General features: G+C 55.4%; 1 protein-coding gene across 1 annotated transcript; it reads left to right on the forward strand.

Annotated features, from left to right (window-relative positions):
- The first annotated feature begins 2,278 nt into the window (after positions 1 to 2,278).
- SLC9A1 (solute carrier family 9 member A1) lies at positions 2,279 to 48,779 on the forward strand. Its single transcript, XM_004603487.2, has 12 exons — positions 2,279 to 3,410; positions 38,243 to 38,703; positions 41,064 to 41,314; positions 41,865 to 42,082; positions 43,245 to 43,447; positions 44,465 to 44,554; positions 44,983 to 45,053; positions 45,172 to 45,345; positions 45,482 to 45,596; positions 45,680 to 45,781; positions 46,669 to 46,741; positions 47,108 to 48,779. Exons 1-12 carry the CDS (start codon positions 3,065 to 3,067, stop codon positions 47,443 to 47,445), a joined length of 2,442 nt encoding a protein of 813 aa, XP_004603544.2. The 5' UTR covers positions 2,279 to 3,064; the 3' UTR covers positions 47,446 to 48,779.
- Positions 48,780 to 69,820: the final 21,041 nt, after the last annotated feature.

Consider the following 69,820-nt stretch of genomic DNA (forward strand, 5'->3'; position numbering starts at 1 on the left):
ACTGTGCCAGGAGGATATGGGGTACAGAAAGTTGAGTTTAACATCGGCCACCTTCATTCACTATCATCTCACTTTATTATCATTTTAACACACCTTTTAGTGAAAGGTTAGGCTATCTCAAGGATAGTGGGCAAAGTGTAAGTACTCAATGAGTTATTATACAAACCATTAGGTCTTGGTGAGTTGTTCCGAAAGAACTTCCTTTGTAACTACCACCCAGTAAAAAAAAGAAAGAAAGAAAGAAAAGAAAAATATCAGCATCCTAGAAATTCATGTTTTGCCCAATCTGGGCCCCCTCCTAACCCCTACCACCTCCTTCTTCCCTGTGTCTTATCTCTGTGTCGTCAGAGTATGTGAACCTTGTCATAAGGCCCAGTAAATATTTGCTAAACTGAACTCAGCCTCTTTGAAATCATTTTGTGATCTTGAGCTAGTCCCTTGACTTTCTTGGTCTTTATTTTCTCTTCTGCAGAAGAGGGGCAACATTTCAGTAATTTTAATAGTTCTCAGCCCTACATATACAGTAGAATCACAGAAGGAGGTATGTGTATGCAGGAACTTTTGAAAAACTAGCCATGTCTGAGTGATACCATGGAACAATAACAACTGAATTCAAATCTCTGCATGTGGGTCCCGTAATGTGTGTGTGTGTGTGTGTGTGTGTGTCTGTGTCTGTGTCTGTGTGTCTGTGTGTACGGGTGTACGGGGGTGGGGGAGGAAGAGAGAGAGGGAGAGAGGGAGGGAGGGAGGGGGAGAGAGAGAGGAGCAGTTTGGGGGCTACACCTACAGTGATTGGGGCTACTCGAACCCAGCCCTCCTGTATATGAAGCCTATTTTCAGACCACTGAGTTCTCTCTCCAGTCCAGGCAATGGTAATGGTATTTTTAAAAAGCTTTCCAGGACCAGAGAGATAGTACAAGAGTTAAGGCACTTTCCTGGCATGTGACTGACCCTGGTTCAATCTTCAGCACCCATATGGTTTCCTTCAGCACCACCAGGAGCGATCCCTGAGCACAGAATTGTGGCATTCCAGGAGTAAGCTCTAAGCACTGCTGAGTGTGACCCCAATTTGCACCAAAGGGTTTTTTTCAGTGGGATCACGGAAAGTCTCAAAGTGTGGAGTCTTACCTTTGTTCAGGTTTGATCCCTGGTACTGCATGGTCTCCTGAGAATCTCTGGGAGGGATCTCCAACTACTGCTAGGTATGACTTTCAAATTAAAAAAAAAAAAAGCATTCCAGTTATTCCAGTATAAAGTCACGATCTCTTGAATCTTACCGATCCAAACCAATGGCGCATATTCAGATCTCAGTTCTACTAGTGTTATGGCTTGAATTGTGTTCTCCCAACGTATGTTTAAGTCCTAACCCTATTAATTGTGAACGTGACCTTATTTGGAAACAGGACCATTGAAAATGATAAGATGAGGCCACTAATATAAGTTCTAAAACAGCCTGACGTATGTCTTTATAAAGAAGGGGGAAATTCTAGATTCAGACAAATGGGGGATATTGCATGTGGTGTTACAGTAACACAATGGCAGAACACTAAAGAATGTAGCAAACTGTTAGAACTAGGAAAGACAGAACAGATTCTCTGTGCCTCAGAGGTCCTCAGAGGCCATTTTCATTTTAGAACTTCAGTTACAGTATATAAAGTAATTCATTTCAGTGTTTGAAGCAATCACTCCCCCTCCTGCCCCCACACCTTTGTGGTATTTTGTTACAGCAGCCTTAGCAAACTAATATGAGTTACATGCTAGCTAGGGAACTTTCTTAACCTGTTTCCTCACCTGCAGAACCAACTGTAACAACTATTACTAACTGTAACATACTCTGCCTTTTAGTTTCCATTCCGATGACCTAACTCAGACATCACAATATTCCTCTGAAATTGATGCTACTATCTTCACTTGCCAGTGGAGAAAGCCGTGGACAGGAAGTTAAGTAACTTACTCAAGGTCACATGGTAATGAAACACAGAATAATAATATATTTTTCCCGGGATTACTCGGACACTTTCATGTGACTGAGAGGTTGATATGAGAGCGCTATGTACATGGTGAAGCGTTTTATCCGTATGAGAATCTTTGTATTCTATGTGAACTTCCCCCACTCCCCCTCAACCCCCCACGGACTTCTTCCTCTTCCTCTGTGAGACTCCCTCCCCCGCGATAGGGGTCGCTGCGCCGTGCGGGCGCTGACGGGTCCCTCTAGCAGGCCGTGCCGGCTGCTCGCTGGTGCCTATAAAAGGCAATACTGGCTTCTGACGGGCAGCAGTCAGCCGCCGGCGGCGCTGGGGCCAGGCTTGGGGCGGAAGCCGGAGCCGGACACGGAGGAGCAGACGCTGGGCCGGGGCGGAGTGCAGTGCCGCGCAGGACCGAAAGGAGGGGCGTGTTGCCGCCGGCCCCCTGCAAGCCACCCCCGAGCCTGCCCCGAGGCGCCCTCCAGCCAGGCCGCCTGCCTCCGCCTTCCGCTTCTCTCCATTTCCCCGGAATCTCAGCCGGGCCGGCGCTCCTGCGTCCGGCCCTTCCCTGCGAGGGCACGCTCCCGACCGCTTTCCGCCTTCACTGCTGCCTCGCACCCTGGGCTTCCAGCCCCCTCTGTCCTTCCCCCGACTGGATCCTACCCTCTCCTACCCCTTCCTTTAGCTCAGGCTCCCTGCCCCTCGCCCTAGCAGAGTCCCAGCTCCTCACTCACTTTGCTCTGGCTCCCAGCCCTCCCTCCTTCTCTTCCTTGCCTGGGTCCAGCCTATCCTGCCCCTTCCTGTGTCCCTCGGGCACCCTCTCTTCCTCTCTCGCCCTTTCCCAGGCCTGGAGTTGCAGACCTTGGGTCGCTCCCCGCGGTGCAGCCTGCGTCCTGTCCCTCTTTCCCAGCCTGGAGTTCTGGAGAGAACCCAGCCTTCCTCCACCCTCGGAGGACTGCTTCCATTCAAATACCTGAGACATGAACTTTCTCTAGAGACCGCCCCAGTGTCTCTCGCCACCCACTGATCCTTGCTACCTATGTCCTGGGTCTTGCTGTCACTCTGCTGAGCTTGGGGGTCTCCGGGGCTGAGTGAGCAGCATGCTGCTTCTGTGGTCTGGCATCTGTGGCCTCTCGCCACCGCGCCCCTTCCCTTCCTTGCTGCTGCTGCTGGCCCTGCTGGGGCTGCCTCCCATCCTCAGGAGCCATGGCCTCCAGCTCAGTCCTACCGCCAGCACCGTCCCCCCTCCTCGGGAACGCTCCATGGGGGATGTCACCACAGCCCCCCCTGATATCATCCCCGAGAGCCGCCCTGTTAACCGGTCAGTCACCGAGCATCACTTGAAGGCCCGAAAGGCCTTTCCCGTGCTGGGCATTGACTACGGGCACGTGCGCACGCCCTTCGAGATCTCCCTGTGGATCCTGCTGGCCTGCCTCATGAAGATAGGTGAGTCTGGTGGGTGCCACCCAACCCGTGCGCTTCTTGCTGCTTACATACACCGTGAGGCTCCACCACTCCCGTGACACACGCGGCCTCCGTCCTGCAATCTCTGTCCTTCCCAGAGTGGAGCTCCCGCCTCTGCAGCCCGAGACCTCCCAAGAGTGGAGCCAGGCGGGGCTTGGGAGAGCAGGATTAGATCCTAGGGGACCTTCGATCAGGAGTCAGGGCCGGGCAAGTCTCCTTTGACTGGGTCAAACTTCAGAGGAAGCCAGGCACCCAGCTGTGTGTGAGACCAAGACAAGTGTCTTTCAGCAAGTGTTGTGGTCTCTTCTATCATCAGCCACCAGTGCCATTGCACGCTGCGTGGGGTGTGTGTCTGAAAGTTTGCGTATAGTGGGGGACTTGTGTACGGCAGATCTACGATATGGTGGAACATGGGGGAATCCCCATAATCCTTCACCCCAAGATGTTAGCTGTCAACTTTGCCTACTTGGGGTAGGGCAGCCCCCCTGCCCCGCCCACCCAGAGCCCATATCTGGCCTAGGAATGCCATCCCTCATAGTACAGCTCATGGGCCAATAGGTCAAGGAAACTTCTGAGGTTTATCTGGGAAGTGAAGGGGTCGTTCTGAAGGTTGAAGCTGGGTCTGGCCCCTGCTCACTCCCAGAGTGGCACTAGCTGTGTCTCAAGGTTCTGTCTGGGCTGAACAGTCACGATGACCTGCTACTTAGCCAAGTGGGAAAGGGTCACTCAGAGGGGTCTAGAGATTCTGGCCTGATACACTGTGAACCTTTCTGGAAGAGTAAAGTTGATCCCTTCCAGGGGGCTTGGTCTTCAGCCAGGCTACGTGCTCTGCTTGCTGGGTGATTGATGAGATTGGTGCTTGCAGAACCCAGAAGTCCCTGAAAGGGATACTGGGGGGCTTGGAAACTGCCTTTGCCTTAGCCCCAGCTAGCTGTGGCAGGCCCGGGGACCTAGGACTCTGCTGGTGGAGATCTGGGGAGTTATGACTCTCGGCAGGAAGCTGTGCGGCTTTCCGAAGGACATGTGGGAGCCCGTAATGATGCTCAGCTGGTGTGAGCTAGGCTGGGGACCCGCTGCAGGAAAGCGCTGTTCTGGCAGACCGAGAGCTCACTGCTGGTGTGGAGCTGGGGTGCCCTGACAGGATCCGGGCCACCAGCACACATCCTGACAGCAGCCAGTTTCCGGGGAAAATCAGGGCCGGGCCAGGGGAGCAATGTGCATGGAATCTGACAGATATATGACCTTGAACAAGCTGGGCCTTTTTCTACCCATCTTTCCCACCTGTGAAACTAACCGAAATTTCTAAATTTGACTCTTATCAATTGAGTCAGGAAGCCTGTGTCTTAATTTGTTGTCAGTGACCATGACGTGTCATTTGCTTGTGGAAGACCTGTCTGTAAACTACCCACCCCCTCCAACACACACACACACACACACACACACACACACTTCCCATTCATACTGGCCTTTTGTTAGGGCCCTGGGGCTGGACCACAGGCCGAGTCTCTACCTTCTAGTGGGAGGAGAGTAGGACCACAAAGACATTTCTCTGGGGATTCAGGGGTTTCCCTCAAGCCCAAATGGCTGGGACTGCTTTGTCACAGGCAGAGCCTGTGTCCGGGACCCTGGGCAGCCTGGGAACAGAGCAGGGACTATGGAAAGGTGCCTCACTCTAGACTAAGTTAGGAGATACGGTGTTTCTTCCCCCACCCTTTGTGACCTTGGGCCAGTCATGCCTCTCCTTAATGCCAATTGATCTTTGTGGCCCCCTCCAAGTCTGACATTTCTGCCTTTCCACTGGGCAAGCCACTTAGCCTCAGGCCTCAGTATTCCCACTGTAAAATGAGGAGGCTGGATATGATCTCTGAGGGCCTTTGCAGCTCCAAAAACTGGGGCCTTGGGCTTGAAAAAACGTTTTTCTGTCTCTGAAAACAAAGGAGCCCTAGTATCTGGTATCCTGGGGAAGAGAGTAGGGAAAGGAATCCCAAAGATCCCAGGGTCCCCATTCAGGTGGCCAAAGTGAAAGCCCATTTAATTTGTATTTTGGGTCACACCTGGTGATTAATTTGGGGGCTATTCCTGGCTTAGTGCTCAGGGGACCATGCAATACTAGGGATCAAATCCAGGGCATGCAAAGCATGTATTCCAGTCCATAGAACAATCTCTTGGCCCCAAACTAGGTATCTTTATGTTCATCAACTTTCTTTTTTCTTGTTGTTGGAGCTTGAACCCAAGTCTTAGGCAAACAAGCTGTGCATTTTGCCATTGAGCCATATCCCTAGTGCAAAGCCTGTGTTTTTTATTTTTTTTCTTTCTCTTTGCAGCGTGTAGAACTGAAGTCAGATAAGGCTTCTGGCACACTACCACTTATCCTCTCTGAACCTCAGTTTCCCCAAACAGGGGAGGGGACCTGGGGACTTGCTGAGACTGACAAGAATGTATGTAGGCAAAGCTGCCCCGTGCATACAGGAAACACTTGATGAGTGGGAGCTGGCCCTGAAGGGTGTGCACGTGTGAGTGTGTGTGTGCGTGTGTGTGTGTGTGTGTGTGTGTGTGTGTGTGTGTGTGTGTGTGTGTAACACCCAGTGATGCACAGGGGTTACTCCTGGCTCTGCACTCAGGAATTGCTCCTGGCGGTGCTCAGGGGACCATATGGGATGCTGGGGATCGAACCTGGGTCAGCCGCGTGCAAAGCAAATGCCCTACCCGCTGTACTATTGATCCAGGCCCCCTTTAGAGGTTTTTTGTTTGTTTGTTTGTTTTTTGTTTTTTGGGTCACACCTGGCGATGCACAGGGGTTACTCTTGGCTCTGCACTCAGGAATTACCCTTGGCCGTGCTCAGGGGACCATATGGGATGCTGGGATTTGAACCCGGGTTGGCCGCATGCAAGGCAAACGCCCTACCCGCTGTGCTATCTCTCCAGCCCCCCCCCTTTTTTTTTAGGAGGGGCGGTGGAGGGATTGGGGGTTTCCAAGTGGTACTCTGGAGGAGGACTGGGGCTCCCATCAGTGATTCTCTGCCAACTGGGTTGACAGTTTCATGCAAGGCTGGAGTTTGAGATGCTATTCCGGACAGGGATTCCTGGACCACCCTGGCAGTACTTGGTGGTCTCCAGGCCTGCATTCAGCAGTGCTTGGGAGCCCAGGTGCTGCCAGGGATGGAACTCAGGCACACGCCCAGCGAACCTAACTGCTGTGCTGACTCCCGCCCCGCCCTGCAGGTTTTTAACCACCTAAGGCAGTGAATCCCCACCTCAGCCGCCTACAGTGCTCTTATGGCTGAAGGTTTTCAAGTTGCTCAAACTCCACTGTCACTGGGCATCCTTTCCTCAAGATTTTTGGGATTTGGGGTGTGTCCTACTGACTTTGTTCTTCCTTTAACTTTTGGGTTTGGTATAGAGCTAGGATTTGAATCCAAGTCACCTGCACGCAAAGCCTGGGCTCCAGCCTGTTGAACTCACTCTGTCCCCTTCCTTTCACCTAAACTGCCTCCAGTATGTGTGGGATGTGGGTAGGTGGGTTCCGGGGTAGGGGGCTGAGGCCGTGCTCCTTCTGCACCTTTCTACACCCTAGGCTGGGTCTTGCCTAATCTTCCAGTGCCCCAGTGTGGGCAGGAGCTGTGTCAGCCTCATTCTGTCACTTCTGGCAGCTGTTTCATTTGCAAGGTGTACCCCTCCTTTCAGATTAGAGAGTGCTGTTTGCTCCTGATTCCTTATCACTGAGCAGAGCCTCAGGTGGGTGCAGCCAGGGGTGGGTGTGGGAGAGGTGGGTTAAAGACTGAAGTTCCGGGGTAGATGCTCGGGGTTATTGTCTGACTAACTCCACTGAGTTAGAGTGGGTGACAGTAGGCAAATCTAGACCTTTTATTCTCTCTCTTGACAGTCAGAGATTTTGGCCTTTTCCTGGGTGGGGAGGGGCGAGTAAAGCTTGGGACATTCTGAACCATTTGGGGTTTTTGTTTTGTTTTGTTTGTTTGTTTACTTGGGGGGGGGCCCACAGCCAGCGTGCTCAAGGAACGGTTCCTCCTGGTTCCGCACTCAGGGATGAATCCTGGCGGTGCTTGGAGGACCATATGTGATGCCAGGATCAAACCCGGGTCTGCCAGGCAAGTGCCCTCCCCACTGTACTATCATTCTGCCCCTCATTTTGAATTTTTCTTTTGGGGGAGGTCACAGTGGTTTTCAGACGACCAGCTGGGTTTGGAGATTGAACCGGAAGTTTTTGCAGAGTATACACTCTCCAGCCCTTTGAGCTGCTCAGGCCAGAGTCAGAATCCCGGGCAAGTGTGAGTGATTCGAAGCCTTGGGTGAAGTCCGCTCTCCCTTCCCTCCCTCCTTGTGATCTGGGCCTTATGAATTCTGCTTTGTCCTGAGTTCACCTCACTGCCCATCTGGGGCTTGTTCCAAAAGACAGCCGCACACTGACCCCGCTCACCATGGGCACCCCCTGTACAGTTTTTGTTCATATCCCTGACCCGGAACTCCTGGCAGAAACTGGGGATTCCATTAAGCAGGTATTCACCTTGTCTCCTGACCGGAGGCAAATAAACCTCCCTTTGTCCCTTCTCATCCCTATAGCTTTTTTTTTTTTTTATGGTTTTGGTCTTTGCAAGGCGCATCCTGCCATTTCCTCCTTAGAACAAGCCTGTGAGTAGGGGATCATTATCTGCTCCTCATGTGTGGATATCAGCCCCAGCCACTGGTTCCTGTGGAAAGAAGACTCACTTGCTTCTGGCTTCTCACGAGGACACAGGAACAACTTAAAGGTCACCTTGAAACTGTCTCAAGAAGCCCAGATGGGACTCTCTAAAAAGAAGAGGCGACCTTTTTCTCTCTGGGTAAACAGCTAACTGAGGAGGAGACGGTGGGCAGGGAGCTTGGGAGCCTTCAGGTCCGACACGTGTCTCCAGACCGCAGAGACCTTGGACTCAATTCACCAAGTGCCCACCCCTCCCCACCTCCCCACCCTGCCCCGCCTGCCAGCTGCCATGTCCAGGAAGGACAAGGACCTAGAGCCTGTGTGGCCATGGGCCAGGTACCTCGTTTCTCTGGGTCTGACTTGCCTGTCAGTGAGATGAAGATGCTCCTCCGTCCTCTCGGCTGTGTAGAGGGGGACTGTGGGGGCGCCCCCACTGCTCAGCTTGCAGTGGTGGTTCAGGGCCTGCTCTGAGTCCTCCTGCTCTGCATCTTCCTCCCAGCCCAGCACTTGGCAGTTGCTTTCACTTCTCACCCCCCCCCAACCCATTTCCCTTGTTGTCTCTCCAGGGCTCAGTCATAGGGCTTAGGCTGCCTGACACATCCCATTTGGTGTTTATGTGTCTGTTTATAAGAATGACTGTTTATTGAGTACAAAGTAATGCCATGCACGTCATTGTGTGTGTGTGTGCATGCGTGTGTATTTGTGTCTGGTCTGTGTGTGTGTGTCTGGTCTGTGTGTGTGCGTGTACCCGTGCACGTGGCAGGGCTGGTGCTGGGATGGATCCTGCTGAGCTATATAGATATACAGTATTTCATTCAGGTTTTCTCAGGGGGCCCCCAAAGAGTTTATCTCCTGGGATCTGCCATTGCTGCATATTTTCTTTTTTGAGTCTTGTACCACATATGTGTGCACACATGTCCCTGGCCCTCAGGTTCCCTCTGCCGGTGGGTGTGCCTTACTCCCTGCTCCTGCTCTGTGGACACTGGCCACGGCCAGGAACAACTCTTAGTTCCTCAGCAGTGCTGGGTGTGACCCCAAACAAACAAACTGAAAGATACCCTATAGGGGCTAGGCATTTGTTACTGGGGGGTGCCCTCCCCTGAGAAAGTGGGAGACCCTCTGTGCTTACTGGTGCCCACCCAGGAAGGTGCCTCACCTGGTCCCTGTGTTTGTGGTTTCCCCTGAGTCTGTCAGGACTCTGGCCTCTGGGAATGACCCTGTCTACTGTCTTCTTGGTGGTCTGGCCTGAGGATGCTTCTTTCCCAAGTGTGTTGGGAAAGTTAGTGGGGGGCTTCCCCTGGGATTGTGACCTCCCACCTCAGGGTGGGCAGGGGGAAGGGATGCTGACCCTCAGGAACCAATAGGTTTACCCGAAAGGTGGTCACTGTTGGGAACTGGTAGCCCAGATTTTTTTTTGGGGGGGGTCACACCTGGCGATGCTCAGGGGTCATTCCTGGCTCTGCACTCAGGAATTACCCCTGGCGGTGCTCAGGGAACTGTATGGGAATCGAACCTGGGTCATCCGAGTGCAAGGCAAACGCCCTGTCCGCTATGCTATCACTCCAGCCCCTGGTAGCCCAGATTTTAAGGGAGTTGGAGTTTAGAGGTTATTCTCATTAATGCTGTAATTTGTTTCCAAAGCACTCACATATCTAGTATTTTGTTCTAATCTTCTCAGTGGTCCCACGGATAGAATATTAACATACCCATTTTCATTCTAAAGAAACTGTCTCAGGTTGTGGCTGCCTAAGGTCACTGAGCAACCAGATGATGAAGAAACCAAACCCTGTTCTTTTTTTTCACTCTTGGTATTGGGGCCATACCTGTTGGGGCTCAGGGAATGCTCCTGGGACTATACAGTGCCAGGAATTGAACCCAGGTATGTCACATGCAGAGCGTGTGCTCAGCCAGGTGAGCTCTGTCTCTGGCCCCAGCCCTGTACTCTTTTTGGGCAGGGGGCAGGTGGCAAGGAGAGGTCCCTATCCCCTGGCGCTCATGACTTCTGTGTCTTTGCTCAGGGGATACTCCTGGTGGTGCTCAGGGGACCATATGTGATACTGGGGATTGAACCAAGATCGGATACGTGCAAGACAAGCTTAACCCTCTGCTGTCTCTCCGGCCAAGCCCTGTCCTTAAGCCCAAGGCGCCAACCTCTTTCTACATGACTAACACTCTGGAGTGCCGCAGGGATCAAGGGGAACCAGAGATCCAAAGTGGCTTTGACGGGAGTGAATAGCTAAACACATCCTTGATGGGAGAGACCCTGGTTCCTCTTGGTGCAGGGAAGGGCTTAAGGTAGCAGGGTGGGCTGTGGTGGGCTCAGGTCTTGGTGCCTTTTAAAAAAAATTGGGGGCCACACCCAGCTGTGCTCAGGGACATGGAGGTTGTTCCTGGTTCTCAGGGTGGTTCTCATGAGGTGTTGGGAGCCCAGGACTGCTGCCTCGGAGCTATGTACTCCAGGTCCACTGTTATCACCCCTGCCGTAAGGTGTGAGTTCTTACCAGCACCGCCTGCACACCTGTGTTTGGGTGAACTTCTCCAGGAAGAGGAAGAAGAGGAAGAGCAGTGAAGGCTGATGGATGGATAGGAGGAGAGAAGTCAGAACATGAGACCTGGTCTTAGTTCTTTGCTGCCTGGCTGTGTGACTTTAAGCAAAACACAACTTCTCTGGGCCCATTTCCTAATTTGTAGTTTTTTCATTAAATATTCCTTACAGTTGCTGCCACTTACTAAGCTCACATTATAAAGGTGGCGTCAGGTGGTGGTGTGGCTAGAAATCACTGGTGTGTACGCCCAGCGCCCTTGGGCTCAGGACCCCTTGTGCTTTTTATTATCGTGCCCTGGCTCCCTCTCAGTTCAGAATTTTTTGTTTCTTTCTTGTCTCTTTATCTCTTTATTTTTTGGTGGGGTGGGGGTGTCTCCTGAACAGTGCTCAGGAGGCTTGGGGACCATTGCTCCTCTGCCTGTGGGACCTGATGGTTCTGGGCTTGACCCACCCGGGCCACACCGTGCAGGTGGTACCAGCAGTGGGGAGTTGGGGTTGTGACTGGGCCTTGTCAGTACAAGGCATGCGCTCCAGCGCTGGGAGTCCTCCCTGGCCCTCCCGTAGTCCTTTAGAAATGTGGCAGTTTAGAGGTTTTGGTGCAGTGAATTTTGGCTGTTCTCTAAGTATTATTTCTTGGGTTTGTGCCCCCACCCCCTAAGTTGTGCTGTAAAGAAGAGGTGGCATTCAGAAACACAGGAGGGGCAGGGGAACGGAGCTGGGGTCCCCGGTCGCCCTTTGGGAATACTCACGGCTGGCTGACTCACCGCCTCCCCCCCAGCCCCAGGACCCCTCCCACCCCCTGGCCCACCTGCCCCCTTGCCTTCTCTGGTGGGGCGAGGAGGCTCACTCAGCAGACCTGGGACCCGGGTTCTTCCTGAGTCATCCATCGCCTGTGTGGGCCTCCTTGCAGCGCTCACTCCCCTGCAAACGTCTGAGTCAGACGCGTCTCCCCAAGGTTGTCTGCACACACCGCACTGGGCCAAACCGTCTCTTTAGATGCCGATAAACATCAACTGATACTTTAAGGCAACCCGTGATTATATGTGGGTATTTTTAATCTTATGGGCTAATCTAATTTTAACTGAACTAAGTTTTGGGTTGGGCCTGGATCAGTGGCCCGCCCTGCTTCCCTGGGGTCACAGTGATGTCATCTAGTCACAACCCCCCCCCAAGCTCATCCGGCATGTGAAGGGGCCATCTGGGAGTGGGGGTGGGGAGGGGGAGTCCAGTAGGATGGACCCGACCCCTGAGTTTAAGACCGACTTGGTGAGAATCTGGTGTTTTCAGATCACTCCGGCAAGAGCTTTCCTTAAAAAGTCTGCCCTTAAATAACTCTGAGGCAAGTTGAGGCTGAGAAGTCCTGTTCCTTCCTGGGGACCCTTTGGGGACATTCACCCTTAAGCCCAGACTGGCCTTTCCCCAGGCTCTGCTTGGTTTGCGACCAGGCCACAGAGGTGCAGGGGGCAGACAGCACAGCTCTGTGTCAGGCAGAGCCCCCGGACTCAATGGAATAACAATGAGCTAACACCGTCACATCGCACTTGCCATGTGCTAGGCACGGTCACAAAGGCCAGGTCGCACGCTGTTGGCCAGCAGGGACGGAGCTCAGCTTGACTCATGAGTCTGCTCACACCGGTGCAGGGGACACGCTGGCTGAAGTTAACCCCAGGAGATCAACAAACACTTTCTTGGAAACAAAAAGAGAGAAACCTGGGCCTTCCTCGCTGTGAGCTGACGGGGAGAGTAACTGAATGGGCAGACCTGCAGAGGCAAAGTTCAGAGGCCAGAGCTGTCCAGTCTCTCAGGACAGGAGTGCTAGGAAAAGCTTATCCCAAGGAGATGGAACTTGAATAGGTCTTGAAGGATGGGGAGGAGTTAGACCAGAGGCAGGACCAAAAGCCATCACCCTTAGTCCGCACCCCACAGGAAGGAAGCCCCTTGAAGACAGGGCCTTTGCTTACCTGCCTAGAACGGAGGAAGGAAGTTCATGTGCGAAGACTGACTTCCTTGTAGCAAGAGGATTCATGGGAGGGCTTTGGGGATTAAAAAACCAGTTTGACTGCTCCGGAGGGCAGGGAGAACACAGGTTGGAGAGGTTAGGTGCCAGACGGTGTGCCCAGGAGCTTGGCTGAGTGTGGAAGGCAACAGGCTGCACGTCTTCAGCATCTGCCCGCCAGCTGTGGGGGTGAGACTCGGTGCCCTTCACTCCCTCGCTCAGCCTGGCTCCAAAGGAGGGTGGGCCGAGGACCCGCCCGGGCATGTGGGGTCCCTCAGGAATGGCCAGGTCTGTTTGGTCTGCCCTCAATTTGTGTAAGTAAAAGTGAGATACCAGAACTTCCTCAGGGAGCTGCCAAGAGCCCTAATTGAATCAAGCTTTTCCCCGGGAAGGTTCCTCAAACCATCAGCTGCCCCCGTGACTGTGAATTAACGAGACCAGTTGGCCATAAACCATGCAGAAGACAATCTCATTCGTTTATAACTGGACCAGGGCGGGTTGACTGGCTTCTCTGTTTCCCTGTGTGTGTGTGTTGCAGGCAGACTGAGGCCAACGTTCCTTTCTGTGGTGCTTTTATTTCTTCGGTATGAATAAATGAAGCGTGATTATGGTGGAAAACAGAACAAACAAAAATAAAACCCAACAAAAGGGTATTTAGGTAAAAAGTCAGAGTCCCTGTCTCTTCTGTTTCCATCAGGCTCCGATTGTTGACTTTTCTTGCGCACCTTTGCAGAAATCCTCTTGGCAGCCAAGTGTGTAAGCAAGAGGGCAGATTTAGGTTTCACAAGGCCATTTGTGTAGAGAAAAAGCCGTAGACTGGGAATGAGGGACCTGAGATCCGGCTCTTGCTGTGCCTTTTTCTTGCACATTGACTGATCGTAAGTCATTTTGTCTCCGTAAGCCTTACTTTGCCTATCTGTTGATTGCAGATCAATAGGAAATCTCTCTGGGACTTTTTCTGGCTTGGTTTGGTTTTGGGGCCACACCCAGCTGTGCTCAGGGCTTACTCCTGGTTCTGTGCTCAGGGATCTTTAGGGTAGAACTTTAGGGATCACACACTGTGTCAGGGATTGAACCAGGTTTGAGATCACCATCATCTTTGACCCAGCTTAAGGTTATAGGGTTCAGTAAATGGACCTGCAGAAGATTGGCTCTCTTGTTGGCGAAAGTAAGACAACACAAGAAGAAAGAGTGAGTAGGAAATTGTGTGAGTTGAGAGAAGCCTTCCTGGAGGAAGTGATTTTTTTTTTAATCACCCTGAGACAGTTACAAAGATGCTAATTATTGGGTTTCAGTCATACAATGTTCCAACACCCCTCCTTTCACCAGAGTACATTTCCCACCACCACTGTCTCCAGTTTCCCTCCCGCCACCTCCAGGAGGTGGTCTTTTTAATTTTACCACACCCAGTGATACTCGGGTGTACCTTCTAGCTCTGGGCTCAGGGGTCATTATGGTGGTGCCCAGGGGGTCGAATCTGGGTCTTCTGCATGCAAAGCGTTTGTACAACCCACTGAGCTATCTCGCCAGCCCCAGGAGGTGGTTTTGCACCTTGGACTAGGTAGAAAAGAGGAAGTTCATTCAGGAGGGGTTGCATAAGAAGAGGCTGTGGCTTAGGCAGGAGAATTGGTTGACCAGCAAGCTGTTATTCTACAGTTAGGTTTCTAAGGCTCTTCCTGAGTCCTAGGTAGTATTTAAGGGACCAATGGATACCTACCCCTGCCTGCAAATGATCTCTGTAGACATTTGTATACATTTTAATCAGCAGGAGACCCATAGTAGCCACAGATTCTGAGAAGGATCCAAGGGCCCCCTGAAAGATTTAAAACATGTCTTCCTACTTTCAGAATGAGAATAGGGCAAGGAACAGAGTAACGCTTAATCTTGAGGTGAGTGGGATTTGCTAGGCATCCCCACTATGGGACTCCTGGGGAGAGGAAAGGTGGAATAGCTAGAGAAGCTTTCTGTGGTTTTTGTTTGGTTTTGTTTGGGGGCCATACCTGGTGATGTTCAGGGTGTTACTCCTGGTTCTGCATTCGGGAATCACTCCTGGCAGTGACCATATGTGATCATATGGAACACCAGGATCAAACCCAGGTTGGCCACATGCAAAGCAAGCACCTTACCTACTATACTGTCTCTCCAGCCCCGAAAAAGAGCTTTCTGGATTGGGGAACCAGGCAGACCCGAAGCTCTTCCCTCCCGCCCGCCTGGTGGAGGCTGGGAGGGTACCAGCTTCCTCTGCCCCAGGTCTCCAGCAAACACCCAGAGAGGTAACTCAGGTCTCCCACCCTTTTCCCCAAAGTGCCCAAAGCCCAGACTCCTCAGAGGCTCTGTTAGGGGGAGCAGCAGAAACCAGGATAGCTGTTCAAGGGGACAGCCTCTGATGTCACAGTACAGCAATCCTGATTGGCTCTTCCTGTTTGCTGAGGAGGGGTGGGGGCACATCTTCTGCTCTCTCTCCGCTTGTGGAAGTGAAAGAAAGATCACTGTACCCCCTAGGCATTAGAGGCAGAGAGAACCTGGCCAGGGTCTATGGCTCCAGGCCCCAGAGGGGAGCAAAGAGGTGCTGATCCCTCTCCTCAGTTTCCCCTTGCTGGTCCAGAGCTGAACATGAATTAACTGCAGAGGCAGGACTTCCCTTGCTCTGTGTTCTAACCCCACGCCTCCTGGAAGTAAGCGGCAGGATCAAGCGGAGCGGCCGTGGTCTTCAGCCTGGCTGTTGGTCTCTAAGCAGTGGTAACTCCAGTAGAGGCTTTCGGATCTGAGTAAGGGTGGCTGCAGTTTCCATCGGGGAGCTGTTCCTCTCAGGCAAGCCTTTGGCCTTCGCCATGTTCACCCTTGAAGGGGGGCAAGTGCAAGGCTCCAGACTTCTTAGCTGGCTCAGAGGCCGGTGGGGTTCCTCCGACCTGTCTAGACTGGCACAGGCCAGAGTTGAGCCTCGCTGTGCTTTCTGCAGCATCTTTGCCATCAGACTGAGGAATGACATCTTACCTCCAGGGCCCACAGGAATCTGGATGCTGTACCAGGGAGGCAGGATGCCAGCAGGAGGCCAACCAGCTCACCTAGCTGTGCACAGCCCAGAACTCAGGTTACAGCATGCTGGGGGAGGGGTGGGGAGGGGCACTCAGCTGCACCCACCCCTCCAGGCCTGCCTGCTTGGAAGAGAGAACACCAGAGGAAGGAGCTCTGCTTCTCTGGGAGCTCTAGGCCTGGAGAAGTGGCAGAGAGATGCAGTAAAAAGTGACTAAGTTTCTAGGTGCAGGTGGAATTCAAGCAGAGGCTAGAGGAGGCAGAGAAGACCTTCCCACCAGGGAGGATTGTGTGTGGGGGGGTGATCATTGAATTATTTTTGTTTATTTGGGGGCCACACCTGGCCATACTCCTGGCTCAGCACTCAGAAATTACTCCTGGCGCTGCTCAGGGGACCATATGGGATGCTGGGGATTGAACCTGGGTCGGCCACATGCAAGACCCCTGGGGGTGATTATTGAACAAGTTTTGAAGGATGGATAGGATTGAAGTGACATACTCTCAGGATCGAGGACTTCTAGAAGTTTCTACTGGGGACAGACCCTTTGAGTTGCAAAGGAAGTTACCAGAACAGACTTGTTTGGAACATAGACTTGGCATCTTGATGGACATGGGTTCAGATCTCTGCTGTCTTCCTCTTGGTGCCACTTAATGCTTTCCACAGCTTTGCATCATGCAGGGAAAGTTACTTCCCCTCTTTCAATCTCAAGTCAGCCATTGACAGCATGGGTAATGAAACGGGGCAAGGATGCTGGGGAGGATTTGTGGAGTTCTGGTGTCAGATGCGGGCCAGAGTTTGTCACATTCTTAACACAATAAATGGTGCTACCTAGGACCCCCTCCAGGATCAGGAACCCTAAAGAGCCTAGGGGAGAGAAAAGGTCTCTCACACAGCTGACTGTGGCCCAGCTGAAGCCAGGGTTGGGCTTTTCATGCCAAATCCTGTGCTTTTTCTCCTACTTCATAGGCTTTTCCCCACCTCGTTGGAGCAGCAGACTTTGCACTTGAAACATTTAATGAGCAAGGCACGTTTTTTTTTGTATGACAACTTGATGTGCTGCTTATAAGAGCACTGAAGTTTGCAGAACAGATGATGGCTTTTAAAATAGGCCCAACTCTGATAAGGTGCCAGGTGAACTGAGCCAACATTACAGGGGAAAGATTTCTGCCCCTTCCTAGCTACAGCAGCTCATTGTCTCAGCCTTGGTTTCCCCAATCAAAAGGATAATATCGGTCAGCATTTTGTAAGCGCCCAGAAGCGGGAGTTGCCCTGTTCTGGTTGCATTAAAGAAGGTGGAGTACAGCCCTGGAGGATGTTTTAGGCATGTGGGCCAGAGGGCACTGGGTCAGGGCGGTTCTGGGAGTGGGGTGAGGGGATTGCAGATGAGACAAGGGGCGGTCTGAGTTGGGAGAAGGCGAATCCTGCTCAGCACACATTGATCTACACTGATGAATCCTGGTCTGAAACCAAAAGACAAATCACTTTTTTGGGGGGAGTGGGGGGGTCACACCTGACGATGCACAGGGGTCACTCCTGGCTCTGTGCTCAGGAATTACCCCTGGCGGTGTTCAGGGGATCATATGAGATGTTGGGAATCGAACCCGAACCCAGGTTGGCTGCGTGCAAGGCAAACGCCCTACCCGCTGTGCTATGGCTCCAGCCCCAAGGCAAATCACTTAACAGCCTCACCAAGGCTGGAGTGGGAAGTGCCCAGCTTCAGGGGCACATGAGGAGTTGAGAGCAGGGGTTTGGGGAGTCAGCGTGGAGCCAGAGCCTCACTGTGGCTGGCATTTGCAGCACCCCCCCTGGAGGCAGGCTCCGGAGAAAGGCACTGCGACCTGAGAGGCCCAGAGCGCCTCCGATAAAGCAGAACCATTAACCTTTGCTTGGGGAGCTCCACCCCTTCCTCCTCACCCCTAACACACTTCGCCCACCTGCCTGGCTGCCTTGCTCCCTGTGGGGAGGCGAATTCCAGGGATGGGTGGCACCAGACGCCAGGCTGCGGCCATGCCTAGGGCACCCTCCCCTGACGTGGAGTTGAGGTTATCTGCCTTTATCCAGCCCCAGCGTCCTTACAGAGTGAAACAGGGAATGATTAAGTGCTTCATGATGCTGGGGCCGGGGCCTCGAAGTCCAAGAGGGCTTTAGGAAGAGGGTGAGAGGCCTCTGGCGTGAGTGGGGTGTGGAGGCTTTAGAGGTGCCTATATGTGACTGTCTCAGAGCAGGGGCGGTTTGGGCAGCACCCCCTGAAGCCCTGAGCAGAGGTATGAGTGGGCAACTGGGAGGATGCCTGGCCAGCTGGGTGTGTCTGGGCTGGGCAGGGGTTGAGGGGGTGGTCTGTGAGGAGGGTGGTGGGGTAGGTAGGCTGGGCAGGACCACCAGAGGGGGTCAATGTGGCCGGGGCCTCGGGCAGGGAAAGCCTGGTTCCTCATCATCACCCATGCCCACCTGCTCTCCCTCTCCAAGCCCTGAGCGTCTCTAACCTGCTGACCCCAGTGGACTCTGGAACAGTCCCCGGTTCCACTCCCCTTTCCCCGTAATCACTCTCCATCAAGCCGTGACTCGGGGACGTGGGTGTTCCCTGCTGTTAGCCTCTCGATGGTTTCTCAAGTGAAATGAAGAGTAAAATCTAGGAAAGGCACCGCCCTCACCTCTCCTCTGCCTCTCTGTCTCTCTTTTCTCACTCCTCTCTCTCATGCTCAGTTTCCCCCCTCCCTTTCTTTCTCTCTCCCTCTCTCTTGGAGATGCAGGGATTGAACCCAGGGCCTCACACACACAAGGCAAGTGCTTGCCATGCTACATCCCAACCTGTGCCCTGATGCTTCCCCCCAGCCTCACTCTCAGCACCTTTCAGGGTTTTTCAGCCACCCGGAGCCTTACTGGGCCTGTACCCCCATCTGCTAGGCCAGTTCTTTCCCGCAAGCCGCAGTCAGATGTCACCTCTTCACTTCATCTCCCGGAGCCCCCACCCAGTGCAGGGTTCCCCCCACTCACTCCCCGCATCTCCCTGAGACACTGGGTGCTGTGCACACAGCCAGGAGCAAGACGAGGAGACTCCTGATGCTCGTGTCCCGGCGGGAGCTGCTGGGCAGGGCCACAGCGCCAGCCCGTGACGGGTATCTCGTAGAGAAGAGTGAGGGTCTCGGCCACGTGGGCCCGGGTGCTGCAGTCTCTCCACGTTGCTAAGGCTTAGGTGGGACATGCCTTTCAGAGACCCAGCGGCCTGCGGGGCGGGGATATTTGAGGAAGCTGGAGTGGGGTGAGAGCGGGGAGGTGAGTTGCGGAGATGAAGAGGAGGGCAGGGCTCAGAGCCTTGGGTTCCACTCGCGTTCTCAATGCGGTGTGGTGCTTCCAGGGGCTTTCGGGCCTGGAGATGGAGGCGGGGAGCAGCCTGGCAATGGGGTGTGAGGGCTCCAAGCTGGCTGCCATGAGCTGGGGAGGCGGGTCCCTGGTCCATAGCTTCTCAGAGCAACTGTGTTCGAGCACAACTCAGCAGGAGGACTCCAGTCAGGCCGCAGTGGGATCCACGCTCTGCCCTGCGAGAGCCCTTCCCGGGTAGGCGGGAACCGAGGGAGAGAGGAGGGGTGAGCAGAGCGAGAGGGCAGGAGGGCATTGGAGAATGGAGAGGCTGAGCGGGACGCCAGGCACTGCTGGACTCCTGCCTCTTCTTCTGCCCGAGCCCCATGCCTGCAGGCGGGCGGTCACCAGACCCGTCATGTGGGAGGCGTGGCACCGCCAAGCACCAGGTCCTGGCATGCCTGCTCCCGGCCGATCCCGAAGATCCCACGTGGCCTGGGGACTCCAGGCCCAGAATGGCAGGTCCAGAGTGAGAGAATACGGCCTTTATGGCTGGGCGACTACCCAGGACTCAGCCCCAGATCAGACCGTGTAATGGAAGTGCTCCAGGAGTTAGCAGGCAGGAGCCTCCTGTCTCCTGGCGGGCACAGCTGGGGGAGCAGCGGGCAGGAGGGGCTCCCAGTGACAAAGGGCTGTGCCGGGGGTTTGCCCAACTCCCTCATCTCGCTGCGGAGGAGGAAGCAGAAGGCTGAGCGGAAATGACTTGCCCACAGGCATAGAGGGGAGTGGCAGAGCTGGGCTGAGCGGGATGTCCCCCTGTCCCGACAAGCCCTCTGCCAAGCCCCCTGCTCCCCTGCGCCGCCTCTTCAGCACCCCCTGAGCACCTCCTGTGTGCCAGGCACGACTGAGCTGAGTGGGAGGCGTCCTCCAGCCCCCGCAGTGCTGCTGGTCGTGTGTGGGAGACAAACACGCAAACAGCCGCGGCGGTGGCAGGATCTGCCCGCCCTTTCCTCTGCTCGGGACCGCGGGCACCTCCTGCCTCTCCCCAAACCTCAGGTTTGCCCTGTCCCCCTGACCTCGGGGCTCGGCACCCTGAGGCCGTCGGCCCCCGCATCTCCTGCTTCCTGGCTCTGCTGAGGGTGCCACCCGCCCTTTCTCCCTGGTAGGGACTTGGTGGCTCAGGTCATTGATGCTGTCCAAACTAGCCTAGATATGTTTAGGAAGAGAAGGTTGTTCAGACAAAGCCCACAGTTACTCCTTTAGGGCCACTGAGCCACCCCCACCCAAAGATTCCCCTACTTAGCTGAAGCTTTTCTCAGAAACAGCGTGGCGGACAGGGCCCTCAGGTTTTGTAAATACACAGCTGTTTCCTTCTTCACCATTCTTCAGATTTAGTGCTTGTGAAAAGACACATTAAGGAGAGATTAAACATTTTTTTTTTTTTGCTAAAATAAACAAAACTGGGGCTGGAGCAGTAGCACAGCGGGTAGGGCGTTTGTCTTGCACGCGGCTGACCCGGTTCGATTCCCAGCATCCCACATGGTCCCCCGAGCACCGCCAGGAGTGATTCCTGAGCGCATGAGGCAGGAGTAACCCCCGTGCATTGCCGGGTGTCACCCAAAAAGCAAAAAAAAAGGTTCTGGGGCTCTTCCTGAGAGCATGGGACGAGGGCACTGAGGTGAATAAGGAGACAGATTAAGAGAGCCTCAGGTTTCACACAGAGGGCTGTGGACTCTGCTGTAGGTGTGGGAACCACCAGGGGGTCGGCGGGGGAGGGGGAGGGGAGCCCAAACCTCAGGCCATCCTGGAGCTCAGGATGAAAACTCTGGGCAAGTGGAGAATGGTCCAGCTCAAGTTTTTTCCCCCCCTGTGTTCTTGGCTCCAGGGATTTTCCGCCTCCTTTCTCTGTGGGTAATTATCCACCCTGAGAAACTGATCAGATGGGAAACTGCAGGCAGTGGTTTGGAGCAAGGATTGTGTAGGAGTTGGGGCACAGTAGAGAGGATGTAGCAGGAGGGGGGCTCCCTGCCAAGCAACAGGAGGTGGTGCCTTTGGAGGGGGAGGGAGGGCAGCCTGGGCAGGGCGGGAATTTAAAGCAGGGAGTGGGTGGCTCTCCGGCTCACTGTTCCTGGTCCCTGACTGGACAGGGGGATCAGACTGGCCGGGGGTGTGGGAGGACAGTGTAAGGCAGGGTGACCAGGGATCAGAGGCAAGCCCAGGTGCTCGGCCAAGCTCAGGCCTCTTCAGCCATCACATGGCCTGTCCATACCTGAAACCCCTCACTGTGGGTCCTGGCCAACAGGTGGGTGAATGCTGGGCACTCTCTCCTAACACAGGGCTCTACTCCAGTCCCCAGCTCCTGTTCGTCCCTGCCAGTTAAGCAGCAGCTCTCAGGAGGGTTTTGAGGTAGCCTGGCTTGGTAGGTGTGGCAGGTGATGGCATCACAGTTCTCTGTAGGCCTCACAGCTGCGCCCGAGGATGAGGCTGCCTGTCCAGAGCCTGGATGGCAAAGGTCAGGACTACCTGCCAGCTCTCTGGCCTTAGCCTGCTTACCTCACACATCGGCTCACTCCCGCCTCACTGGTACTGATCTGAAAGTGTGACGCGCAGAGATTTTTCACACACTTCTGCCTCCTTTAACAACCACGGAGATCACAGTGGAAGACGCCTGTGTGCCCCCTAAGTTCCCGTCCCAGTCTGTAGCCCACACTCCTGAAATAGCCACTGTCTAGACTTCTGGATATCTGTCGATTTCCCTGTTGTTAAATCTCATGAAACTGGAGTCAGGCTTTGCGTGTGCCGTGGATCCAGGAGCTTCCATTGCCATCCCCTGTCCCAGGGATTTGTTCTTCTGGTCTCTGCACAGCAGTGCCTTGTATGAATCCCATTCTTGTCCTCTTGATGGGGGTCTGAGTTGATTTTCCTGGTTTTGACAATGATCAGGCTGTGAACAAACACATTCCATGGGGTGTGGGGAAAAATTAAATGAGATCATCGATTACAGTGTGTTTATTTTAGTTTGGGTTTGAGAGTTGACCCGGCAGCACTCAGGGGCTTCTCCTGCCTCTCTGCCTGGGGGGTCACTCCCAGTGGTGTACCAGACCACCATGAAGTGCGAGAACTGAACCTGGGCCTCCTACACGCACAGCATGTGTCCTCTGAGTTTTAAGTTAAAGCAGGCGCTCAGGCAAATTTCCCCCCTATTTAAAAAAAAAATTCTTGTCATAGCATCATACAAATTTCAAATATGCACCGTTCTTCCAGGTTTTGTTGTTGTTCATGAAAAGGATAAAAGGGGCTGGAGTGGGCAGGGCGCATGTGTCATCCCATGTGGTGCCCTGAGCCCTTCAGGAGTGATTCCTGTGCACAGGGCCATTCTCAGGCATGGATGGGGAGGGAGGTCCCTCGCCAGTCTAGGCCACAGCTCCCCCTGTACCCCGAGACCCGGCCTCTTTTACTTCCCCAACCCCTTCCTGCCACCTGGGAAACCCCACCAGGACCCCTGCTCCTTTCCTCAGAGGAAGGCCCCTGGTTGGTGCAGCATTGGCTTCTCCTGAGCTCTGCCCTCACGGCCTCTGCAAGAGGGGCCACCAGGGATTCCCCTCAGCCTGTGAGATTATGGCTTCAACTGAGGACAAGAAACTGAAAACAGGCTGGGAGCTTGCCCCAGGGGCCAGGAGCATATGCAAAACATGATTCCACCTGACCCGGTTAGATCCTCTGTGGTCCACAACATTGCAATGCCAAGCATTGCATCCTCAGGCACTGACGTTGAACCATGCAACCAGGGTAGCTGAGGAGGACAAGGAGTGCCCTCCAAGCCCCCTGAACACTGCTTGGGAGAGTCCACCCTCCAAAAAAACACGTCAGAGATTAGAAAAACAGACTGGTCTGGGTTGGGGCCTTTGTCTGCCTCGCCCTGCTTCTCTCCAGGAAGCATTTGGAGTGATAAGGTGTTCATAGAACATGCCCCGTGTTTAACCTCCGCTCGCAGTGCCAGGCACACATGAGGGTCCAGGCTGCTGGTGCCCTCTGGGCTCACCAGGCAGTGATAGGGGCCTGGGCAGGCCCTGTTGGTTCAGGAAGTGGTTTGGGGAGGGGCTTTGGGCCATCGTATGTTTTCAGGGTGAGGTGGTATTCTATTGGCAGTGAACGGTGATATCACAAAACTCCCACACAGGGGCTGAAGAAATAGTACAGCAGGTAGGGCATTTGCCGTACCTGCATCTGAACCAGGTTTGGTCCCCAGCATGCTCTGTGGTCCAAGCCCCACCAGGGGTGGTTCCTAGGTGCAGAGTCTGGAGTAACCCCAGGTGTGGCCCAAGTACCAAAAACAATTTTTTTAGAAAAGCACAAAAAACGAGCAGGTGATGCCACCTCTTGCCCGACCACCTATCTGGTGACACATGAGCCCTCTGCCTCTGTGGGCTCCATGAGGTGCTTGATGGCAATAAACCAGGACGATGTGATCCGGAGAGGTCAACTAGCTACTGGTGGCACCAGGCAGCCCTGGGTGCTGGAAGGCCAAGTTAAAGCACCTGTGAGGTTCTCTGGTGCTGTTCCTCATGTAGCCAAGTGCCTTTTCCGTTCTGTGGATCTTATCAGCAGTCACTTCCGTCCTGGAGCCCCGGCCTGCTTCTCTGCACAGTGCTGCCGAAGCCCGCCTCTGAGCTGAGAGAAGGGTGATCAGGACCATCCTTGCGGCTCTGCTCCTGGACGGCCCTGGCAGTGAGCAGAGGGCAGCCCCTGAGGCAGTGTCCTGGCCTGAGCCCTGTGTGGCCCTGTACCTTCCGGGCAAGTGGCCTTGGCCAGCTCATCTGCCTCTCCGCCTCGGTTCCTCACTGGGGTCTGGGTAGTTTGAGGGCCCAGCAGCCCTGTCTGTCATCACATCCCTGCCTCACACCGAAGCAGGCCTCAGAGCTGGCCAGAACTCTGGGGTGCCAGGCCCTGCCGTGCCCTGGCTGCTCCCTAGCCCCTGCCTCTGCGCCGTGTGCAGGATCGCACCAGCAGAAGCGCCACTGACAGACTTTCCCGAATCCTTCCTGGGCGTGAGGCAGCCTGGTGGGAGGGCCCAGCTCTGCCCCTGGGATCAAATGCCAGTTTTGTTGGTCCCTGGCTGGGGGCCATGGGGCTAGTCCTTTCAGCCCAGCCCCGGTATCTCTGCTGGAAAATGAGGATAAGAATGCTTACCTCTCAGCACGGCAGCGGTTCCACGTGAGAGCACCGAGCATGGGGCTAACTGACGGTCCACGCTGGCCTGCAGCGAGAGGCTGCACTGGCCCCCACGGCAGCTGACAGGGGCATCAAGCAGAGCCTCTGCAGGCCAGACTCAGGCCAGGAGGAGCCACTGGTGGACTCCCTTGGTGAAGGGAAGTGTCACAGTGAAGTGGGACAAGGAGGAGCCGTGGAGGACTGGCTCGGAGCAGGACTCCCGGTGCTGCCACCTCTTGCTGTGGGTCCCTGGCCAAGTCCCTGCCCTTCTCTGGGTTTCCTTCTTGCATCTGGCAGAATTGGACTGGAATGGCCCCGGAAGGCCCTTCCTCCTCACTCCTCTGGCTTCATGCTATCCCTCCTCTCCCTGCTGTGAAGCCTGACCTCCCTTTGCTGTTCCTTGCGCCCTGGCCGTCCTGGCAGCGGCCCGCAGCTGTGTCCTCATCTTTTCTCTGCAGTGTCCTCTGAAGGGCAGCCTCCTCTGAGCATGCTCAGCTCTCCAGTTACTCAGCGCCTCTTCCAGCTGACCCTCCCCCGGGGAGGGAGTGGAGGCAGGGACCCTCAGGCATGCCTTCCGGGTCTGTGACTTGCACCTTCTTGCAGGAGAGCCTGCCCTGCCCCTTCTGCCAACCTCGGGGACCCTACTGTCAGTGTGTCAGGGGACGTGAATCTTCATGGCCTGGTCTCATCCATAGGGGATAAGAAGCAAGTTTAATGGCGCTCCTGAGACTTCAGCATCTTCTCTACCTCTCTTCAACCTTCCCCTCAGCCTCTCCTCAGCCTCCCCCTGCCACCCCTTAGCCTCTCCTTCAGTCTTCCCTCAGTCTTCCCTCAGCTCCTCCTCTGACTCCCCATCAGCCTCCCCTCGGACTCCTCTAAACCTCCCCTCGGACTCCTCTAAACCTCCCCTCAGCCTCCACTAAGTCTCTCCTCAATCTCCCCCAGTCTCCTCTCAGTCTCTCCTCAGCCTCCCCTCTGCCTCCCTTCAGCCTCTCCTCTGTCTCCCCTCAGTTTCCCCTCAGTCTCTCCTTAGCCTCCCCTCAGGCCCCCCTCATCTTCCCTCAGTCTTGCCTTCTGCTTCCCCCAGCCTGTGTGTGGACCACCCCAGGCCTGTCCCTTATTCTCAGTCCCAAGCGTGTGGCCACCAGCTCCCCAAGGAGCCTCCTTTGGTGAGGTCCCCCTCTTGCTGCGGTATAGCTGTGAGTAACCTCTACCCTGCCCCTCTGCTGTCCTGAGCCCTGGAAGGAGGACCCAGGCCCCTGCAGCCTCCCGGCTTCTCTACCTTTCCTCAGAAACGAGCTTGTCACAACCATGACTGCGGTTGGCTTTTGTTTTGTTCTCACTGTCCTCTGAGCGTCTTTGCCTCATTGCTTGTAGGGAAAGGGCCGTGAGGTGATTTGCCAGAGACCACAGAGAAGTTGGGGCTCAGAGCAGGGGTCAGACCCATCAGACAGAGACACGGAATCTCTCCCTGCGGTCTGGGTTCCTGTACTAGACAAGGACTGCGCCGGGCAGATGCTGGGGGGTGTGGGTGGAGGTGGGGAGTGTGAGAGACCCCAACTTTGTCCACAGCGGAGTGTGTGGGTCGGGCTCCCAGTGGGCCTGGGGGTGGGGAAACTGAGGCCTGAAAAAGACAAGGGTTGGGTGAGAGCACCTGGCCTGCCAGACTTGGAAACAGGTTCTGTCTCCTGGCGGGAGGGGGGGTGATCTGGTCTTTGGAGACCCTCGGAGGCCTCAGCCCCCCTGCTGGGATCTTCAGGGAGCCACCCGGGAGTGTGGGGTCAGCACACGAGACCCTTGCTTCCTTTCCGAGGCACCTGCAGGCAGGGCTTTCGTACTTGCCCCAGGTGAGCGCCCTCTGCTGGATCTGGCAGGCCTGCCAGCTTTCTCTGAAACTGCCTTGCCAGAATATTCAAGGCCCTAGGTGAGCACTTTAATGGGAGTCAGTGGTTCCCCATATTTTGACCTGGCTCTGCTGTTACTCATGGGAGCATGGCTGGTTCTTTCGGCAACACTGAACTTTTGCTCTCATATCTGACGTCTCCTGCCTTGCGTTTCAGTGAAGCCAGAGGAATGGCCGGTCGTTGACCATCTAATTATTTTTCCTTGCCACTTTTCCCTGTAATTAATTTGTAACCAGTAGAAATCCTCGACCTGCACCGCACTTGTCCTCCCGTCCTGCCTTTCCACATGCTGCTGCTTTGCCTAGAGGTCTCGCGGGATCTTGCTCACTCTCCCTTCAGATTCAGGCCAGTGCAGCTAGTGTCCGCAGGCGCCGAGGGCAAACCCTGCGGGTCAGGCTAACTCAGACGGGGATTCTGCGGGCTCAGCAGGTTTGGGTTGGGCCATGCCTAGCTCAGGGTCTATTCCTGGCTCTGTGCTCTGAGGCCTGTCTGTCGGCTGGAGATCTGTCACAGTCATCTCGCTGCTGTCTCCTTGGCCCCCAGCAAAGCTTGATCCTTGCCACTGGACAGGCTCTGGGCTGTGGAGCATCAAAGACCTGTGGGAGAGGGTCCTGCCCTTGAGGCAAGGCCCGGAGGGGGAGGACACCAGGCAGGACTCGGACCAGACTGCTGGACCCTGAGGACCCGCTGCAGGAGTGCCACTGCTGGGTTTATCCCCGGGGCGCCTCGGGAAGCCAGGAGGAGGGTTTTTGGCTCTCACCCCTCGGGGCTCCCTGTGAGCCTCACCCTTTTTCCCTCAGGGAAGAGGAGAGCATCGCCCCCTGTGCCAGCCAGGTTGGGGTCGGAAGGTTGTCCCCAGGCATGTGCAGGCCATGAGGAAGTGGCCAGAATCGTGGATAGAGAGCGGGTATCCCCACCCCCATGGCTGAGGCTGCCGGCAGGTGGAGTGTGTCTGCTCAAGGAATGGCGGGGAGGCCACAGAGGCAGCAAGGCAAGCTCTGCAGGGCTCCCCGGGGTCGGACTGAGGGTGAGAGACTGGGGCCAGGGTGATTCATGGGACAGGGGTCCGAGTACCCGAGTGAAGCTGGAGAGAGGGGGACCGCTGCAGGAAGAACAGCATGGGAGTGCAGACATGAGTGCTCAGCCCCTGCGCCTGGTCCCTACAGGCTCAGCCTGTGACACACCCTGGCCGCATCAGCCCCGAGTCACTCCCCCAGTCCCCCTGCCAGCCCCACATCTTCTCTGGCCCACTGTGAGTGCACTCTGATCAGGCATCTTCTCATCGGTGACTCTCTGGCCCACTGAAGGTCACCCACTGCCCAGGCATGGCTGGTAGCCCCTTCATCCCCACCCGCAGACGCTGCAAAGCACAAAATAGACACCGAGCTTCGAGAGCTGCACCGGCCGCAGGGGCTGCCGCCCTCTCCCCGCTGCCCACTGCTCAGTCTCCTCCCTCGGGCTCCCCCTGCCCTGCCCAGTGGCCGCTGAAAATGGGACGCAGAGACCAGCTTTCTGCCGGGCTGTGTCCTGAAAATGGCAGAGGCTCCCTTTGTGTCGCCCTCCTCCTGACACTGCTCCTGAACCGAGGGGGGGTGGGGGGGCACCGCCAAGGAGTTCAAGCTGTGGACCGCGGGCTGACTTTGTTGTGATGCTTCAGAGCAAAGTGACTTTCCCCTGGAAGGGCCACTCGCTAGGAGCATCAGGGATTTTATTCTGTACACTCGGTGCCAGTTTTCTTTGAAATTTGCATTTGGCAAATGACACCCTGCCCCCGCCAAGTTGAAAAGAAAGGAAGAAGTCAGCTTCCCACGGCTCCCAGGGCTCCGGAAATGGCGCTGTGCCTCTTGTTTCTAACCCCCAACTCCAGGTATGGGTGTCCCGGTGCTTGGAACTTCTGCCCCTGGCAAGTGCCGAGAACAGCCTGGCAGGAGGTCACAGACAGGGACAGGGTGTGTATGTGCGTGCAGGGGCGGGGCGGGGGGCAAGCTGGAGCCACATTCCTGGGGTGCCAGGAAAGGAAGGGAACTTGCAGCCAGATGAATTCCAGGTGCTCCCCGCCTCCCCCAAGGTTGAAATGCAGGGAACCAAAAGGGGTTCTTTGCAAGGGAAGTGATTTAGATTTTTCTAATGCCAGTGTTAGCCACGGGAGTGGGAAGAGTGGAAGCCAAAGCGCTCTGGTTACATGAGCAGTCACGGAGGCCAGGCCTGCTGGGACGCTCTGTGGAGGGCCTCAGGGTAGAAGAGAGTGCCCCCTGCCTCCCCCCGAGCCTGCAGGAAGGGCCAGGCAGGACAGTGAGCCCACCCCCCATGGTGGGGAGTGTCCACGGGGTCTTGACAGTGGCTCTGTACCGGGGTGGGGGGGGGCATGTAAGTGGTCAGCCTTGGGGTGTTCCCTTACTTGTTTTGTTGTTGTTGTTGTTTGTTGATATTTGGGTCACACCCGATGGTGCTCAGGGCTTACTTTTGGCTCTGTGCTCAGGAATCACTCCTGGTGGAGCTCAGGGACCCTGTGGGGTGTCGGAGATCAAACCTGGGATCAGCCAAGTGCACAGAAAGCGCCCTACCCACTGTACTATCCCTGCAGCCCCTCTCGATGACCTTTAAATAGGGCAGTAGCACCTAGTACGTTAGACAGAATGAATTCAAGGGGGGGATGCAACCGTGAGGTGCTTAGCGCAGCCCCTGCCTGTGGTCACAGCACACTGTGTAGACTGCACCCTTGCCGCGGATTCACATGCCACAGCACAGCAAGAGGACATCGTGGTGCTGTGCTGTTTCCATTGTTGGCCGGGGGACTGGAGGGTGTGTGGTGGCTACAGGGAAGCAGGAGACTCACTAGATTATTCTCCTGCTGAATTTGTTGCCCAGAAGCTTCAGCTGGGGGGCTGGAGCGATAGCACAGCGGGTAGGGCGTTTGCCTTGCACGAGGCCGACCCGGGTTCTAATCCCAGCATCCCATATGGTCCCCTGAGCACCACCCGGGGTGATTCCTGAGTGAAGAGCCAGGAGTAACCCCTGTGCATCGCCGGGTGTGACCCAAAAACCGGAAAAAAAAAAAAAAAAGAAGCTTCAGCTGATCCTGATTTCATTTAAAACCAGCAGCCAGGACTAGGGGGCCCAACCGGCTGAGCACGTGTTTGCTTCCTTTGTGCAGCAGGCTCGGGTTCAGCCCTGACACTGTCTGGTCCCCAAGCATAGTATGTATATTGTCAAGACCTGCTGGAACTGTGGCCCGTGAGGTAGAGCACAGGCCTTCCTCATACAAGCTCCTGGGTGAGGTGCCCAGCATCCAACACTGCCCTGTGTGGCCATGGTGGCACCCGGGCACCCCAATAGTGGCCTCGCAACAGCTGAAAAATAGAGTCAAATCATGAGGCCAGAGAGATAGTACAGTGGGTAGGGCGGTTGCCTTGCATGTGGCTGACCCAAGGTTTGATCTCCCGCACCCCCTAGCCCACCAGGAGTAACCCCTGAGCACAGCCGGATGTGGTTAGGAATGAAATAAGTAAAATCGCCGAAGTGACTAGAGAATGTTTTCACCTGTCCTTCCCGAGGCTCAGGGGGATGGTGGGCCACGTTCTCATACTCAGTGGTAGAATGCGTGTTTTATTTGTATGAGGTCCTGACACCCAGAAAACAGTCTCCAAAGCCAACGTGTACTACACCGTCACCTTGCTGGGCCTCCCGCCAGCCACGAGAGTCTTTGGAACCCGAGGACAACCCCACCCCGCCGCCTGCTACCGGGACTGGCTGCCTGGGGACCGCTCCTTTGCCAGGCCTGCTAGCCTGCTGGAGTTCTGTGTCTCGTCAACACGCAGGGACTGTTTACTGCCAGCCCCAGTCTCTGTCGCTCCCCTCCCCCGCTGTGAGTCATCCCTCACCTCCCTGCTCGGGGACTCTCCATCCAGAGCCTTCCTGTGGGGGCGGGGAGAGGGCTGGACTGAAATTCACCCAACACATGTTTATGGGAACCCAGGAACAGCGGGGAGGGAAGGCTGGCCCAGCACTCCAGGGGCCGCCCTGGCTGGCCGGAGGTGGCGAGCTGGAAGGGGTCTTTGAGACCCTGGGAGAAGAAGGCTTGAGACCCCGGGAGAAGAAGGCTGGTGGAGGAAGAGGCAGGGCAGGCGCAGGACCTGGCTGCAGGCCGGGTCAGGGGCATTCGAGGCCAGGTCAGCAGCATCAGCTCAGGCCCCTGGTCAGTCCCTTCTGTGCCGACTTGCCCCAGTGGCACATCTCACAGTCTCCTTCCTGGACTGGCTCCTGGCTTCAGGGCCCCGGGCAGGCTGCTGAGAGGGTCTCTCTACACCAGCGCTCACATTCTTCCCCACCCTCCAACTTGGATCCCACCTGCAAGACGCACCCCCGGTTCTTCTCAGCCCACCTTTTTGAGCAGCCTTCAGCTGGCATCTTCAAGGAGTGTGCCCCACACACCACCCCCTCCTCCCTTCTGAGGAGAGCCTGGCTCGGTGGGAGGCTGTTCAGGGAGGACTTCCCAGAGGAGGTGGTACCTCCCCTGGGGTTTGAACGGTGGGTAGAAGTTCCGAGTGCAGATGGATCTCTCTGTGAGTACACAGAGACGGGGGTCTGGTGACTTCAGGTCCCTGGGATTACAGGCTGACTTGCTTCACTGTGAAGGGTTGACCCCGAGTGTGGCCAGGTCCCCAGCCCTGGACATCCTTCTGATGGAATGTCCCTGTGGCGGAGCGGCCTCTCCGCTCTGTGCTCTCCGACACTGCAGACTCCGTTACTCGCCAGCCTCCGGGCCCGCCCCCAGCACAGCCTGGCTGTCGTAGCCCTGCCTTCTCCGTCTTCCCTGAAGCGGCGCTGCTGTTCCGCAGGGCGTCCAGGGCCTGGCTGCTCACGCCCAGGGAAACCGAGCTCAACTTGAATGGTTTGGGAAGCGTAGTTCGGCACCTGGCACCTGGCCTTGGGTCTCCTGTTTCCAGGCTGGGATCGGGGGGGGGGGGGGGGGGGGGGCAGGAGGGCGGGGGACAGCATGTGCTATTTGTGCTCGGGGAGTTTTTCAAGAAACTCCTAGCCAGGCTTGCAGTTCCCCAGGGCGAGACCCTGACTCCCTGAGAGGTGGATGGAGTCAGACAAGAAATAGAAGCTGCCGCGGGGAGAAAGGTGGGGAAGGAAGGCGGAGGGGGATGAGTCCGCCAGGTACTCCAGCAGATTGCTTGACGGCAGTGTGTGGGGGAGGCACTCACGGGCTCCAGTTTTCATCCTGTTTATCCTGACAGGCTATTTTCTTGGCAACAGCCGAGCACAAGGGCGGCAAGGAGGAGGCAGAGGTACTGCCCTGGACTCCCTGGCCCGCTCTGCACCTGGGACAAGGCACTTCACTGCCCTGAGCCTCTGGGTTTTTTTTCTTCTTCAGTTTTTGGGTTTTCTTATGGTGCCAGGTGCAAGTGCTCTTCTGCAGGGCTACATCCCCAGCTGGTGCCTCTTTCTTCATTACTTCTTCATTAATCTTCACCTGCTGGAACCAGGGGAGGATTGCGAACGCTCCCTCAAGGCCCAGTGCACCGGAAGCGCTCTGTGTCCTGTGGGTGCCTGCCTTTGTGTCAGAGGTTGTATCTATTTGAGGTGGAAGGGGGAGGGCATGATGCCCATGATGCTCAGAGGCTACACCCGGCTCAGTGCTTGGGTGGTGGCAGGACTTGAACCCAGAATTCCCACATCCTGAGCACCTGGTTGGCCCCCTGCCTTGGAGACTGTATTTTAAAGTGAATCATGATCAAGTGAAGTCCCGTGGAGTGGGCATTTTTAATTTACAGTTTGAGGGGAGTATAGAAGATTGAAACCAGAGCATCCTGTATGCTACATATACCGCGCACACACACACACACACACACACACACACACACACACACACACACACAATTCGGTTTGTTTTTTTGGCCACACCCTGTAGTACTCAGGATATACTCCTCGATCTTTGCTCAGGGATTACTCCTGGCAGTGCTCAGAAGACTATATGTGTTCTTGGTGATTGAACTTGGGTGGGCCTCCTGCAAGGCAAGTACCTTACCTACTATACCGTCTCTCTGGCCGGACATATAGAGATATATTAATATTATTATCACTATTTCAGTGTCACTACAACTTCCCTTGGGGTGAGTTAGGAGAAATCGAGACACAAAGACACACTTGCAGTGCTTTGCTGCGTGAGTCTGACATACAGTCTCTCGTTCCGCCTCCCAGCACATACTTCCCTGTGGGTGTTGGCTCAGGCTGGGAGGGCAGCCTGCCTTCTTGTCTGTGCCTTGGTTTTTAGTCAGTCATTACCCATACATCCGGGGTACTTATGCTGGGTGCTTCTGTTAGGATGCAGATCTTAGAATGCCTTTTCTTCTGCTTGTCATACTTCTGCTGATCCTTCCAAACCCAATCCACATGGGCCCCGCTCTGGGAAACATCATCCAGGCCTGCCATTTTGGAATTCCTCTGCCATCCTTCCCACACTTGATGTCTAACTGACCAGAGGAAGCTCAGCTTTCAGAGAGCCAAAACCTACTCAGTGCTGGAAACTGAGACCCGGAACTCTAGAAAGTTCCCACGCTGGGGGCTTAAGGCACAGAGATGGAAGATTGCAGCCCAGAGGCCCTGATAACACAGAGTGTTTCAGGGTTTACTTGGGTTTGGAAGAAAACTGTGAAGATAATAGGGGCCAGGATGTCGGTCAGTCATAAGGCCCAGGCTTCAGATGTGGGAGGACCTGGGTTCAATCCATGGCACCTCCCACAGCCTCCCTCCCCCGCCCCTCAAAAGTAAATAAAATAAGTCAGCACTTTTTGCTAATGTTGAGTGCCAGCATTTTTTGGCACATTTAAAAAAATTAATTAATTTTTAAATGTTTTATTTTTAATGAATCACTATGAGGTACAGTTACAGACTTACAAACTTTCATGATTACGTTTCAGTCATACAATGATCAAGTACCCATCCCTCTACCAGTGCCCATTCTCCACCACCGATGGTTCCAGTATCCCTCTGTGGCAGGCGCATTCTCTTTTATTCTCTCCTTTTGGGTTTTATGGTTTGCAATACGGATACTAAGTGGACGGATACTAAGTGATCGTCGTGTTTGGTCCTTTGGCACATTCTTTACTCATCCTCCTCTTGAACGCCAGCGCCCGCTATAGCAGACTTCACACAGGAGGGTAGGAGATGAAAGGAAATTTGCCCCGCACACAGACACCTCTGGGTATTCCCAGCCTGCCCTAGCTGTGTGGTGGAGACCACGTGCCCCTCTGGGCTGGGTTCCTTCAGGAAGTCTTCCTGGAGGGGGACAGGCTGCAAACAGGAGGGCTTCCTGGAGAGCACAAGCTTAAAGCTAGGAAGGATTTCCCAAGATCTCTGTTTTATTTTTGACGGTGCCAGGGGAAGGATGCAGGGCCTCAGGCATACACGACATCCACCCTTCTTTGGTGCCACATGCCCGCCTTCCAAGGGCTTCCTGGCCCAGTGGAGTGGGAGGGGAGCTTTGGGGAGCTTTCCCTGGAGAAGTACCCGTGGAAAAACCACCACCTCTGGCCCTCGGGGAGAGCACTCTGGGCCTCTGTGATTCTGGGTCGACTTTCCCCTTAGAAGCAAAATAAGAAGAAAATCAGGGCCAGGCAAGAGAGCGGGCCAGTGCTTGGGCTCCTGAGTCAGACTTCAGGATGCGAATCACATACCAGCTACGTGACTTTGAGCAAGTTCTTAGCCTTCTTGCACCTCAGTTTCCTCTATATAACGAGGGAGAGGTCACTGCCTGCCGACCCCCCCAAATCCCTCCCCTCCCCCGCGCTGTGGTGAAGTGCATGGGCATGAAGAGGCCCAGGCAGGGCGCCGTAAACTAGCGTGCTGGAGGTGTTGCCTTTCGGAGTGTCGCTGGGGCTGGTTGCTGGGGCAGTTGAAGAGGGAGTTCAGGAAATGGAATCGCCAGAGTCCCTGGGGACCTGGCCGACTTGCAAGCCCCAGAGCAGCCTCAGGCCTGGAACTAGGGCGCACAACCCCTCTGGAGCCCTGGGTCCCCAATGACCCATCCCTGGTGGGCCTATGGAGGCCTCTCTTCCTGGCACTCCCGCCTAACTGCCGGGGTTGGAGCCGGACGTGGGAGTCGGGGTGGCCGGTGGCCCAGAGAACAAGGGTGACATGGGTGTCTGTAAACAACACGCTCTCCTGTGGTGGGCAGGGGACCCCCTCACCCGCTCCAGGTTTGGTAGAACATCTGGGCTGTGTGTGTGTGTGTGTGTGTGTGTGTGTGTGTGTGGTGCACGTGTGTTTGTGTGTGTTTGTGTGTGTGTGTACAGAGGGTGGAAGAACAAGAGTGCAGAAGAGATTGCGGGCAAATGTGCAGAGTGAAAACATGTGAGTGTGTGTCAGAGGATGTGTGTGTGGATGCACTTGGGGTATATGTCAGGGTGGGGTGAGTGCAGGAACCCCAGCACCCCAGTTCTCTGACTGAGCTAGACCGAGGCACACCCTTTCAGCCTCCCATGTGCCCTGTACCTGAGGGGTGTCACCCCACCCTCCTCTCTCTGGTTTGGTGTGTCCATGAACCATCATGGTACCATGATGGGCCCAGCCAGAGAAGTGCTGGGTCCCAGGCACCTTGGTCTTCATGTATCCCGTCCGGGTGTGGGCCCTGCGGCTGATGCTAAAGACCTGGGCCCCACCTCTGATTCCACCCTGGTGACATCACCCCAGCTACAAGTTTGGGCCCCAGATGCTTTGCTTCATTTCCTGGCATCTGCTCCGCACTCGGGGCTGAGTCCCACTGCACCCTCCCTCCATACCTGGTGTCAGCAGACTCCCTGTGCTCTGAAGGGACTTCGGGCTCCAGAGGCATGTGGACTCTGGAGTGTGGACTGGTGGAATTCGGGGTCTGGGGAGAGGACAAGCCAGAGCAGGCCCCAGGCCCCCGTGTCTGATGGAGCCCCCACACCCACCCAGCCCTGGAAGCTGAGAAGCCAGATCTCCCTCTCCCCCTGCCTCACCTCCCCCACTCCCAGCCTGTGATTGAGGGTCTTGTGCTCTCAGAAAGGCAGGGCCAGCACAGGGAGGCCTGGGGGGACGGAGCCCCAGCCCCAGGAGGCTGGAAACTGCTCCTGCAGAGGAGAATACCGGGGCCCAGCCTCTGAGTAGTTCACCTGCTCATCGGACTAGCAGCATCTCCTCACCCGGTGACGAGGCCTGGCAGCCAGGCACCAGTGTGGCAGCCCTCCCCCGCTGTCCACCAGTTCTGAGCCCCCTCGGCCTCCCAGTGTGCCACCCAGGCCCGGCTCAGACAGTACCAGTGGCGTACCAGACGGTGCGGGCGGTGAGTGCACTCTGCGTGGCTTTGACAGGTGCATGTAGAGTGGAACTACCCCCTTAGACGCCGGCGGGGCCCCGGGACCGTACTGAGCCCCAGCTTTCTCTTCTGCAAGTTCGGGACAGTCCACTGGCACACGGCTGTTGCAGGGACTAAGGAGACGTGCGCGCCAGCTCCAGCCGCAGCCCCGTGCAGTCCGGAGCAGTGGGCATGCACAGGAGTGCCCCCTGGCTTGTTTGAGGCACCCTGACCCCACCCCAAAGAACTGGGGCTAACTCATCTGGACCCTGGTGTGTCTTGGTGCCAGGAAACCTTGTAGATCGGACCAGGACCGGAGAGGGTGGGGAGACTTTCATTTAGTTTAGTTTTGTTTGCCCTGCTGGGAAATGAACCCAGGTGGGGGGCGGAGGGGGGTGGTGAGCTCACATGTAAAACGCATATGCTCAACTGCTGAGCTTTGGCCCCAGTCCCAAGAGGTGGTTTCATTTTGTTTTGGGGCCACACTCACGGTGCCCAGGGCTTACTCCTAGCCCTGTGCTCAGAGACCCATAGCGGGTGCTAGGGATCAAATAATGCAGGTCAGCCACAAGACAAGTGTTTTAAATGTATTTATCTCCCCCATACTGTCTCCCTCCCATTCTATCTCCCTCACGTACTATCTCTCCAGCCCTTGTTTGTTTTTGGTTAGGAGGGAGACTCATATCCTACAGTGCTCAGGGGCTGCTACTAGCTCGTGCTTGTGGCAGGGAACCATGTGGGACCAGGGATGGAGCACAGGCCTGCGGGCAGAGCATGCCTTCAGTTCACTACACTCTCTGCAGCCCCAACAGGAAGCATTTAAAAGCCTAACCAGAAATCGAACCCTAAATCTAAGTGTAACCCTAACTCCCCCCAAATGGACAAGATGTAATTTTTTTTTTTTTTTGCTTTTTGGGTCACACCCGGTGATGCACAGGGGTTACTCCTGGCTCTGCACTCAGGAATTACCCCTGGCGGTGCTCAGGGGACCATATGGCATGCTGGGAATCGAACCCGGGTCGGCCGTGTGCAAGGCAAACGCCCTCCCCGCTGTGCTATTGCTCCAGCCCCAAGATGTAATTTTTTTAAACAAACTAAAAAAATGGAGAGTCTGGCAGTCTGTGTATGTACTCTGGTGCCACGAGAGGCCCCCAACATTAGAGCCCCCCAGTCACTCTTGGTGCAGGTGGCTCCCAGTTCCTGCTTGCAGGGCAGGCACCTGTGCTGAGCCATCCAGGACCCGCCATGGGATTCTTCACTCTCGACTAAGCAAACACCAGATGGGAATGGGCGGTGTTTGGGCAGCGGGGTTCGCTCCTCCTTCCCAAGGATCCCCAGGTGGCGGGCGCCAGGCAGCTCTCCCGAGTCCTGTGGGTAGTGGCCCGGCTCCACTCATTTTCACATCAGCTGATGGTCATTGGTCACCTGCTGGCTCCCGAGCCCCAGAATGTGATTACAGGCAGATGTGGACTCTGCCTACACAGAGCTTACAGGTGCATGGGGGAAGGAGGGCGCTGGCCCAGCTATGACCCAGGGGCCATGGTACCCGACATGCAGCCGGCTGCCCAATTCTTTTTCCCTCGTCACCCACCTCCTCAAACACCAGGCAAGCCAGCAGCCCATAGGGAATATGGCACTCTGTGGCTAAACCTGGCATCGAGCAAGACCTGTCCCCCCCACCTCGGGATGTTCACTCCCTCTCAGCTCTGCATCTGGGGGCGTGTCTCAAGAGGCCTGGGGTGGGGGGCTGATTGGTGGAGCTCGTAGAGGAATATGTTGTGCCTTGCCGGGGAGGAAAGTGAGGCAACATTGGCTCATGGACCTGTGGGGTTGGTGGGAGCCGGGGGTGGGAAGTCGGTCAGCCCTGAATCCTCTCTTGGTTCTTGACTTGAAGGGCAAGTCCTTTCCCCTCTGTGAGTGCTGTTGTCTCAGCCTTAGAGTGGGGAGGGCTGGGGAGCCAGGAAGTGGCTCATGTGGGAAGGCATATGCTTTGCCAGTTTTGAGGCCTGGTTTCCCAGCACCTCGTAGTCCCAGAGCACTGCCAAGAGATGACCATGTGGCCCTGTACACGGTTAACCCAATGAGTCCCGTTGGGCTAAGCTGGGTCTGTCTTATGGGTTAGCAACTGATTATCATGTTGCCACCATGAGCCCCAAGCCATACAGGAAGGGCGAGACTTGGGACTTCCAGCTGACAGCTCCAGCACTGATCCTCTTGGTCCTTCTGTGTGTGCTTCGCCTCCCCCAGCCAACTGTCCCCCTGCAGTTTAGACACCTCTGGGTGAGGGATGGGAGGGTCTGTCCCTGTCTGCCCTCAGGCCCTTCGATGGCAGGCATGGATCTGTCTGCTTGAATTCTTGCCTGCAAGCATGACCTGGGGGCAGGGTGAGGTGGAGCTGTAGGTACCAGAATTGTGTTGACAGCGGAAGACTTAGAGCCGCTTCCTTGTACAGGATATGACATCTATGTATCCTTTGGGGGCGAAAAAAGCACTTTAAAAACTCATTCCCAGAGAGGTAATATAGCAGATATGGCACTTGCCTTGCATGTGGTGACCGGGATTGAATCCCCAGAATCCCATGTGGTCCCCAAACCCTGAGCACAGAGCCAGGAATAACCCCTGAACATCGCTGGTCTGGCCCCAACACAAACAGTGACCCTGTGAGGCTGGTCCGCTCAGCTCCACCCCCGCAAGGATGCCGAAGGTCTGCCCCTGCCGGTTCCTCCCCCCGCTGCCCTGCTTGTCCCTGCTCTGTTCCCCAGGCTCCCCGCAATGCCATGGCCTCCCGTTCTCTCACCCTCTGTAGGTTTCCACGTGATCCCCACCATCTCGAGCATCGTCCCCGAGAGCTGCCTGCTGATCGTGGTGGGGCTGCTGGTGGGGGGCCTGATCAAGGGCGTGGGGGAGACCCCGCCCATCCTGCAGTCGGATGTCTTCTTCCTCTTCTTGCTGCCGCCCATCATCCTGGACGCGGGCTACTTCCTGCCGCTGCGGCAGTTCACAGAGAACCTGGGCACCATCCTCATCTTCGCCGTGGTGGGCACGCTGTGGAACGCCTTCTTCCTGGGCGGCCTCATGTACGCCGTGTGCCTGGTGGGCGGGGATCAGATCAACAACATCGGCCTCCTGGAGAACCTGCTCTTCGGCAGCATCATCTCGGCCGTGGACCCCGTGGCCGTGCTGGCCGTCTTCGAGGAAATCCACATCAACGAGCTGCTGCATATCCTGGTCTTCGGGGAGTCCCTGCTCAATGACGCCGTCACTGTGGTGAGGGGACAGGCCTGTACCTGTGGGCACACAGGGCACAGACCCAAATCTGGGTCCCGTGGGACCCCCCACATCCCCCCTCTAATAACTGCAGAGGGACAGCAGTGTTGGTGACCGCTCACTGCATGCTGACCCACCCGACACTCTCCTCTCGTGTGAACCCCAGGACCACCCCAGTGGATGCTTGTTAGTCTCACTCTCCGGAGGCGGGCTCAGCTTAGGGGGAGTTAAGCACTTGCTGGACTCTCAGAACCAGGTTAGGATCGAGGTCCCACTGGCTCGAGGGGCCCAGGCTTGTGACCTCAGCAGGTCACATACTTCTTCCCCATATTTTACTGTGATGTGATCTTGGTTTACATTATGTACCCTCTCCGGGCCTCCGTTTACCCTCTTTTTTTTTCCCCCCTTTTTGGGTCACACCCGGCAATGCACAGGGGTTACTCCTGGCTCTGTACTCAGGAATTAACCCCTGGTGGTGCTCAGGGGAATATATGGGATGCTAGGATTCGAACCTGGGTTGGCTGCGTGCAAGGCAAACGCTGTGCTATCACTCTAGCCCTATCTCCGTTTTACCCTCTTATAGAAGTTTGACCAGAGGGTCATGTTGGGTTTGTTTTGTGCATTTGGGGGCAGTAGTCATGGAAAGGGATCTTGCTTCCACAATTTCCGGGGAATGATCAGTGAAAGGGTTATGCCACTCACTTACTGGGTGACCTAGGGCAAGTGACTGGGCCTCTCTGGCCCTTGCTCCCAGCCAGCTCCTTCCGGAAGCACGGGGCCTCCAGGCCCTGTCCATGCTCATGCTGCCCCTCCCACCTCTCGGAGAAGAGAGCAGCAGGACGGTCAGCTGCCATGGTCTTGCCTGCCTCTCCCTCTGCTCTCCTGCCCCCAGGTTGGCTCCATGCAGCTGGACGGGGCCACAGCTTGGCCTTACCCCCATCTCCGAGCCAGCATCTGTCCCCTTGAGCCTGAGATTGTGGCACGCAGCGGTCACCCTCCTGGATTGCTGCCGGCCTTGCTCCCAGGGTTCATGGAACCACCAAGTGGCCCCCTGGATCTGAGGCTTAGGGTTCAGGTTTGGGCTCCGGGGTCAGTGGGTCACCCCCGCCCACGGCCTGCCTCTCAGGCATTGCTGATGTTGCACCAGCACCCCACAGGCTGTTCACCCCCAGTTTTCCCAGGCGAGGAACCCGAGAGCCCGCCAAGAGTTAAGTATGTGAGTCACCCGAGGTCCCATTCCATGATGGCGATGTCGCTGGGGTTCAGACCCACACTCAGGGCCTGGTGCTGACCACTGTGCCCCCCACCCCACCCCGCTGGCCCCGGCTGAGAGCAGGACTGTGGGGCCCGGGCCCCATCCCTCCGCTGCCCTGGTCCAGGCAGCACAGGTGGCCAGTGTCCTCCTCCCCTTCCTTCCAGTGCTCCAGCCGCAGGTGTGAGCACAGCAGCTCAGGCAGGACGGCAGGGGCAGCCCCAGCTGCCCATCTCAGCCCCACCCTCACTCTCCTGGACCCCGGGGCTGCCCTGTCACAGAGTCTCCTGGGCCCCCTCCCAGGGAGGGAGGTGGCACTGCCTCACAGTGGCATCTAAAGGGAGACGGAATCTGAGGCTGAACCCACCTCAAGGCTCCTCTGCTGTCGGCCCCCACCCCCTCTCGTTCTCTGCTCCTGGGCAGGGGTCCCCGCTGGCGAGTGCTATAGCACTCCGCACCCCCTGTGGGCCCAACTTGGCCGGGCAGGCTGCTGCATGGAAGCAGGAGACGCTGGGCCAGGGCATCCCCATCTGCTAACAGTGTTCCCTGGTGCGTCTCGTGCCAGCCCAGGTTCCCCCGAGGGCCTCCAGGCCCACAGTACCCACCCTGGCTGCCCCTGCAGCCCCTGGGGAGGGGATGGAGGTCTCTGGGTCCCACTTCCAGAGTCTGGGGAGCGGACTGGCCGTGTACGTTCCCAGGAAGCTTCTGTGGTAAAGAGGCCCCATTTGAGCCCATTGTCCGGCCTCTTCCCTGCTGGGTGCTGAGACCCAGAGAGAGGTGCTCTGCCCAGGTCACGGGGGAAGAGACTGGCATGGCCAGGGCCCAGTTCTTAGCGCTGCACCTTGGAGAACTGATTTAACCCACTCAGCAGCTCCAGGAGCTCAGCACCCTCCTCCTCGCCTTACAGACAGGACGGGTGGGAGTGCTTACCCCAGTGTTTGGCTTAGACATGGCGGGGCCCCGATTCCAACCCAAGCTGACCTGGGGGTTGACAGACCTGGCTGGGGTCCCTCTGCTCCCTCATGGCCTCTTGTGGCCAGGTTCCAGAAGGGGGTGGGCCAGGGCCAGGGCCCCGTGCTCCCGCCCACCAGCCTATACTCCCTCCCAGGTCCTGTATCACCTCTTCGAGGAGTTTGCCAGCTACGACCACGTGGGCATCGTGGACATTGTCCTAGGCTTCCTGAGCTTCTTCGTGGTGGCCCTGGGCGGGGTGTTTGTGGGCGTGGTCTACGGGGTCATCGCCGCCTTCACCTCCCGGTTCACCAACCACATCCGCGTCATCGAGCCACTCTTCGTCTTCCTCTACAGCTACATGGCGTACCTATCCGCCGAGCTCTTCCACCTGTCAGGCATCATGGCGTGAGTCTTGGGGTCCTAGGGATGACACCCCCACACCAGGCTCCCAGCCCTGGGACTGCTCCTCAAAGCCACTGACTTGACAGTTTGGGGGTGTCTCGACCCTGCCACCCTCTTCCTCCACTGACCTCAGAGAGGTCCTTGGCCGGAGCTGAGCACAGACTCTCGAGCCTGCCCGCTGAGGGTAACAGGTGCCCTGGAGAGGGGAGCTGTTCCCAGAGGGTAAAGCAGGGCTAAACGGGTGACGTGGGGTGGTGATGATGCCAGCAGGAGCAGGCCCAGGACTGTGGATGAATAGAACGGAGGCTGAGCATGGTAGCACCCCTGGGACTCCGCGCCCCCCCCCCCAGGTCTTGTCTGCTCTCCACTCACCACTGGTGTCCCGGTAGGCAGGAGACTCACTTTCTCCTGGTCTCAGTTTTCTCTTCTGAACCACACAAGCCCGTGCCTATGACTGTAGGGCATCTCTGCGCACCATGGCAGGACAAGGGTGGGTGTTGGACCCCCAGGGCTCTAGTTCTGCTTGGAACCCTGAACCCTCTCTTCCCCCCAGACTCATTGCCTCGGGTGTGGTGATGCGCCCCTACGTGGAAGCCAATATCTCCCACAAGTCCCACACGACCATCAAGTATTTCCTGAAGATGTGGAGCAGTGTCAGCGAGACCCTCATCTTCATCTTCCTCGGCGTCTCCACCGTGGCCGGCTCCCACCACTGGAACTGGACCTTCGTCATCAGCACCCTACTCTTCTGCCTCATTGCACGTGTACTGGGTAAGTGTGTGTGTGTGTGTGTGTGTGTGTGTGTGTGTGTGTGTGTGTGTGTGTGTGTGTGTGTGTGCGCGCGCGCAGGTGTTACATGTGTGCAGGTCTGTCTGTGCATGTGTGCACTTGTATGCTCATGTGTATTACACATAGTGTACATGTGCATGTACATGTGCTCATGTGCATGCTTTGTGTGTCATGTGTGCTTGTGTGTGCGTGTATGTGCACCTATGTGTGCGTGTGCCTGCTATCTGGGACACTTGCCAAGCTGTGCACCCCTGCGAAATCTGTGCTGCTCCCAGGTCCTCGCTCTCGAGTTCCTCTCACTCTGCAGGTGCACCTCACCCCTGCCCGGCGTCTCCCCGTCTTGGCGGCCATACCTGGTGGTGTTCATGGGGCTGGGGCAATCATGCAGTGGGTAGGGAAATTTGCCTTGCATGTGGCTGATCCAGGTTCGATCCCTGGGACTTCATATGGCCCCCTGAGAACTGCTGGGCATGATTCCAAAAATGAAAACAAACAAACAAAACTCCTGTGGCTCTATGCTCAGAGGTGGATCCTGGTAGTGCTCTGGGGACCCAGAGTTGATCCCAGGTTTCCTGCACGCAAAGCAGGACTCAGCCCACTGAGTTCCCTCCCAGCTCTTGATGCTGTTTAAGTGCCCTTTACCTGGACCTGTTCTCATGAGGTTCGGTCTCAGGCATGGGTGTTGGACCCAGACCTCAGCTTTTTTGTTGGTGTTGTTGCAGGGCTGGGGACCGAACCCAGGGCCTCACACATGCAGGCTATTAAGACGCCTCTACAATCTTAATAGCTCTCTGCACTGGGAAGCTAAACCCCTGTGCACCCATCCTGTGGCATGGGTGTCACTGTGGCCCATCTTGCTTCATCTTTCCTCCCACTGCATTCCCAGCCTCCGGCCTGTGAGGCCTCCAAAGCCTCTTCAGGTTTGGGTACCCCCTGAAGCTCTCTTGCTTTGAGGGGTGTACTGTGTCTGAGGGGTCTTGGTCTGAGGGCTCCAAGAAGTGAGTCTGGCAGATGTAGTCCTAGAGGCTGAGGCTCAGGGGAACCGGGCCGGGGACCACATCCACTGGGGACCGAGCTGGGTCCCCCACACTCACCCCGCTGCTCTGTGCTCTGCCCTGAGCCATTTCTCCCTCATGCCTCTCAGGTGTGCTGGGCCTCACCTGGTTCATCAACAAGTTCCGCATCGTGAAGCTCACACCCAAGGACCAGTTCATCATCGCCTACGGGGGCCTGCGCGGGGCCATCGCCTTCTCACTGGGCTACCTCCTGGACAAGAAGCACTTCCCCATGAGCGACCTCTTCCTCACCGCCATCATCACCGTCATCTTCTTCACCGTCTTTGTGCAGGTGCTGGCCAGGGACCCCGCCTCTCTCGTCACACAAGAGGGCCCCTTTGCTGTGTCCCCAGGGCAAGTTACTTCTTCCTCCAGAGCCTCAGTTTTCTCAGCTGTGCAGGAGGGTTGTGACGGGGATCAGTGCTGAGCAACCCCTGATTGTAGAGTGCCGTGGCTGCTGTGCTTAGTGTGAAGGCGGGTGGTCTCAAAGAAGTGGACCCAGAGCAGGCCCAGAACGCCCATGTGGAGGGGTCTCAGGGAGGCGATAGACTATCTCAGGCACTCACTCCCCTCACACTTGCCCACCCGGGCCACATGCTCTGCTGCCGACTGTCCCCCAAAAGGCCTCCCCCACAAGGGTCTCAGCTGCCCCCTGAGAAATGAGGGGTTTGTGCCAGATGATCCCCGAGCATCCTCCTGCCTGCTGCTCAGTGATGTCCCTGCTGAGACACAAGCTTAGCTGCGAGCTCACCCCCTTCCCGCAGGACCCCCACCCCTGACCTGGGACCTCGGGTGAGGCGACTGTTTGGGCCTCTGCTCCCCTCTCAGCCCTCCCCTCTTCTGGACCCCAATGGGGAGCACTGTCTCAGGAGAAAGGAAGGTGACAGAGCCACCCCGGCCGTGTTCCCACTTTGGTCTTCTTGTCACCATCAAAGCTGTGTCCTCACCCTGGCATGTGCTCAGGGACCTCTCTGTGAAGCAGCGCTGGGCCCGAGCTCAGCACCCAGCTGCATCTACCCTCAGCCTCTGAGAGAACCTAGAAGGCTGCTGAGCCTCGGCACACCGGCTCCTCCCTTTCGGGGGATGAAAGGGCCTCCTGCAGGGTCTGGGGGTACACACTGCTTCCAGCGGGGCCCAGTGACAATGTGTGAGGCGTTCCGCCCTCCAGCCTCTGGCTGTGTCTGGCTTTACAGAGGTGGGAGGTTTGGGGCCCTCAGCAGAGAACACCTCCATTTGGGGGGCTCTGGGAGAGGGAGAGGCCCAGTGCTCCCCCTGCCAGACTCACAGGGCTGACTCCCTTCCCCCCCAGGGCATGACCATCCGGCCTCTGGTAGACCTGCTGGCTGTGAAGAAAAAGCAGGAGACGAAGCGTTCCATCAATGAGGAGATCCACACCCAGGTACTGGAAGCTGAGGCCGTCCCTGGGTGCGGGAGAGGTTCAGGGGGCCGGGGAGCAGCTAGACCCACCCCTCACACAGTGCTTGCACTCCTGCCAGGTGCTCCTGCAGCTCTGAGGGGCCCAGTCACCCTGTAGGCAGGTGTGGTGACAAGCCGTGAGCCCGAGGAGGGGCATCATGGGAGAATCTGTTGCAGGCCTCGGACACAAACTGTTCACAGGGGTCCTAGTGGCAGAGGATTTAAGAGCTGCTGCCTGGGGTTCAGGATGCGTGAGGTGCAGGCGCCACCTCCTGGCAACTCTTAGAACTGCAGGGCTGGGCTTAGCAGAGGGGTAGCCAGGGTGGCTGGGAAGCGGGAGGGCCTGCTCAGACGTCTTGGTAGGGAAGGAGCCCAATAGTGAGGCTTGACCTGGCCCTTGGCCCGTTTCAGTTCCTGGACCACCTTCTGACAGGCATTGAGGACATCTGTGGCCACTACGGCCACCACCACTGGAAGGACAAGTAGGTGGCAGGCCCGGTGGGCAGGCGGGTGGGAAGGGGCAGGGGGGACATCTCCCGGGCCGGGGCCTCTCCACAGACCCCGGGCCCGGCTCCATCGGCTCATCCCTCTTCTCACCAGGCTCAACCGGTTCAACAAGAAGTACGTGAAGAAGTGCCTGATCGCGGGCGAGCGGTCCAAGGAGCCCCAGCTCATCGCCTTCTACCACAAGATGGAGATGAAGCAGGCCATCGAGCTGGTGGAGAGCGGGGGCATGGGCAAGCTTCCCTCCGCCGTGTCCACGGTCTCCATGCAGTGAGTGCTTGCTGGGAACAGAGCCTCTCTCCTTCAGCTGGGCGCGTGTCACGCTGCAGCCCTGAGCCCACCCGCCAGGCCACCCAGCCCACAGGCTCCGGGCTCCGGGCACTGACCCTAGGCCTATTTGTCCCAGGAACATCCACCCCAAGGCCCTGCCTGCCGAGCGCATCCTGCCGGCTCTGTCCAAGGACAAGGAGGAGGAGATCCGCAAAATCCTCCGGAACAACTTGCAGAAGACCAGGCAGCGGGTGAGGCTCCTGCCCGCATCCCCCAGCAGCCTTCCGCTCCCCTCTGTCCCTCTGCCCCGTCCTCACGGCTCCTCTTCCCACAGCTGCGCTCCTACAACAGACACACGCTGGTGGCAGACCCCTACGAGGAGGCCTGGAACCAGATGCTGATCCGGAGACAGAAGGTCCGGCAGCTGGAGCAGAAGGCGAGTTGGAGCGCTGGCCCCTCCTGGGGATGTGGCTTCTCCTCCCGTACCCCACTCCCCAGGGTCCCTAGCAAGTGGAGCCTCTCTGATCGGGTTTTGAAGACCCAGAGCCAGGGCCGGTTGCAGAAAACCTCCCCCTCGTCCCTGAGCTCTGAGGAGGCGAGGCCAGTGTCGCCTCTGCAGGCATCAGAGCTAGACTCTGTCTGCAACTCTGTCTCCCCCCATGCCAGCTCCCCCCACTCTCCAGTGAGGAAACCAAGGCTGGGAGGCGTGGGTAGGGGACAGGGGACTTAATCAAAGTCTCCAAGCAAGACACGTGCTTTGCTGGGGAAAGGTGCCCAGCTGCAGAGGCCTCCGTGGACTTGCCTGGGTAGCGGTGGAACAGGCCACAGGGAGGCTCGGGATGAAGAGCGCGGATGGCGTGAGGGCCGACGTGGTGCCAGAAATGGGAGGCGCCACTTCCCAGGAGGCTTGTGGCTTCCAGGAGCAGCCCTCTGCACCGAGGGTGACTGCAGGGACACCGAGGAGGGGGGATGTAGCCCTCAGGCCTGGGCGCTGGTTTGAAGGGGGCTAAGGAATGAGGGTGAGGAAGCCAGACATGTCCAGCCGTCTGACTGGCTCGCTGCTGGGGTGACGGGGGACACCCGTGAAGGGAGGAGGCTTTGAGTCCTCCTGGTTACACAAGAGCAATGGGGTCCTGGTCATACACACGGAGTTGGCTTTGGCGGTCAGGGCCTCGGGGGCACTTGTGGGCTGGAGCAGGAGATGGGGCTGCATGGACCAAGCCCTCAGCATCCCCCCAAAGCGCCTGGAGGTCACTGGTGCTGCCAGACCAAGAGCCTGAAGGGGCCGCCACAGAAGGACTCACCTGCTCTCTGCTCCTCCAGATCAACAACTACCTGACGGTGCCTGCCCACAAGCTCGACTCGCCCACCATGTCCCGCGCCCGCATTGGTTCAGGTGAGGGGAGGCAGGGGCCCGGAGGTGGGGTGCTGTGTGCCCCTGGGATGAGGCTCCCCAGCCTCAGACTCCTTCCTTCGAGCCACACGCTCCTCCTGCTTCCGGTTGGCTGGGGGATTGGCACCCCCACACGAGACCACACGGTGAGAGCTAAGGAGGGGGCCGGGGGCCAGTAGGCTCAGGACAGCATCCATGGGGCCCCCCGGCGTGAGGAGAGAAGGCCCCTTCTCAGGGACCCTGGTGAAGTCTAAAGTCAGGTGGCTCCTTCCCAGGAAGATTCGGGGGGTGTGCTGGTGGGTGGCGGTGTGGGGTGCCCCAGAGGTGCCGCAGGGCAGCCGCCAGCTCAGCCGTGCCCTTGCTCCACAGACCCCCTGGCCTATGAGCCAAAGGCCGACCTGCCCGTCATCACCATCGACCCGGCCTCGCCACAGTCACCCGAGTCCGTGGACCTGGTGAATGAGGAACTGAAGGGCAAGATCTTGGGGCTGAGCCGGGACCCGGCCAGACTGACGGAGGAGGACGAGGACGAGGACGGAGGCATCATGATCCGGTCCAAGGATACCTCCTCCCCCGGCACCGACGATGTCTTCACGCCCGGGCCCAGCGACAGCCCCAGCTCCCTGAGGATACAGCGCTGCCTCAGCGACCCCGGCCCGCACCCCGACCCCGGGGAGGGCGAGCCTTTCATCCCCAAGGGCCAGTAGCGCCAGGAGCGCGGGTGGTGGCCGCATAGACTCTCCCACCAGAGCCAGAGCTGCTGGAGGGGGCGGGGTGCGGGGGGGGTGGTCCCTCGACCTTTGTCCCCTGGCCTGGCCCCACCTCTCCCCACTGCATGGCCCCCCGGGCCCACTGCCCCAGCCCCACACAGCACGGCTCCCCCCGGCCTCCCCCTGGGCAGATTGGCGGGGCTGGCGAAGCACCCGGGGCCAGGCTCTGGGCACCTCAGCCGCACCCCCTGCCCCATCTCCCTCCGCCTCCGAAACCAATCTTCATTTTAACCAAAGAGCCTCGGCTCAGCCTTGGGCCTGGCTGGGAAGGGAAGGAGTCGGGGGGGGGCCTCCCTGACAGGGAGCACTGGACTGAGGGGGGAGTGGTGACCCTTCTCCTGCCAGCTCTGTCCCCCTGGCTGGCCACCCGGCCCGTCCTTCCTCAGAGCCGCAGGCTGAGCGCCTCTCCGAGCTGCGCTGTCTGGAGCTGGGGCACTCTGGACAGGGACATGCTCGGAGCTTCCCAATGGGACCACCCTCGGGGCTGCTGCTGGGGGAGGCCCCGGCCCGGGACAGCGCTGCCTTTTCTCTGTTGAATTTGTCCACGCCTCCCCGGGACTCCCCGCACACAAGGGGTTCCTGTTTGAAACCCCCCCGCAGCTGAGCAGAGCTCTGGCGCCCCCCACCCCGCACCCATGCACCCCTTCTCTGTGTGCCCATCTCTCCTACATGCGCTGCCCCCACACCCTCACCCCTGCTTCCAGGTTCTCCCTCAGCTCTGACGGCAGAAATGAGCCCCCCGGCTCCAATCATGATTCTGACTGGCAGATGCTGGGCCCTCCGGAGCCTTCTGTGCTCTGAGGCCCGACCTCAGTTCCTGCTGGTCTGTTCTTCCCGCCGCTCTCATTGGGCCCCCCGGAACCTCCATTTCACAGGCAGCGCCCTCGGCTTGCTGTGGAACCCGGTGCTCGGGGGAGAAGGCTCTGCTGAGAGCAGCCAGAGTCCTGGGCCCCCCACAAGCACACACTTGCAGCCCCACTGCCGCCGAGGCCAGGCCCAGGCCTGCTAGCGTCTGTCCTCCCGCCGGGGCACCCCCTTCCCAGGATCGTGCAATAGTCGAGTCCCTCCTCCCAGCAGACTGGGCAGCGGGTGCTCCTCTGCCCCCCACCCCTTCACTCCATGCAAGTGCTGTTTGGGGCAGGAGTCACCCCGCAAAGGTGACGTTGACAACCACAGTCAAAGCCACCACAGCCGCTGCTGCTCTGCCGCCTGTACAGAAGAAACAGAATCTTTTTCATATTCTAATAAATCCGTGTGAGTTTTTTATAAGAGTCAGGGCTGCTTCATTGGGGCCCCCGGGGCCTGGGGGACGAGGCTGGCCAGGGGGCCTAAAGATCTTTGCTTGGTGGCAAGCGCTGAGAAATGCCTAAGCCCTGCCCACTGCTGGCTGGTTAGTCCCGTGTGCCAGCCACGGGGGTAGAGGGGTGAGCAACGCAGGGCCGCCCACCCTGCATTCCCCTGGCCCAGGAACAGTGTGGTCACGTTCATGAATGAAAGGCTGGGGGTGGGGGCGGGGGGATGGATGTTCCCCAGGAGAGGATTGGTGAAGAAATGGAACTTAGCCAGGTAACGATGGGGTCAGATCGCCCAAATATTCTCACTGCGAGTTGCACCCAGGAACATTCTGGGTTCTGAGAAAAGCCTGAGGGTCTGGGATGGGGTGGCACAAGGAGAGGCAAGGATGGGACCTTGGGGTGGGGGAAAGAGATCTCAGCAGACTCAACATGCTTTGCATGTGGAGGGCTCGGGTTTGATCCCCAGCGCCCCCTGGTCCCCAGCACCAGTGGGTATGGCACAAAAGCAAAAACAGTGGGACCTTGCGGTGTACCTTACGATTAACTTGAGTGCACTCTGCCACCTGGGAGAAATGCTCCTGTGCTGGTGTCAGTCAGTCAGGGCTGGGTGTGTTTCCGAAAGCTGACACCAGAGGGCGTTTGGCCCACCCTGCCCATCCCTGGCGTCCAGGACTCAACCCGCAGGAAGCCTAACAGCATTAGAGGGAGCTGTGTCCATGGGGGGGGGGGGGGGGGGTTGAAGCTGTGCCACAGGGGCCAGGCATGGCCCTGCCACGCTGGAAGACAGAAGGCAAAAGTCTTGCTGCTTTGATCCCATGGTGCCTCCCTGTTGGAGGCACCGTTATCTGAAAGCAGAAGGGAAGATGCCTGCACAGCCCAGTCCCCACAGGTGGAAAGGGGGAAAGGGGCTTGTGGGGGGACAGGTCGTCCAGCAGGGCTGATCCTGCTTGTCCAACATCCACCTGGCCCCTCAGATGAAAAACCTGTGTCCTGCCTAGGGGTGTGATGCAGGGGTACAGCGTGTGCCTGTCCCACACGAGTTTGAGCCCCAAACTTTCTGCACCCCCCAAGCACTGCCAGGTGTAGACACCAACACCACAACTTTAAAAAGCATCGAATTTCCCTATTAATAGTTGCAACATTTGGGGTGATGAAAAAAAGGTTTGGAAATAGTTGCTGGTGGTGTTTCTACAACATTATGAATGTATCCGATGCTGCTGACAGCTCTCTTGCTTGGAGTTTGAAGTCGCCGCTGCAACAATATTGGCTGGCACGGGGGCAGGGATCACTGTCACTGTCATTGTCATCCCGTTGCTCATCGATTTGCTCGAGCGGGCACCAGTAACGTCTCCGTTGTGAGGCTTGTTGTTACTGTTTTTGGCATGTCGAATACGCCATGGTTAGCTTGCCAGGCTCTGCCATGTGGGCCGAATACTCTCGGTAGCTTGCCGGGCTCTCCGAGAGGGGTGGAGGAATCAAACCCGGGTCAGCTACGTGCAAAGCAAACGCCCTACCCGCTGCGCTATCGTTCCAGCCCTGGGGCAGGGATACAAAAAAAAAATAATAAGATGGTAAGAGTTTGTTACATGAATGTTACCTTGATTTTAGTTTTTTAGGTTCATCCCAAGCCATGGGCAGTCTCATCAGCCACCCCATCTTGCCATCAGTCATCCTCGCTCATTCCAAACTTAGAACATCAGTCCTCAGCAGGGTTCTCTCAAAGAGACAGCAGGGGTGGGGGCGTGGGGGGAGAATAGACAATAAACAGCTGCCACGGCCCCTCCTGAAGTTGGGCACAGGCCTCGACAAGCAATCACGGCGCCTCTTCCTCCCCAGCACGTCCTCACCCCAGCTGCCAGCACTCGGGCTGACAGAGCTCCTCGCAGACTGAGCTGTCCCAAGTTTCACTCCTGTGCAAATTCAGGTTTGCTATTGTCAGGTTTGAGGCCGCACCCAGCAGCATTGGGAAGGCTACTTATTTCTCACCCAGTCTTCAGGGGTCAATCCTGACAGTGCTCAGGGAATCCCACGGTAAGGAGGACCAAACCCGGGCCTCCCGCTTTCAGAGTGCTAAGCTCAGTCCTTTGCACTGCTCCCCAGCCAGCAGCTCAGGTTGGCGTTGTTGGGATTGAAGGGTCCCCACTACCATTATTGGGCATAGAACATCTAAGAAGTACCCAGTGAATCCTCTGGATCTGGGCCACAATCTCTCTGCCTCATTTCTGCTTTCCTCCTGGTAATCCACATCAGGCTTCCTGTTTGGCCTCAATTGCCCCTTCTCTGTCATTTGGTTAAGCAAAATAAAATAAAAATTCAAAATAACAATTGTGAGAGGAGGGACCTTATCGAACACCACCACCACCACCCAAACCTGTTTTAGAGCCTCGCCTAACAGAAGACAGATTCTGAAATCTGCGTTGGCATTCTCTCTGCTGTTCAACTCATGACGCCTCTGAAAAATTCTGCTCTGCACTTATGAAAGAATGAGAAGGCAAAGAATGTCTTGGCATTAATATGAAAATGGGATTTGATCTCACAGAATCCTTAAAAGTGTTTTGGGGATCCCAAGAGCCTCTCATCCATACTTTGAGAACCATGGCCCTGGACATGGCCCCATACAGGAAATCCAATCTGGTCTTTGCGGCTGGCAGCTAGGGCATGCCACAGTACCAGCTACTAGGTCAGATATAGTGAGGGAAGTGCACTGGGCATGAATATGTTCATCTGCAGCCAGAGTGATAGTACAGCTGGTAGGACCCTTGCCCTGCACTCTGTTGATCCAGGTTCAGTCTCTGGTACCTCTACAATCTATGGTCCTCCACATCTGCCAGGAGTGATCCCTGAGCACAGAGCTAGGAGTAATCCCTGAGCATGGGCCAGGTGTGCCCCAAAGCGCCGCCCCTGCATAAAGAAATTTTGGGCCAGAAAGATAGTACTGTGGACAGGGCTCTGCCTTGCATGTGACCCACCTTGTTTTCACCCCCAGCATCCCATTATGGTCCCCTGAGCACCCCCAGGGCCCTGTGAACAGAGCCTAAAGTTAAAGCACTGAGCACCCCCAGGTGTGACCCCCAAATAAAATAAATAGATGTTCATTTGCTATTATGTAATAGTGGCCACAAAATTAGGATTTTAACGTGAATTTCTTTACTCAGTTCACAGGTCAGACACTGAAACAAATCTCAGAGAAACTCTCAGCAAGGCTGCCTTCCTTCTGGGGTCCTTGAAAGATTTTCTCTGGCCTTTGCCAGTACAAGAGGCAGCCTCGCCCCTGACTTGCACACACTCTTCCCTCCTCCAAACCAGCATGGCCCAACGGCACACTGCTTATCACTGACTGCCCCCCACATAAAGACCCCATGGTTATTCACACAAAAAATCCAGAGCTTCCTAGTCCCCTCCCCCGCCCCGTGGCCTCAGTGAGGCAGGGGCTGCACCCCTCCCCGTGGCCACCGTGCTGCGGGTTTGCACCCCTGCTCTCAGAGCCCCAGCACTCCCCTCTCAGTTGTAAGCTTGCTGCAGTTCAGCCTTGAGCCGAGACTCACACACATCCTGTGGGACTGTTGTGAAGACCAGGAGTCACACATTTAGTTGTGGTGCAGGGGATCACTCCAAGCAAGGGTCCAGCCCTTAGCCCCAGACCTGCAAAGCAGGTGCCCTACCCGGAGCTGTTCCCTCCCACCTCCCCATTCTCATTCTTAGTCTGAATATGTCAGCAGCTTTGGTTCTCTCTGGACTGTGTTCCCGGGTCCCGGGGTATGTGGACTATCATCTGCTTACACACTATGACCAGGTCCTTATCCCTGACCCAGCAGGATTCAGGGAGCTGGGAAGAGGTTGGCATCTCAGGATGTCCTTCGGTCCCCAGCTTCTTAAACTGTGGGTCGCAGACATATGGAGCCATGTAACTTTAGTTTGTTTGGGGACAGCACCTGGTGGTGCTCAGGAATTACTCCTGGCTCTGTGCTCATAGATCACTTTGGCAGTGCTTGGGGGACCACATTGGGTTTCCAGGATCAAGCCTAGGCCGGCTGTGTGCAAGGCATACCCCCTACCCATTGTACTATCGCTTCTATGCCTCATGTAACTTTTCATAAATTTGTTTTAAAATTATTTGGAGCCATCAGTATAACCTCAAGACATTGGGAGTATATCCCTCTGTGTCTGTCTTTTATGGGGCAAGGAGGGGTCAGGCCACACCCAATGCTGGGGGACCGTGTGCAGTCCTAGGAACAACCGGGCCCAGTTGTGTGCAAGGCAAGTGCCTCCATTCACCCTTGTACTCTCTCTCCCTGGCCCTGTTGCCTGTAGAGACACCGGAAGTGTGCCTATAAGGCTGTGTTGTCCATGCGTGGCTAGCGCTGACATATCATGAAACCTCGCCTGTTGGCTGCCCAGAGCCACTCCCCCAACTGTAAGCTGCAGGGGAATCAGTGGAGCAGTAAGAGTCGGTGCCATGGGAACCTGAGCCACCTGTCTCAAAATTCCCTGCACCTGTGGACTCGCTCAGCTCTAGCCTCATCTACACTGCCCAGTATAGAAGGTGCCATGCATGTCCAGCTTTGTGATTAAATGGGTCAGATAATACCCAGTCCTCGTTTCCTGGGCCACTTGGTGTTTCCCCATCAGGTATTGAGTCTCTCTCACATCTGCTTGCAAGCCAGGAATTGGAAGATGGGAAACTGTTCTTGGTGGACGAAGCCACGAGTGAACCCCACCCCTCAGGGTCTGTAACTGTTCTGGGACGCTCCCATCGAAGCTGGTCTATAGGACTCTTTCTCTGTCACTGTCACTTCCAAACCATCAAGCTCAGCACCTGTGACAGGTGGCTTGCTCAGCTGTCTGGACCTGCTGGCAGGCCTTGGGCAAAATTTGCAGTTTGATGGGTTTTCCAGTCACACAGCCAAGGGAGGGATACATGTGGCCTCAAAATTACAGAGTCAGGGACTGGAGTGATAGTCCAGCCAGTCAGGTGCTTTCCTTGCATATGGCCAACACGGGTTCAGTTTCCACGTTCCACATGTTCCTCTGATCCCTGCCAGGACTTCTACCTGAGCACAGAGTGAGGGGTAAGCCCTGAACACAGTCAGGCATGGCCCCAAAACCAAAAAAAAATTTTTTTAAATCCAGAGTCTGGGGCCGGAGCTATAGTACAGCGGGTGGGGTGTTTGCCTTGCATGCAGCTGACCTGCCTTTGATCCCCAGCATTCCATATGGTTCCCTGTGCACCTCCAGGAGTGCAGAGCCTGGAGTTACCACTGAGCATCGCCGTGTGTGACCCAAAAGGGAAAAAAAAAATCCGGAGTCCCAGACAACACTTTGCTTTTTTCTGCAGTGGGCAAGTCAAGTGTCCTTCATTCTAGAGGCGGTATCCTGGCTTGTTCCAGATCAAAGGGGACCCTGGAAACTTTTTTCCCCTGCCACACTCTTCCTTTGGCACACATCTCTTTTGCTAATAGCTTAGAGTGGTGTTTCTCAGCCAGGAGCCGTGTGGTCTTCCCATTAGGGGACCACAGGTGAAAATTGCATAAACTGGAGGCCATGGCATGAAGCTAGGGCTTAACGGGTAGGACAGAGGTGCCTCAGGAAACAAACAAGGTCAGAAGGAGACCACAGTCATAAAAAGGTCATTGCCAAATTATGATCTGAAGTGCTTCAGGCCGCGGAGATGGCTCCAAGGGCCAGAGCACAAACTTTGCATGAGGGAGAGCCATAGTACCACACGGTCCCCTCAGCACTGAGCCAGGAATAACCGATGAGCCCTGCTAAGAGAGGACCCCCCCAACCTAAAGTGCTCACAATTTCCTGCTCACTAAAGCCCAGTTACCATAGTTACCAACATGATGGATTAGCACATTGTTTTGCACTGTATCAAGATAATCAGAGTCCCTTTGGACGATATTCTGACAGACCAAGAGATCAGACAAAGCCCTGATGCAGTGGAATGAAGATATACTGCTACATTGGACCTGCTTGGACTGAGCACAAAGCCAGGAGCTGAGCACCACTGGGTGTGGCCCAAAGCCCTTATAAATAAGTGACAGCAGGTCATAAATTTGACTCATTGGTAAAGTGCTTGCTAGCAAAGAGGGAAAGAAAGAACAAAAGAAGGAAGGAAGGGAGGAAGGAAGGAAGGAAGGAAGGAAGGAAGGAAGGAAGGAAGGAAGGAAGGAAGGAAGGAAGGAAGGAAGGAAGGGAGGGAGGGAGGGAGGGAGGGAGGGAGGAAGGAAGGAAGGAGAGAGGGAGGGAGAGAAAGAGGGAAGGAGGGAGGGAGGGAGGGAGGGACAAGGGCTGGTGGCTAGAGAGCTAGTTCAAGGGGCTCAAATGCAGACATTATATGCAGGAGGCCCAGGTTTGATCCTCAGCATTCATGGTCCACTGAGCACCACTGAGCAATTGCTGAGCACTTCTGGGTATAGCACAAAAAGAAAACCAGCAAAAACAAACAAAAAAAATGTATGTTAGACCAGAATATACATGTTATACTGATTCATACTAGTAAAGATTTCATATTCTGGAGTTGGGGGGAGATAACAGGAAGTTAGGGCACCTGCCTTACACACAACTGATCCCAGTTTAATTCCCAGCACCAGGTATGATCCCCCAAGCACCACCAGGATTGATCCCTGAGCAGAGACAGGTGTTAAAAAAAAAAGGAAGGGGCTGGAGTGATAGCACAGCGGGTAGGGCGTTTGCCTTGCACGCGGCCGACCCGGGTTCGAATCCCAGCATCCCATATGGTCCCCTGAGCACCGCCAGGGGTGATTCCTGAGTGCATGAGCCAGGAGTGACCCCTGTGCATCGCCGGGTGTGACCCAAAAAAAAAAAAAAAAAAAAGGAAAAGTGGGGCAGGCAGGCATGGGCCAGGGGTGTGACTCAGCAGTATAGTGGGAAAATTAAGAGCTGAAGCAGGAAACTTGAGGGAGGACCTCTGAGTGACCCATCCTAGGAGCTGGGCAGAGAAGAATAGGCCATAAATCATTAAGTTATGGCCAGAACAGAGCAGAGGAGCCAGACTGATGAGGCTGCTTGAGCAGGAATGGAACAGGGTCACGGAAACAATTAGTAAATGTCTATATGGACCTAAACCAGAATGTATTCATCACTGATGGCACCAAGCACCGTTGTGTATGTCAGACGAGAAACTGCCCCCTGCAATTGGTGTAGGCTGTGTCTGACCCACAGAAGCCCTTCGTGTGCTGTGCTCAGGCGCCACCAGTTTCAGCCTAGCCAGGTGGAGTCTGCGTGAGTAATGAAAGCTGGCTTCCCTGCTAATCTCTCAAGTGTTTGCATCTGATTCTTGGTTGGATTTCTTGTTCTTCATTTATTTTTGTTTGGGGGTCACACCCAGCAGTGCTCAGGACTTACTCCTGGCTCTGCGCTCAAGGATCACTCCTGGCGGTGCTTGGGGGACCTTATGGGATGCAGGGGATTGAATCAAGGGAGGGCCATGTGCAAGGCAATGGCTGTACCTGCTGTACCATCCTCTGGCCCTTCTTGGTCAGATTTTGGTAGAGCACTTGCCTGCCATGTGTAAGGCCCTAACGTCAATCCCTGGTGCAGGTGGGGAGTGGGGAAGCTCTTTGGGCTTGAGGTTCCTCTGAGTCTCCTGCACGCAGCCCTCCCGGCCTACCGGAGCTGCTCTCCAGGCAACTTCCATTATCTCCCTCCACATTCCTGAGGCATCAGAAGGCACAACTGTCTCCATAGTGACTAAAGCCAGCCTTCCCAGCCCCGCTCAGGCTCTCTCAGCCCTGAGTCTGTCACTGCTGGCTCTGCCTGCCACCCACCATTGTCCTCTCCTGCCACTCCACTCTCAGATGCCAAGAAGGTGTGTGGACAAGCTGACCCCGGGACCTGTTGCCTGACTACACTGGAACCGGTTACCACGATGGGGCTGAACCTGATGGTATGCAGAGAGAGTCACTGCAGAAGGGATGGCAGAGGGATGGTGACAACATGGAGGGCACAGTTTAGAGGAGGCCTAAAGGCTGGAGAAGCACATAGGGGCTGCTGTCCCAGTGCCAGGGAAGGCCCTGGAGGCTGGGGAAGCCACCTGGGAAAATGGAGAAAGGTAGGGTGCTGGCTGGAGCCTGAGCACACAGGACACCAGGCCCTGTCTGCAGGTAGGAAGGTAACCCCCACTGTCCCACAGACCGGCTTTGCTTGGAGGTGTGTGATGTAGGTAGGTCATGTGTGTGGTGTGAGTTATGTGTGTGCAATGTGTATGGTGGACATAGAGTGTTGTGGTGTACCGACAGTGTGTGTGGTTTGTATATAGTACGTGGTGCATACACATGTGTGGTATACATGTGATCTATGTGGTGCATGTCTGTGTGGTATATAGACAGTGTGTGTGGTGTGTAATGTGTGTACTGTGTATACAAGTCTATGTATTAGTGGTATGTGATGTGTGTGGTGTATATAGTGTGTGTAGTGATGTGTGTAATGTGTGCACACAATGTAATTATACACATTGTAATATATACATTGTAATATATAATATATAATGTAATATATACATTGTGTGTATAATCTGTGTGGTGTATATACAGTGCGTATATATACACTGTGTGTATATACACTGTGTGTGATGTGCGTGCTGTATATAATGTGTGTAAATGTGTTCCAGATGCGACAGAGGCTCAGAGCAGTCCCCACTGAGGGGAAGCAGATGTCCTCGGCCCTTACTGACCAGAAGCCATTCTTCGGTACTGGCCACTGCGAGAGTATCAGCTTATTTCCCACCTACCCCTGAGGCTATCACCCCGGATCTCAGAAATGGCCTCCCAGAAGCCTGTGCAGGGGCTGTTGGCTGGCCCAGTGGCCAAGCCGTGAGTGTGATCCTGGTGGCACTGCCTCTGGGGTCCTGGTGCCCCACGAAGTGCACCATGGCTAGCAACCCAGCGTGTGCCCTCAGTGGCTCACCATGACAGCAAGGAGGGAAACAGTGATCTAAGAGACATGGAGTTTTAGAGAAACGCTCTTCTGCCCTGGCCTGCAGAGGGCCTTAAAACCCTATCTCGGGAGTGTGCCACGGGGCTGAGGTGAGGAGCTGAGGTGTGGAGTCCTCAAAGGCAAGAGAACCGGGTTGCCTGGGGTTTGGGCATTGACAGGACGGGGCGAGCAGGAATCTCTGGGGAGATAGACAGGTCCTCTATCTTGATCGGGTGTTGTCAGAACTCATCGAATAGCACACTGAGGACCTCGTGCATCTCACTCTGTGTAAACGCCATCTCCGTTTTTAAGAGATGCTATTTTACCAAATATGGCCCTGTTCCTCCCGGGCTCACATCCGGGCACAGTTGAAGCCCTCATGGGCTGCAGCACCCGCATGTCACTGTTTGGGGGCAGACATCAAGTGGTGATCATCCCGTTGGCCTTCTAAGGGCTCCTGAGCAGGTGAAGCTGTAGAAGGAGACAGAATGGCTGGAGGGTGTCCTGTCAGAATGTCAGGGAGAACAGAAAATGTAGGTGTCAAACCCAGTGCTGGGAGGAGCATCGGGGCTCCATTCAGTGTAATGCAGGGTGCCAGGGAGGAGGCAAATGACCCTGGGGACTAAACTCAGGGCCTGGCCCAAACTAGGCCTGTGTTTGATCATGACCTATTGCCCTGCCTCAGGCCTGACATTCTTCAGAACCTGAGGAAAGGCCTTTGCAGCTGGACAATGAGAGAGAGAGTGATCCAGAAGAGTGGGCCAGGGTTGGAGCAATAGCACAGCGGGTAGGGTGTTTGCCTTGCATGTGGCCAACCTGGGTTCGATTCCCAGCATCCCATATGGTCCCCTGAGCACCACCAGAAGTAGTTCCTGAGTGCATGAGCCAGGAGTAACCCCTGTGCATCACCAGGTGTGACCCAAAAAGAAAAGAAAAAAAAAGAGGTCGGGGGCTGGAGTGATAGCACAGCGGGTAGGGCGTTTGCCTTGCACGCGGCCGACCTGGGTTCGATTCTCAGCATCCCATATGTCCCCTGAGCATGGCCAGGGATAATTCCTGAGTGCAGAGCCAGGAGTGACCCCTGAGCATCACTGGGTGTGACCCAAAAAGAAAAAAAAAAGAGGTGGGCCCAGGTATGATCCTTCAGGCTCCACAGGACAGGGGAAGGGACGGAGCTCACAGTTGTAAACAGGGACGTTTGTTGCCTGACTTGCTTTGGGCTCCATGGATAACCGGTGCAAAGGGGTGTGCAGTGGAGGAAGAGGTAAGAAGGGTGTGGCATAGCTACACCATGGAATATTATGTAGTTTCAAGGAATGATGAAATGACCTTGGGTTAGAGAAATGAGAAAGACAGGAGAAAAAAAATTTAGGGGGAACATAAGAAGTAGATGGGGAGTAATGGGGGCAGGGGCCTCAGTTGCATCTGTGGATAGACGTGAGTTCCATGTATATACCTGAGCCACACAGCCTTCAGCACTGGAAGCAGGAGACTCAGACTAAAAAAGCCAAACTGGAAAATGTGCCCGTGGAGGAGGCAGCTGGGGGTGGGAGGGCCCTGGGACACTGGTGAGGGGAAGCTTCACACTAGGTGGGGCCTGGGGGTGGGGCCTGGTGCTGGAACATTGGAGCCTGAAACTCAGCTATGAATGACTTTGTAAACCACAGTGCCTTAATGACAATATAAAAATGAAAAAGAAAAAAATGTAAGAAGGCCAGAGAGGGGTTGGAGCAGTCGTACAGTCTAGGTGAAGGACGCTGGGAGCAGATGGTGCTGGGGACAAGTGTCTTTCATAGCACAATGACAGACTCTATGAGCTGCGCACAGGAAGCGTGGGGAGAGGAAGGACCAAGGAAGACCCCCAGCATCCACACAGAGGAAGGGGTTAAAGGCAGGAGATCCAGAGTCTCCTTTGGTTCTTATGGGTCTAGTCTGGGTCCCGGGAGTGCCCACCCAGCTCATGTTCAGGTGGAAAGGCTGGAGGGGAAGGGGGAGAGACATCGCCAGGCAGGCAGAAGAGGAGCAAACTGAGGTTGGGAGAGTGGGGGTTTCCTCGGCACCAGCTAGCCTGCTGCCTAACCAGGAGTCTGGTGCACCTGGGACATCCCATTCAACATTTGACAGAGCACCCCATTAAATACAGGGACAAAACCAGAATGGGGGTATTCTACGGAAACAATGGTTCTTTTCTTCAGGAAAGGAGCAAGACAAAAAAATAAATAAATAAGTGAAAAAATAAATAAGGGAGTAAAAGGGTGCAGTGAATGGTTCTTGTTTGGCTCTTTATGCAAATGAGCTCACTGTCAGACCCTTGTTTATGGAGCAATCAGGGAAACCCAGAGACTGTAGCTAAGAAATTACTGTTCATTTTCATGCTAACAATGAGACTGTGGTCGTATTTTCTAAGGACTTTATCTTTGAGAAATCCATACCGAGTATTGATTTCCGCATTAATGCAATAAATAACTGGGATTTGTTTCTGAAATAACAGAGACACGCAGAGCGAGGTGGTGGAGGGCCAGGAAACAGCATCCACAGGTGGGTGGTCGCAGACATCATCCTATTGTTTCATTTCAGTTGTGTCTGGAAATGTTCCTAACAGGAAAAAGTTCAAGAAAGAAAAAATTCAGAAGAACCCTGCCTATTGGACTTGGCAAGAAGGGCACTGATAGATTTGGGAACTCTGTCCAGAGCAGACAGAGAGACAGGGACAAATAAAGCGAAGGAAATAGGATAAGTTTATTGAGGTGCCCTCCCAGACAAAACTCCACAAACCTGGCTGGGGTCGAGCCGTGCTGTGGGAGCAACTAAACGGGGTTTTGTCTTGGGCAGGAAAAGGGAACAAGGGAACAAAACCAGTAGAGCCGGTGTGCTTGATCTCGCCTCTTATCTGTAGGGATGGATGAGAGGAAGCATGGAATGCAGCCTGGTGGCTTCCTGTCGACAGAGCCATAAATCAGTGCGATCTCTGATTTTGGGTGATCTCTGATTGAGGAATCGAAAGAGCTATGCTTGGAGTATCACATTTCACTCAAGTGAGAGAAGTATCCGGACTTCCGACCTCCGTCGACGATCAAGAACCAGGGACGCTGTCTCATTTGCCAAGGCATCAAAAATCAGACGGGCCGGACAAGTAATGTGATTCAGAGACAACCACTGGACTAGAACTGTTACCGACTGGATTCCACGGAACGTCAAAAGACCACGTGGCCACCCACCTATGAGATGGTCAGACTTCTTCATCAAAACCCTGAATGAACGGTTTGAGGCTCTTCCTGTTCCTGGAACGAGCAGATACCATTGGGCTACACTAACAAGCGACAGGGACGAAAGGAGACGTTACTGGCGCCCACTTGAGCAAATCGAAGATCAACGGGATGACAAATGATACAAGTGAAGTGATAACACCATTTCATCCACTGGCTGCCATTCAGTTCTGAGCAAACCTTACAGGTACCAGGCACCAGACAGGATTGGGGACCCTCAATTATTGGGGCCCCTCAGTGAGTGGATGCCAGATGGGAGCTACACAAGGAGCAGGCAGAAATGCAGACATGCCTAGATGACTCTGGTGGGTTTGCTTTGGGGCCCTGCCCAGCAGTACTGAGGGATTACTCCCTGCTCAGAGCTCAGGAACTGCTCTGGAGGTGCTGGGGGGACCCTGTGTTGCCAGTGATTGAACCCAGGGTGCCAGCATGCGAGCATGCACTTGAGCCTTTTGCACCATCTCCACAGCTAGACAGCTCTTTAGGTTGTTAAATCTGAGAGCAAGGCCTTGAGACAGTAACTGGAGTAGGTAAGGGCTGGGAAATGCTGCATAATCAGTTGACTTCATTTTGTTTTGTTTTAGGGTCACACCCAGCTGACTCTGTGCTCAGGGCTTACTCCTGGCTGTCTCAGGGCCATATGGGATGCTGGGGGTTAAATCCCTGGAGGGCCACAAGCAAGGTTTACCTGCTGACTACAGCTTTCACCCCTAATCAGTTAACTTTGAGTTGACCCAAGGTTGTTTACCCTAGAGGGCCTGACTTGATTATGTGAGCCCTGGAAAGAGATTCTACAGCTGGATTCGAAGGAGCAACCCACCACGATGTGTAGAGAAGCCGCATGAAGGAAGCAGCTCTCAGAGCTGAGAATGGAACCGATTGTTTTCAGGAATGGAGGGATCTGGGGGACAGAGTTATTGTACAGCGGGCAGGGTACTTGCAGCCAATCCTGGTTTGGTCCCTAGGACCCCATATGGTCGGTCCCCTGTATCCAACCAGGAACAATCTCGGGGCGCAGAGCCAGGAGTAGGCCCTGAGCAATGCCAGGCGCAACACACACACACACACACACACACACACACACACACACACACACACAATTGAAGGAAAAAAAAAAGACTGTGTGGATCTGGGCTGGGAGATAGTGGAGAGGATAAGGCACTAGTGTTGCATGTGGCCGTGACAGTAGTTCGAATTGCAGCAGTGCATATGGACCCCTGAGCTGAGAGTCGAGTGTGGCCCCTGAACACAGAGCCAAGAGTGTCTCCTAAGCACCACCAGACATTTCCCCCACCTCCAAAAAAAAAAATGTAGGGACACCAGTCCTGCAGGGATTCTACCACCAATTCTGCCCCCAAGAAACAGCTAGAAAGCAACTGGAAGAAGTATCCAGTTGCAGATAAGACCACAGCCTGGCCAATGCTTGCCTGGGCCCAGAGAGACCCTGAGCAGAAAACTCAGCAAAAACGTCAGCCTTTAACCCCCTAAAACTGTGACTTCATAAATTTGTATAAATACTTTGTTCATTTTTGATATTTAGTTTTTGGGTCACACGTGGCTCAAGGGTTAAGTTGCACAGAAGAGAAAACAGATACAGATGCTTGTCTTGTTTATACCTGGGAGAGGAACTCTTAGAGATGTTTGCAAACTCCTAGAAAATGATCCAGTTGAAAAGGAAAATCTTAGAGAAGTGAAAAGAGATGGAGATTGAGAAGAAGCAGGAACAGCTCTCCGGGGCATACCGAAGCTGGAAGGCTTGCAGACATAGAGAAGAGAAGATGAACAAAGTGTCTCTTGAAGACACTTAGAGGTCATCCTTAGAAAGGAAGAAAGGTCATCACTGAGAATGAACCCCAGAAGCTAGGGACAGAGCTTAGTGGTACAAGATGTTCTCCTTGCATGTGAGGTCCTGGGTTTGAGCCAGTACACCACACACAGACACACACAGAGAATGAGCCTGAGAAAGAAGGAAAAACTGAGAAATAAGGAAATGAAATAGTCATCTTGAGAGAGTGGAGAAGTTGTACTTACTAGAAAAAACACTACGGGATGGAGGCGAGCAATAATACAGCAGGTAGGGCTCTTGCCTTGCACATGGCCAACCCCAGCAACACATACATTCCCCCAAACCCTGCCACAGGTGATCCCTGAGCACAGAGCCAGGTGAAAGCACTGAGCACCACTGGGTGTGACCAAAAAAAATAAGAAAGAAAGAAAGAAAGAAAGAAAGAAAGAAAGAAAGAAAGAAAGAAAGAAAGAAAGAAAGAAAGAAAGAAAGAAGAAAGAAGGAAGGAAGGAAGGAAGGAAGGAAGGAAGGAAGGAAGGAAGGAAGGAGGAAGGAAGGAAGGAAGGAAGGAAGGAAGGAAGGAAGGAAGGAAGGAAGGAAAGGGAAGGAAGGAAGGAGGAAGGAAGGAAGGAAGGAAGGAAGAAAGGAAGAAAGAAAGAAAGAAAGAAAGAAAGAAAGAAAGAAAGAAAGAAAGAAAGAAAGAAAGAAAGAAAGAAAGAAAGAAAGAAAGAGAAAGGAAGGAAGGAAGGAAGAAGAAAGAAAGAAAGAAAGGAAGGAAGGAAGGAAGGAAGGAAGGAAGGAAGAGAGAGAGAGAGAGAGAGAGAAGAAAGAAAGAAAGAAAGAAAGAAAGAAAGAAAGAAAGAAAGAAAGAAAGAAAGAAAGAAAGAAAGAAAGAAAACGGAAGGAGGGAGGGATCGAGGTGGGGAAGGGAGGGAGGGAGAGGGAAGCAAGGAAGGGATGGAGGGAGGGAGAGAGGGAGAAAGGAAGGAAGAAGAAAGAGGAAAGAAGGGAGAAAGGAAGGGAGGGAGGGAGGGAGGGAGGGAGAGAGGGAAGAAGGGAGGAAGAAAGAGAGGAAGGAAAGGAAGGAAGGAAGGAAGGAAGGAAGGAAGGAAGGAAGGAAGGAAGGAAGGAAGGAAGGAAGGAAGGAAGGAAGGGAGGGAGGGAGGGAGGGAGGAGGGAGGGAGAGAGGAAGGACAAAGGGAAGGAGGGAGGGAGGGAGGGAGGGAGGGGAAGAGACGAACACTGTAGGGCCCTGGGGGTGGCTCAGTGGCTAAGCACCCCACCTTGCAAGAGTGAGGCCATCAGTTCACCCCCAGTGCTTCCCACATGTACTCAGGGAAACAGTACCACTGGCCGCATGTACTATCTCCCAATCTCTCTCTTTTTATAGGTTACAATAGTATTAAAAGTATAATTTTATAGTGGCAGAGCACTACACCAGTCTTTCCACCAGTGTTTCAAGTTTCCTCCACCACTATTCCTCAGTCCCTTCCCCCCACCTTGATTTCTCTTTTGTCTGGGGTGGGGGGTCATTGGGTTTGGGTCATACCCTGCTGTGCTCAGGCATCACTCCTGGAGGTGCTCGAAGGACCATATGTGGTGCCAGGGGTGGAGCCAAGGTGGGCCACGTGCAAGGCGAGCACCTGACCCCTGCCCTGCCCTGCCCTGCCAGCGCCCTCTCATTTGTTACTGGCTCCTGCTTCCGGTGCCTAGCTTAGACCCTAACCCTTGCCTCCCTCCAACCGCAAAGCTTTCCCCCCCATATTTCCATCTAGAAGCTCCCATGGCTTTAGGTCTATGTTTAGTTACAACATCTCATTAAGAGTTAGGTACTTTTTCCCCCTCTGTGATATTTTGATATATAAGGAAACATGTTTATTTGGTCATTGACATAGTTTTTCAAAGACTTGGAATTTTGTAACTTGTCTTTGCAACATTAATACAATCAACCTTTGGAAAACACCTAGAAATAGGGCTGGATGCCCAGGAATCTGCTTAAATAGGGGGTGGGACTGGAAGTCCCCTGATTTCCTGGAAGGGGAGAGGGGCTGGCGGCTGAGTACAATGGCCAGCGATCCATCAACCTAGGTCATGTAACAAAGCCTCCATAAATGAAAAGAGGAGGGGCCCAGAGAGCTTCCAGCTGGGGAGCACCTGATGATTTAGGGGAGAAGGGTGCATGTGGGCAAGACTGAGAATCTCTGCCCTGTCTCCGTGCCTCCCCCAGGCATCCTTTCCATCTGCTTCTTGACTGGTCCTCTTGCATTCTTTATAATAAATTGCAACCGGAGAGATAGTACGGCAGGTAAAGCACTTGCCTTGTACATAGCTGACCCTGCACCACTAGAAGAAATCCCTGAGCACAAAGCCAGGAGTGATCCCGAAGCACACATCCTGGGAAGGGTGATTGGTCAGGACCCAGGAGGTCAGAGGTCAGCCTCGAGTCTGACACAGCACCGGGTGCTGCTTCCGGGGGGGGGGAGGGGGCAGCGGGGAGCCACTGGGAGGGAGTCCTTCTGGCTCCTCGGGACCAGGGGCTGAAGAGGGTTTGGAAAAATCTGGAGGTGGGTGATCCTAGGAGAGACTGGCTGAGTCTGACCTGGCTTCCTGACTCCAAGACACGTGGTCCCAAAGGGCTTCGAGTTCTTAAAGAATCTCAGTGTGTGGAGGTGGCCCACATGAAATAAAGCTCTTCTGTTTACCTTTCCCTCAGGATGTGGAGAAATAAGGTGTTCCAGAGCCCCCCCCCCCCCACTCTGTTCTCCCCTGATCCTCCCAGACCCTATCGTATAACCCTTCGTTTCTCCTTCGAAGCCAGGTCAGCACCTCAGCCAGCACCACAACCTCCTCCCCTGGGTTCCAGGCACCCTTTCTCTCCCAGAGTCAAACCCAGGACCTCCAGAGAGACCTCCATGGCCAGAGTGTGTGCTTGGTACACAAGAGGCTCAGCTCTAACCCCCAGATCCACAGTCCCCTGATCGCCACCCTGCAAATACAGACCTGGAAGCAGCCCCTGACCACTGTCAGGGGTGACCAAAAACCAAATAAGCTAATCACTGTATCACTTGTATCATCACTGTCATCCTGTTATTCATCAATTTGTTCAAGCGGGCACCAGTAACGTCTCCATCTGTCCCTGTCGTGTGCCAGTATAGCCGATGGCATCTTGGGGGCTCTTTCAGGGTCAGAGGAAATAAGCTAATAAATAAAAATAAACTCAGGACTTCAAGAGTCCTACCGAGCAATATCTCTGACCCACAGCTCAGTTGTGTCTAATCAGAAATGGCCCCATATATGTTAGTATTACACACACACACACACACACACACACACACACACACACACGCCAGTGACCCACATACATGCCGGTGCCCAGTGGTCTTTCGCCTCGGCGTGTTGCAGGCTGGGTCATCAAGGCTTGGTGGTCACCATGTCTAATGCTGACGTCACCGCACATCTGCGTGACTGTTGTGCTGAGTCTGCACCACAGCCTGCAAACCAGCAGGTCCCACGAGTGGTCTCTGAGTCACTGTTAGAGCATTACGACCCCCTCATCCCGGGGGATGGGCCCTGAGTCCCTCGGACACTGCTCACTGGCGCACATCTTCAGTCTTCACGGCAATGAGAGCCTCCTGGTGGGACCCTTGTCCCATATTAGATAAGCCCAGTGACCAGTTAATGAATGGTGGCGCCGGGGAGGCTGGGGAAGCAGGGGACACACAGCCTTTCTCCAGAGGATCTGCGGCTGGTGGAGCAACTGCTGGTCCTCACCGCTCGGTGTCTGGACCTGTTATGGCTTATGGGAGCCTCACGGGACCCAGGATTCACCATGTGACCATCTGTCCCCTCTTGGAGGCAGACGGATAGGCACTGTGTCTGTTAGGCAACTTCTACCAGAAGATGAATGCTACATTGTGCAAGCAGGCACAGAGAATGTGGGACGTTTGCAAAGTGCTCCCAGGAATTTGTCCTTGTCCTGAAAAAAAAAAAAAAAAAGAAGGAAAAAGCCCCACCAACTTGCAGTTGCACATTTTGGGTTCTTCTCTTACACCTCTGATAAGAGAAGAATATCGTGCTGGGGGGTTGGTCACTCCCAGAGTTTCCTCAGATGAGTAAGAGTCACAATCTAGTCATGACCAGTTCTGTCCCTGGGGAGAAACAGCTGCATGTGGCTGACCTCCTAAAGCAGGATAAGGCACAGGGGCAAGCTGAGAATGGTCTGTATCTTTTGTTGTTGTTGTTGTTGTTGTTGTTGTTGTTGAAGCCACACCTGGCAGGACTCAGGGCTCACTCCTGTTGGTGCTCAGGAGACCATATGGGGTGCAGGAGATGGAACCCAGATTGACACATGTGCAAGGCAAATGCCCTACCCACTGTACATCACTGTCCCCATGGTCTGTATCTATTGACCTAAAAGTTTAACCTCTGCAAGAAGTTGAGACACCAGCTCCATGCCCAGGTCCTGAAAACAGAAGGAGGGCCAGGAGGTGGCTCAGAGGCAGAGCCTTCATGTGCCCTTGTGAGGGTCTGGGTTCAATACCAGCACTGCAAATATTAATTCAATCAAACTAAAAGTAAAAAGTAAAAACGGGCCGAGTGATAGTACAGCGGATAGGGTGTTTGCCTTGCATGTGGCCGACCTGGGTTCAATCCCCAGCAACCCATATGGTCCCCCAGCACCACCAGGAGTAATTCCTGAGTGCAGAGCTAGGAGTAACCCCTTGAGCGTGTGTGCGACCCCCAAAATAAAAACATAAAAACATAAATAAATAAATAAATAAATAAATAAATAAATAAATAAATAAATAAATAAATAAATAAAAGGCAAAAACAGAGAAAGGAAACAGCACCCCGCCCAAGGAGGGTTACTTGTTTGCTAAGTGGTTCCTTTGCAGGGTACCCCTAGGGAGATCAAGGCTTGGGCAGTGCTCCCCCAGCCCGGGAATTTCTGATGTCCATTGCCCACACTCCCTCCCTCAGCAAGCTTCCCAGGGCCCAGACCCAAGGCCGTTGTCCGGCACTGATACAGCCAAACCTCAGGCCCCCAACACAGAGTGGAGACCCTCGAAAGGTTTCTCATCACTGTCACCGTGGCCACCAAGAGTGGGCAGCAGTGCCCCCATCATCGGTCTCTGCTGGGGCTGGGGCTGGCTATTCGTGGAACCATCTGTTAACAGGCTGTGGAGAGAGCCAGAATTATCTGAGAAATGACCTCGATGGCTCATCCTGGGTTGCCTGGCAACCAGCGAACCAGGACCACTGGCTTTGTGGCCCTGAGGGGGGCTGTTGCTGAACCCACCTCCCTTGGGTGAGAGAGAGGGGGCACAGGAGCCTCTAGGCCAGCCCCCCGCCCCCACATGCAGCCCACACTCAGACTGCTGAAAGGAACAGAGAACTCAAATGGCTATCCCCTCCCGGCACACACACACACACACACACACACACACACACACACACACACACACAGACCCCTAAGGAATAATTGAGGGCATGAGGGAGGGGCAGGAGCCCATGTGCCATTCAGGGGGGGCACTGTGCTTTCAGGTGCTGTTCCCAGGAGGACCCTCTGTACTGGCTGTGGCCAGCACACCCCTCCCTACACCCCCACACCCAGCTTCCTTACAAGATGCAGGCTGGAGTTTTCCATCCAGGAACCTGAGGGCAGAGGTGGGGGGTTGGAAATCCAAGAAGGGACTGGGGGACTGGGCTGCCTGCTTACCCACTCTCCTGGACCTCAGGACGAGCCTGGGCCCATCCCTCTTCCCAGGGGACCGGCTCCCCTTGACAACAGATGCTGCTGGGTCAGACAGCAGCTCTCAGCTCTCATCACAAGGTCTCCAGGTGCCTGTGTCAGGCTTTCTGTCTCCCCTGGGGCTCACCAGCTGGTGGAAGACAAGAGCAGTTTCTCCACAGGAGAGAGAGGCCATGGAAGGCATCGCTCTGCACCAGAGCTCTGGGTCTGCACAGACTCTCCAGGGGCTGCCCAGGTTCTATCTCAACAGGCAGAGGCATTCAGGGCCTCCAAAGATTCAGGCTTCGGAGCCACTTACCAGTGTGAGGATGGGGGTGGAGGTGGCTAGTCCCCACCCCAGCCAGCACCCTGGCTGACAGCACAGCCTCCTGGGAGAGGGCTGAGGGCGCTTTACCTGAAAGTCCTGCAGAAGCCCCCAACTCCCTGTTCTACTAGACCTGAGTCCTACCTGCTTTAGACCCACGGAGGGGTCAGTGTAGAGGCCTGATTGTCTTCAGACTCTCCAGTGGCAAGAAAATGAGATGCCCCGTATCCTGCGGTCCATGGAGAAATTGCCTAGACCCAACTCTGGCATGTGTGAGTCAACACAGCAGGGGCAGAAACTAGCACTGCACCCGTCATTCTGATTCAGATCCTCACCTCTGCTGCTGGACACCCAGCAGCTCTTCCTGAGTTGTTTTGGATTCACTTCAATGATGAGAGATGCCAGCCCCAAACCACGGGCTTAAATAAGCCAGAGCTTTCTTTATCTCATGGGGGTTTCTAGGCATGGAATGGCGGTACCATAGCATCAGCGGCCTTCATCTTGTTGCTCCAAAATGTTCCACATCTGGGGTTGGAGATATAGTACAGTAAGTCAGGAGCTTGCTTTGTAGGCAACCAATCCGAATTCAATCCCTGTTACCCCATATGGTCTCCCAAATGTCGCCAGGAGCAAGCCCTAAGAACCACCATGCTGTGCCCCCACTCCCACCCCCCCCCCAAAAAAAAAGACCTCCACTTTCATCTCCACATTCATGCTTTGGCTTCACAATCCAAAATGACCACTCCACACCAAGCTGGACCCCTTCTCGCCCCCACAAACTTGGAATCACCCTGAGCACTGCTCGGTGTGACCCCCAAACCAGACCAGACAAAACAGATGGCTACTACAGCCATCACTTCAACATTTCCCCGGACAGGAAAAAGGAAAGGAGAAAAGTGTGCCCTCCTTGACAAGAGTAATTTCTGGAAACAGCATATTCACTTGCTGCTCACATCCCAGGACTTCATCATA

The sequence above is a fragment of the Sorex araneus genome, chromosome 5 (assembly GCF_027595985.1).
Source record: "Sorex araneus isolate mSorAra2 chromosome 5, mSorAra2.pri, whole genome shotgun sequence".
Classification (NCBI taxonomy): Eukaryota; Metazoa; Chordata; class Mammalia; order Eulipotyphla; family Soricidae; genus Sorex; species Sorex araneus.

What these genes read in the sequence shown, in the direction of transcription:
- SLC9A1 (XM_004603487.2), top strand. Translation starts at nt 3,065, where the DNA reads ATGCTGCTTCTGTGGTCTGGCATCTGTGGCCTCTCGCCACCGCGCCCC. An exon ending in ATGAGGAGATCCACACCCAG is followed by an intron (nt 44,555 to 44,982) that starts GTACTGGAAGCT and finishes GGCCCGTTTCAG; the next exon opens with TTCCTGGACCACCTTCTGAC. An exon ending in CACCACCACTGGAAGGACAA is followed by an intron (nt 45,054 to 45,171) that starts GTAGGTGGCAGG and finishes TCTTCTCACCAG; the next exon opens with GCTCAACCGGTTCAACAAGA.